Source organism: Ascaphus truei, unplaced genomic scaffold (assembly GCF_040206685.1).
Source record: "Ascaphus truei isolate aAscTru1 unplaced genomic scaffold, aAscTru1.hap1 HAP1_SCAFFOLD_638, whole genome shotgun sequence".
In the NCBI taxonomy this organism is placed as follows: Eukaryota; Metazoa; Chordata; class Amphibia; order Anura; family Ascaphidae; genus Ascaphus; species Ascaphus truei.
In genome coordinates, this window is record NW_027456971.1 from 113,717 (window position 1) to 185,805 (window position 72,089).

Consider the following 72,089-nt stretch of genomic DNA (forward strand, 5'->3'; position numbering starts at 1 on the left):
ATAGACGCGCGGTCACGTGTCTTCGGGAGCGTGCGCCCCCTGCACGCGCGTCCAGGGGCTCCCCGAGGGAGCCCTGGTGTCCCGCGATCGCGGGACAGCGGCAGGGGGTTCCGGGGGACCCGGCGGACCCGGCAGCGGTAGGGAGAGCGCCCCGATCGGAGGGCGCTCTTCCGCTGCTTCGGCGCGCGCCCGTCACTCTCGGGCGCGCGCCAGGCTACTGCTGCGGCCAAGAACGGGCAAATGCTCGAATAAACTTGGCCGCAGCAGTATATATATATATATATATATATATATATATACAGTGGTTGACAAATCACCAAAAAATCTACTCGCCACACAAAAAAATCTACTCGCCACCTAGTACCAAACGTGTGCTGCTTGGGCCAATATTTACTCGCCCGGGGGTTAAATCCACTCGCCCGGGGCGAGCAAATGTATAGGTTTGTCGAACACTGTATATATATATATATATATATATATATATATATATATATATATATATATACTTATTATTAGGCTATAACTGCAGCACTGATTATTGTGCTACCTAGTTCTTGTTGGTTCTTAATAGATTGCTATGAGGGATATTGTTATATGCACTTATGATATAATACACCTCATTTAGCAATCAGGACGCCACACTCCATATATTTTAGCACCCTCCCCATCAGTTACATATGTTGCTGGTACCATGGTTTTTTACCTCACTACTTCTTATTGGGACTCACACTGGTACTGTCATTTAGCGCATGAATATTTATTTTGTTCTAACAAAATTAACACAGTATAGGAAAATATGCATTTGTCAGAGGGAAAGGCCAATAATCTGGAGTCAGGTCACCCTAATGTATATTAAAAATAAACACAGGCCTGTCTGATACTCCCTGATATTATAAAGTAAAGAGGCCACTCTATAATAAATATTTACACAGGCCTTTTTAAGTCTGTCCCTAATAATCTGTAATCAGGAGGTCATTATAAGTGTTAAAACAGTAGTGGTACTGTGATATTAAAGTGACAATCCCATACAAGTTTAATTCAGCCCAAATCCACACAATAATGTTAATAAATGCATTATAAATATCACATGACCATATGTATACTGGCTTAGTTCATGGCTGTGTTATTACATCATTACATGTGTAATTAAATCCGTGACATTCTCAGGCTCCCCCCTTCTGTGACAATCATACAGCCGGGCCGTTACATTGCAACACACTAATCCCGCCCCTAGTGACATCACCTGATCAGTAACCAGTCAGAGAAGCTAGCAGGCAAAGAACTACATTTCCCACAATGCACCTCGTGGAGTGTGGCTAGCAGCTACACCTTCTCCCACTAGTTTGTCTCCTGCGAGCTTCCGTACACAGCGTCTTGTTAGAGTGGGGCGTGGACATGTGTAAACTTCAATGGTGGGGAAATGAGACAGTTTTAGCTGCTAGCTGAGCAGTGGTACAGCGCTCTGTAGAAGGCGCTCTCAGTCGGGTGAGTGATTTTTCAATGTGTGTGTTTATTTCATTTCTCATTTTACTTTCACTTGTCATCCTTTCAACTTCGGCTCTCCGGATCTTTGCGTGGAACCAAGGTCACGGCAACCCCCTCGGGCTCTTCTCTCCCCCAACCTCAGCAAGTTGGGGGAAATGTCCCCGGCATGTTTCCGCGGCATGCCGAGGAAAGTCCTGTATTCTCTGGTGCTCCATATAGTGCATTACCTCGCCCTTGTCACCCGCCCAGACACCATCTGGAGGCGGGTATTCCCAGCGAACGAGGATGAGAGACCCCGGTGGAGGGAACTCTATTCATCTTTGGTTCCCCGTCCCGCCGGGGATTTGAGTTGGAGAGTCCTCCACGGAGCACTGAGCACAGGAGAGTATTTGGCACACTTCACGGACTCCCCCGCCACCTGTCCCTTCTGTGGCGAGCGGGAGTCCGTATATCACATTTATTCGAGTTGTGCCAGACTGCAACCCCTCTTTTCCTTCTTGAGGAGCTTGCTCCTGCTGTTCTGGTTGCACTTCTCACCTCATCTTTTTATTTTTGGGTGCCCAGTGTCCCGGGACAATAAGCCTAGGGATCTCCTGGTCAACCTGCTCCTGGCATTGGCTAAGGTAGCCATTTGTAAAACCAGGAAGCAGTGTTTGGAGGGGGGGGTCCCGACAAACATCATGGTCATGTTCCGGGCGCTGGTGCACTCCCGTATTCGGGCAGAGTACTCGTACGCCGAGTCTACTGGGACGGTTTCAGAGTTTGCCTCCCAGTGGGCGTTAGGCGGGGTGCTTTGCTCGGTATCCACCAATCAGGGTTCTTCAGATTTAACCCTTCTGTTTTAAGTGCACTTCATCAGTGCACTTGTTGGGTTCATTTCATTTTTGTTTGACTGGTTTATCTTTGTTCTACTTGGTAACAAGTAGAATTGCTGTTCAACTGAATTGGCCGGCTTCGCCGGCCAATCAGTTTCAAACCAGATCAAAATAGACCCACTAGTTTGTCTCCTGCGAGCTTCCGTACACAGCGTCTTGTTAGAGTGGGGCGTGGACATGTGTAAACTTCAATGGTGGGAAAATGAGACAGTTTTAGCTGCTAGCTGAGCAGTGGTACAGCGCTCTGTAGAAGGCGCTCTCAGTCGGGTGAGTGATTTTTCAATGTGTGTGTTTATTTTATTTCATTTCTCATTTTACTTTCACTTTAAGTACTGCATGCTTATTTTTTTCTTTGGGCATTTAGGGATTTAAGTGCTCTGTGAGACGATTCCTCCATTGAAGGAGGAGCTATGAGGCCAACCTATCACAGCTACTGTACCATCTTCAGTTGCTTTCAGTATACTGATTAATCCACGGCACAGAATATGCAACTTCAAATACATCTATCAACTGTCTATATGTTAAGCCCCCGGACAAGCATTTGCTTGTTAGTTATACACTAGTTTCATACAAGCACTTCACACAGGGGGCTTCAACTTAGGTAGTACTTGACCGGCCGGTCTGAGTGTTCTCATTTCCATATATTTCTTGCCTCTACACTTTATTTACACACTTTGACTTATTACTGCAGTGTAGCATTTTTCCCCACACCTTAAGGTTCAGTTTATAACAGCTTTGTAGGTCACCACTGCTCCTCATTTTAACCATTTATGTGTATGTGATTAATAAACCTTTATTGATACAATTTGTGTATGTTAGAGTGCTATTCAGGGGATTCTTTTTTTCTGTGTTAGTTTTCATATATATGTGTGTGTGTGTGTGTGTGTGTGTGTATATATGTATATATTTATGTATATATATTTGTGTGTGTGTGACCTTGGGCAAGTCACTTCATATCCTCTGTGCCTCAGGCACCAATGTCATAGATTGTAAGCTCTATGGGGCAGGGACTTGTGTCTGCAAAATGTCTCTGTATAGCGCTACGTAAAACTAGCAGCGCTTTAAAAGAACATGCTGTTATTATTATTATATATAAATGTGTATGTATTTATTTATATAGCACTATTAATGTATATAGCGTTTCACAGAAGTAATACATGTGAAAATCCTATAAATAACAAATACAAATATCAGGTCATGGGAATAAGTGATTTGGACATAAAAGTAACATTTCGGAAGTGTGGACAACTAATACATCTTGTAGATTGCCTTTACAGTGTGATGTCATTGATTCAGTAGATTGTGTGCAGACCAGGACTGCAGTACAGTGTCACTCACATGGATGACTTGCGTGGTAGAAGCTCAAGAACAAGGATGTCAAACTCCAGTCCTCGAGGGCAGCAAACAGGCCAGGTTTCCAGGATATCCCTACTGAAAACCTGGCCTGTTTGGGACCCTCGAGGACTGGAGTTTGACATGCATGCTCTAGAAGGAGCACAGCTGTGGGTGGGAGGTGGATTTGCTTTGCATCAAATGGTTTGGAGCAAGGTTTATTGTATGTATTATCATAATAACAATGCAATGCTTAACTTTTATTTCAGGAGGGATGACTGCAGAACAGAAGTGAATATTGAAGCCATGTGTTCCTTTTCTTGCAAAAGAGAAAATTTGAAGGACAGTTGAACAGAATGAAAATTACTACACAGAGACAGATAAGCAATGTGTATATTTCTCATTTACCATTTAGTATTTGTCGTTTTATTGACTCCACACAATCCGGCTGCTACGGGTTTCACATTGAACATTTTCATCTCTACTCTACCCCTTCCTGTGATCTGAACCATGCAAGTTTTCATTGATTCAATACATCATGAGTAGAGTGTGGCTACAGTATGAAGTAAAGACCCAAGGACCACATCTACTACCATTCATAACAAGAACATGTGCAGTAGCGCACAGCTGCAGTTCTATGTGATTGTTATGAAAGGTTGAGGTGGTTCAATTCTATGAATCTGGTGTGGGATGGACCATGTTTGCATCACATGGTTTCATCTAGGCCAGTAGATTATATAACTCTCAGTACAGGTTACACATGGCATCAGTATTAGTGATGTAAAGAGGAGGAAAGCTTCAATGTGGAGAACAAAGCCAAGTAATGTTGAAGTTACTCCTTTTACCATTTACTTGGTCAGTCTGTACTGTCTACTCCCCACACAGCTGCTAAGGGTCTTCCATTTTAAATACTTTCACCTCCTATTCTGCACTGCTTTGCTGCCCATTATTTAGACATGCGTTCCAGTCATGTTTACCACTCTGAATCTCTCTGCAGTCATTGATTCAGCACATCATGGGTAGAGCATGGCTACAGATACAGAAAGCTTTTATTATTTTACCGGCTGATCATCCATAATATTGCATTAAAACATAGAATATCACTTAATTTCCAAAAGATTCAGTGATGCTGATAATGCAGAATCTCACAACATTTCCCATCATAATGCCATAATGCACCAGAGGAAGAAATAATCCTTGCTATATCTGTACATTGTGTGACGTATTACCTCCATGACCATTGATAGCAAGTACATCTTCTGTATAGAGCGGCTGTGTTATGATGCAGTTATTGATCATCATTGACATAATCACAAGAATCTTATGCAAAGGGAAATTGTCCGCAGCGAAGTGAGATGTGTGCCTGTTTTAAGTCCTCCAGCTTAACGCCCCTACACCTCCCACTACACAGACATACTTACTTATGCATACACTGACATCTGGCATACCTACACACACCCCAGGGCCACTTCCTTCCCCTGATGTCAGGGAGAGGATGGGCATGCAGAGTGCAGTAAGTCTCCACGTTACTCTGGCCAACAGTCTTGGCCTACCCCCAGCATCTGTCACCCACAACATCTGTTCCCTCCTTGTAAAGTGCTGAACTATCTCACCTGGGTCAGTGCTATAGCTGATCACAGTGCCCGATCAGGATGTCACTGTGACAGGCAGCAGTGCAGATTGACCGGTCAATCAATGCAGTGCCGCACCATATGCACTAAATGAGATTTCCGTGCCCCCTGTCAGGTTACTCCCTGGGCAGTGACCCTGCTCACCCCCTCCCCTAGTTCCACCTCTGACCACAATTATCTCTCTTGGAGAGTGTAGCAAATTGGTGTTGGTGGAATCTCACCTCTGCCATGCATGGTCACAATCTGGGCACAGGACCCAAATAGTGGGCAATGTGGCACTTCTTACAGTAGAGAATAAGTAACTATATTCTTTACTTGTGTATTAAGGACCTTATTTGCATTAAAATTCAGTCCCCATGGGACCAAGACTTTCTGGCTTACTGAACAAAGTGGAATTGTTTCGTAGAGGGTGGAGAATTGTATTTTATCTGAAATTACCCCCTCTGCACAAAATACAAACAATTATACACATACATGTACCTTGTGGAAGTTGTTGCCCTCTATCTTCCTGTGGTCTCTCCCTGTTTCTCACCGTGCCTCCTCCCATTTCCTTGCACCTCTGCGTCTCCGCATATATCCCTATACTCAGAGCCGGCTCCGGTCAGTGACATGGGATGCCCAAATATGAGCATATCCATACATGGGCATCCATGCCACTGACCGGAGCCCACTCTGTTGCGGATATGGAGAGAGACTGGGAGATTTACATCCCCTTATAATTCATATGGTGCATAGTACCGGCACGTATTGTTTTACCGTTACTGTGTACCTTCCTACTTTCACACTGGTACAGTATGTGCTGCAGTGGGACTGAGAGGGATATATTGGTAACACATAGTTATTGTTGGGGGAATTCAATCCATTTTGAAAATAGTAATGCAATGTTTTATACTTTTTTTTTTTTGCAGTAATGAAGAATGAAAAAGTTCTGTTAAAATTGAATTGGAGGTGAACTGGAATCATCATCAACTCTGCACCAGTGTGAATTGATGTTCTTTAATGTTCTGATAAGGTACATGCAACATCTCTTCCTCAACCCCTACACCACTCTCTGCCTCTTGCCTCTCTCTCTCCACCTCCCTGCTAAGCGTATTAACCCATCTAATGTAATCCACATTCCATGTCTCACTTTACTCTTCACTTCTCACGTGCCCTCTGGAATGTCTGCTCTCTGACTAACAAGGTCTATTTGTACATGACCTCTTCTGCTCTCATCATCCACCACTTCTCATTCCCCTCACCCCTGTCCTACTCGATACCTCAGCTTAATTGAACTCTCTCCTCTGACATCTACCCTTATCTCTAACCTCTCCTCACTTTCTGCTTAAACTAACTATCTTGTTAACTTTTACAATGCTATCATCTCCTCCTCCTCCCTCCTCCCTCCTCCATTATATATTTATATGCCCCTTCTAGGCTCTGACACACTCATCCCTCTAAGGCCATGATTATCATGGGCACATGCTTGGTCATCCACAGTGCGTGCGAGCGATGCAGAGCCGCCTCGGACCTCAGTGCAGGGATTGCTGCATACCCCAGCATCTGTCACCCACAAACAATACACACACTAATACTCCCCACAATACACACTATAATACCTCCTCAATACTAATCTCTCCAATAATATTATAGCTCCAAACACAATATACACAACACCCTTACACAAGATACACAATCTAGTACTCTCCTCTGCACCTCTACACACAATATAATACTCCCACACACACAATATACACACTACCCTCCTACCCCCATAAAATACAACCCATAATACACACACACTTTGTGGATGTTGGGACCAGCTCCCGGCATGCACCAGTGAAAGAGAGAGGCCAGCAGAAGCTCGGAAGAACTCCCTCTCTCCATCCGTGCCTCCCTCCGTTTCCCATCTTCTCCCTGTCTCTCTCCCTCCCTTTCCTTGCATCTCCCTGCGTCTTTACGTATACCCAGTCAGTGACGGCTCTGGTCACGTGATGCCTTAATATGGGCTTATCCATATATGTTCATCCACGTCACTAATGTGATGCCCGCACTGTTGCGGAGCTGGTACTTACGACGCGCACTTATTGTTTTTTCAGTACTGCGTACCTGACTCTACCGGCCTACTTTCAACACTAGTACAATAAGTGCTTCACTACGAGTGAGTGGGGAATATTGGCATCACACAGTCACTGTTGAATATGCCATTCAATCCATTTTGAAAATAGTAATGCAATGTGGTTTTGTTTTGTTTGCTTTTTGCAGTAATGAAGAATGGATAAGTTATATTAAAATTAAATTGGAGGGGAACTGGATTCAGCATTTCATCATGAACTCTGCACTTGTGAGAATTTACCTTCTTGAATGCCCTGAGAGGTACACGCAACTTTAAGACTATAATCTGCTGTGCAAGCTTTCGTGCTATACCTCCCCCTCAGGTTTTGATTTATACATTTGCTCCCTCAAGTCATGTCCTCTAATATTTGAAAGCTCTCTCCTAGCATTTTCTCTCTACCACAGAACGTCATCCCAATGTAACCTCTCTCTTGTTCTCTCTGCTTGCTGTTTCCTCACTTTTCTGTTAAACTTTTCTAATTTCTCTAACTTCCACACTCCTGCTTTTATCCACATGTTCTCCTCTTTCCTTCCCCTACCTTTGCATGTGTCTACACACTGCACCATTTGTACAGACCTCTATTGCAGCTATTTCTGCACTGCTCAATGAAAAGCACTCATGTACATCCTATTCTCTGCGCCCCCTCTCTCTCTGCGCCCCCTCTCTCTCTGCGCCCCCTCTCTCTCTGCGCCCCCTCTCTCTCTGCGCCCCCTCTCTCTCTGCGCCCCCTCTCTCTCTGCACCCCCTCTCTCTCTGCGCCCCCTCTCTCTCTGCGCCCCCTCTCTCTCTGCGCCCCCTCTCTCTCTGCGCCCCCTCTCTCTCTGCGCCCCCTCTCTCTCTGCGCCCCCTCTCTCTCTGCGCCCCCTCTCTCTCTGCGCCCCCTCTCTCTGCGCCTATCTGTCTCATTCTCTCTACGTCCCTCTCTCTCTACATAGAGCTATCTCTGTCTCTCTCTACACCTATCTCTGTGTCTCCTTCTATGTTTGCTGATGTGTGGGATATCTCTTATAATCTTGAACCTGCTCATATACACATCGGGTCTCCCTGCCTCTGCCTCCCTGCTAAGAGTGTTAACCTATCTAATGTAATCCACATTCCTTTCCTTACTTTTCTCTTCCCTTCTCCTATGCCCTCTGGAATGTCCGTTCTCTGACTAACAAGGCTCTAGTTGTACATGACCTCTTCTGCTCTCATCATTCACAATCAGTCATTCCCCTCACCCCATCTTACCTGTCCCACTGATTTTCCTCTGCTTAATTAAACTCTCCTCTGACATCTACTCTAACCTCTCTGCTCTCTCTCTCTCTTTCTGCTTAAACTGACAATCTTATTAACTCTTACAATGCTATCCTCTATATGCCCCTTCAAGCTCTGACACACACGTCCCTCTAACCCACACCCTTGGCTAAATTCCCAAACATGTTCATCACACTTCCACTCACTGTTCTTAATGCCTATGAAGGAAATCTCACACTTGATGTTTAATTTTTCTACAGTAAAAATGTCTCCAGTCCTGTATAAAGCTGCTCTCTGGGGCCAAACCACACTACTTTTTTTTCCACATTCATCAACACACAAATTTAATTTACGCTGTCTTTTTTCCCCTGTATTTGACTCCCTCCACTAACCTTCTTCTCACACTTGCCATCCTTCCTTCACTTCTCCTCAAGCATTTGACTACTTCAGAGGCAAGGTGGATGCCACCCACAAGGAGATTCCTTCTGTCCCTTCCCCCTTCTCTCCTTCTACCTAATTCTCCTTCTGCATTTGACTCCTTTTCTTCTCTTACAGAGCTGGAAGCTAATCATCTTCTCTTCTCCCTCTACCACATGCCCTCTAGATCGTATCCCCTCACACCTTACTGCATCTCTTAGTCCCCACTCTCACCCACATCTTCAAGTCCTCCCTATTCTCTGGCTCTTTACCCTCTTACTTTAAGCCTGTAGTGGTCACCCTTTTCTCAGAAACAACCTACACCCTATGTGCCTTACTAACTACCGCCCTGTATCCCTCCTGCTGTTTGTCTCCTAATTGCTAGAATGTCAACATTCTTAAATCACATGCCCTCCTGGATCCTTTACAACCTGCCTTTCGTACAGCTCGTTCTACAGACTGTGCTTAAAGCAAATTCCCAAGGTCACTTTTCCCTACTAATCCTACTTGATCTATCTGCTGCGTTTGATGCTCTCAATCACTCTCCTCCTTCATATTCTAAACTCTCTCTTGGTATCCGTAACACAGTTCTATCCTGGTTTTCATCATAACTTTCCTGTCACACATTCTCCATCTCTGTTGCTAACATGTCTTCGTCTTCTATTGATCTGTCTGTGGGTATACATCAGGGCTCTGTTCTGAGATCTCTCTTTCTCTCTACATACTATCATTTGGTGACTTCATCAACTCTTTGTGACAATCCTATAAATAACAAATACAAATATCAGGTCATGGGAATAAGTGATTTGGACATAAAAGTAACATTTCGGAAGTGTGGACAACTAATACATCTTGTAGATTGCCTTTACAGTGTGATGTCATTGATTCAGTAGATTGTGTGCAGACCAGGACTGCAGTACAGTGTCACTCACATGGATGACTTGCGTGGTAGAAGCTCAAGAACAAGGATGTCAAACTCCAGTCCTCGAGGGCAGCAAACAGGCCAGGTTTTCAGGATATCCCTACTGAAAACCTGGCCTGTTTGGGACCCTCGAGGACTGGAGTTTGACATGCATGCTCTAGAAGGAGCACAGCTGTGGGTGGGAGGTGGATTTGCTTTGCATCAAATGGTTTGGAGCAAGGTTTATTGTATGTATTATCATAATAACAATGCAATGCTTAACTTTTATTTCAGGAGGGATGACTGCAGAACAGAAGTGAATATTGAAGCCATGTGTTCCTTTTCTTGCAAAAGAGAAAATTTGAAGGACAGTTGAAGAGAAGGAAAATTACTACACAGAGACAGATAAGCAATGTGTATATTTCTCATTTACCATTTAGTATTTGTCGTTTTATTGACTCCACACAATCCGGCTGCTACGGGTTTCACATTGAATATTTTCATCTCTACTCTACCCCTTCCTGTGATCTGAACCATGCAAGTTTTCGTTGATTCAATACATCATGAGTAGAGGGTGGCTACAGTATGAAGTAAAGACCCAAGGACCACATCTACTACCATTCATAACAAGAACATGTGCAGTAGCGCACAGCTGCAGTTCTATGTGATTGTTATGAAAGATTGAGGTGGTTCAATTCTATGAATCTGGAGTGGGATGGATCCTGTTTGCATCATATGGTTTCATCTAGGCCAGTAGATTATATAACTCTCAGTACAGGTTACACATGGCATCAGTATTAGTGATTTAAAGAGGAGGAAAGCTTCAATGTGGAGAACAAAGCCAAGTAATGTTGAAGTTACTCCTTTTACCATTTACTTGGTCAGTCTGTACTGTCTACTCCCCACACAGCTGCTAAGGATCTTCCATTTTAAATACTTTCACCTCCTATTCTGCACTGCTTTGCTGCCCATTATTCAGAGATGCGTTCCAGTCATGTTTACCACTCTGAATCTCTCTGCAGTCATTGGTTCAGCACATCATGGGTAGAGCATGGCTACAGATACAGCAAGCTATTATTATTTTACCGGCTGATCATCCATAATATTGCATTAAAACATAGAATATCACTTAATTTCCAAAAGATTCAGTGATGCTGATAATGCAGAATCTCACAACATTTCCCATCATAATGCCATAATGCACCAGTGGGAGAAATAATCCTTGCTATATCTGTACATTGTGTGACGTATTACCTCCATGACCATTGAGAGCAAGTACATCTTCTGTATAGAGCGGCTGTGTTATGATGCAGTTATTGATCATCATTGACATAATCACAAGAATCTTATGCAAAGGGAAATTGTCCGCAGCGAAGTGAGATTTCAGCCCCCAAACGTCTGTAATATTAATGCAATGTCTTACTTTTGTTGCAGTGAACACTGAAGAGACGGATCTACTACAACACTGTACAGGATGAGCATACGCTACAAGCAGCAAAATGATCTTGCAGTTGACAGTATGTTGTTCTGGTAATGTGCACAATTATTATTTATGGGCTACATACCACAGTGCTGGACATATTCTGTTAACTTCAACTCTACTCCTAACATGGAGATGTCTTCCTGGTGTTACTGATTCAGTACATCATATGCACAGTGTGGTTATGATATGATGGATTGATTTAATGAACCCACCAACCAATGATGACATCTGCATCATCTTCTGTAAAGTGCAGCTACAGCATGATATTATCAGCATTTGGTGCGGTATAATCAGAGGTATCTATGTGCTTTTGTGCCTGTTTTAAGTCCTCCAGCTTAACGCCCCTACACCTCCCACTACACAGGCATACTTACTTATGCATACACTGACATCTGGCATACCTACACACACCCCAGGGCCACTTCCTTCCCCTGATGTCAGGGAGAGGATGGGCATGCAGAGTGCAGTAAGTCTCCACGTTACTCTGGCCAACAGTCTTGGCCTACCTCCAGCATCTGTCACCCACAACATCTGTTCCCTCCTTGTAAAGTGCTGAACTATCTCACCTGGGTCAGTGCTATAGCTGATCACAGTGCCCGATCAGGATGTCACTGTGACAGGCAGCAGTGCAGATTGACCGGTCAATCAATGCAGTGCCGCAACATATGCACTAAATGAGATTTCCGTGCCCCCAGTCAGGTTACTCCCTGGGCAGTGACCCTGCTCACACCCTCCCCTAGTTCCACCTCTGATCACAATTATCTCTCTTGGAGAGTGTAGCAAATTGGAGTTGGGGGAATCTCACCTCTGCCATGCATGGTCACAATCTGGGCACAGGACCCAAATAGTGGGCAATGTGGCACTTCTTACAGTAGAGAATAAGTAACTTTATTCTTTACTTGTGTATTAAGGACCTTATTTGCATTAAATTCAGTCCACATGGGACCAAGACTTTCTGGCTTACTGAACAAAGTGGAATTGTTTCGTAGAGGGTGGAGAATTGTATTTTATCTGAAATTACCCCCTCTGCACAAAATACAAACAATTATACCCATACAAGTACCTTGTGGAAGTTGTTGCCCTCTATCTTCCTGTGGTCTCTCCCTGTTTCTCACCGTGCCTCCTCCCATTTCCTTGCACCTCTGCGTCTCCGCATATATCCCTATACTCAGAGCCGGCTCCGGTCAGTGACATGGGATGCCCAAATATGAGCATACCCATATATGGGCATCCATGCCACTGACCGGAGCCCGCTCTGTTGCGGATATGGAGAGAGACTGGGAGATTTACATCCCCTTATAATTCATATGGTGCATAGTACCGGCACGTATTGTTTTACCGGTACTGTGTACCTTCCTACTTTCACACTGGTACAGTATATGCTGCAGTGGGACTGAGAGGGATATATTGGTAACACATAGTCATTGTTGGGGGAATTCAATCCATTTTGAAAATAGTAATGAAATGTTTTTTACTTTTCTTTTTTTTCAGTAATGAAGAATGAAACATTTCTGTTAAAATTGAATTGGAGGTGAACTGGATTCATCATCAACTCTGCACCAGTGTGAATTGATGTTCTTTAATGTTCTGATAAGGTACATGCAACATCTCTTCCTCAACCCCTGCACCACTCTCTGCCTCTTGCCTCTCTCTCTCCACCTCCCTGCTAAGCGTATTAACCCATCTAATGTAATCCACATTCCATGTCTCACTTTACTCTTCACTTCTCACGTGCCCTCTGGAATGACTGCTCTCTGACTAACAAGGTCTATTTGTACATGACCTCTTCTGCTCTCATCCACCACCTCTCATTCCCCTCACCCCTGTCCTACTCGATACCTCAGCTTAATTGAACTCTCTCCTCTGACATCTACCCTTATCTCTAACCTCTCCTCACTTTCTGCTTAAACTAACTATCTTGTTAACTTTTACAATGCTATCATCTCCTCCTCCCTCCTCCTCCTTCCTCCTCCCTCCTCCATTATATATATACCCCTTCTAGGCTCTGACACACTCATCCCTCTAAGGCCATGATTATCATGGGCACATGCTTGGTCGTCCACAGTGCGTGCGAGCGATGCAGAGCCGCCTCGGACCTCAGTGCAGGGATTGCTGCATACCCCCAGCATCTGTCACCCACAAACAATACACACACACTAATACTCCCCACAATACACACTATAATACCTCCTCAATACTAATCTCCCCAATAATATTATAGCTCCAAACACAATATACACAACACCCTTACACAAGATACACAATCTAGTACTCTCCTCTGCACCTCTACACACAATATAATACTCCCACACACACAATATACACACTACCCTCCTACCCCCATAAAATACAACCAATAATACACACACACTTTGTGGATGTTGGGACCAGCTCCCGGCATGCACCAGTGAAAGAGAGAGGCCCGCAGAAGCTCGGAAGAACTCCCTCCATCCGTGCCTTCCTCCGTTTCACATCTTCTCCCTGTCTCTCTCCCTCCCTTTCTTTGCATCTCCCTGCGTCTTTACGTATACCGAGTCAGTGACGGCTCTGGTCACGTGATGCCTTAATATGGGCTTATCCATATATGTTCATCCACGTCACTAATGTGATGCCCGCACTGTTGCGGAGCTGGTACTTACGACGGGCACTTATTGTTTTATCAGTACTGCGTACCTGACTCTACCGGCCTACTTTCAACACTAGTACAATATGTGCTTCACTACGAGTGAGTGGGGAATATTGGCATCACACAGTCACTGTTGAATATGCCATTCAATCCATTTTGAAAATAGTAATGCAATGTGGTTTTGTTTTGTTTGCTTTTTGCAGTAATGAAGAATGGAAAAGTTATATTAAAATTAAATTGGAGGGGGACTAGATTCAGCATTTCATCATGAACTCTGCACTTGTGAGAATTTAACTTCTTGAATACCCTGACAGGTACACGCAACATTAAGACTATAATCTGCTGTGCAAGCTTTCGTGCTATACCTCCCCCTCAGGTTTTGATTTATACATTTGCTCCCTCAATTCATGTCCTCTAATATTTGAAAGCTCTCTCCTAGCATTTTCTCTTTACCACAGAACGTCATCCCAATGTAACCTCTCTCTTGTTCTTTCTGCTTGCTGTTTCCTCACTCCTCTGTTAAACTTTTCTAATTTCTCTAACTTCCACACTCCTGCTTTTATCCACATGTTCTCCTCTTTCCTTCCCCTACCTTTGCATGTGTCTACACACTGCACCATTTGTACAGACCTCTATTGCAGCTATTTCTGCACTGCTCAATGAAAAGCACTCTTTAATATCCTATTCTCTGTGCCCCCTCTCTCTGCGCCCCCTCTTTTGGCGCCTCCTCTCTCTGCGCCCCCTCTCTCTGCGCCTATCTGTCTCATTCTCTCTACGTCCCTCTCTCTCTACATAGAGCTATCTCTGTCTCTCTCTACACCTATCTCTGTGTCTCCTTCTATGTTTGCTGATGTGTGGGATATCTCTTATAATCTTGAACCTGCTCATATACACATCGGGCCTCCCTGCCTCTGCCTCCCTGCTAAGAGTGTTAACCTATCTAATGTAATCCACATTCCTTTCCTTACTTTTCTCTTCCCTTCTCCTATGCCATCTGGAATGTCCGTTCTCTGACTAACAAGGCTCTAGTTGTACATGACCTCTTCTGCTCTCATCATTCACAATCAGTCATTCCCCTCACCCCATCTTACCTGTCCCACTGATTTGCCTCTGCTTAATTAAACTCTCCTCTGACATCTACTCTAACCTCTCTGCTCTCTCTCTCTTTCCGCTTAAACTAACAATCTTATTAACTCTTACAATGCTATCCTCCTATCTATATGCCCCCTCTAGGCTCTGACACACTTGTCCCTCTAGCCCACACCCTTGGCTAAATTCCCAAACATGTTCATCACACTTCCACTCGCTGTTCTTAATGCCTATGAAGGAAATCACACAATTGATATTTGATTTTTCTACAGTAAAAATGTCTCCAGTCCTGTATAAAGCTGCTCTCTGTGGCCAAACCACACTACTTTTTTTTCACATTCATCAACACTCAAATTTAATTTACGCTGTCTTTTTTTCCCTGTATTTGACTCCCTCCACTAACCTTCTCCTCACACTTGCCATCCTTCCTTCACTTCTCCTCAAGCATTTGACTACTTCAGAGGCAAGGTGGATGCCACCCACAAGGAGATTCCTTCTGTCCCTTCCCCCTTCTCTCCTTCTACCTAATTCTCCTTCTGCATTTGACTCCTTTTCTTCTCTTACAGAGCTGGAAGCTAATCATCTTCTCTTCTCCCTCTACCACATGCCCTCTAGATCGTATCCCCTCACACCTTACTGCATCTCTTAGTCCCCACTCTCACCCACATCTTCAAGTCCTCCCTATTCTCTGGCTCTTTACCCTCTTACTTTAAGCCTGTAGTGGTCACCCTTTTCTCAGAAACAACCTACACCCTATGTGCCTTACTAACTACCGCCCTATATCCCTCCTGCTGTTTGTCTCCTAATTGCTAGAATGTCAACATTCTTAAATCACATGCCCTCCTGGATCCTTTACAACCTGCCTTTCGTACAGCTCGTTCTACAGACTGTGCTTAAAGCAAATTCCCAAGGTCACTTTTCCCTACTAATCCTACTTGATCTATCTGCTGCGTTTGATGCTCTCAATCACTCTCCTCCTTCATATTCTAAACTCTCTCTTGGTATCCGTAACACAGTTCTATCCTGGTTTTCATCATAACTTTCCTGTCACACATTCTCCATCTCTGTTGCTAACATGTCTTCGTCTTCTATTGATCTGTCTGTGGGTATACATCAGGGCTCTGTTCTGAGATCTCTCTTTCTCTCTACATACTATCATTTGGTGACCTCATCAACTCTTTGTGACAATCCTATAAATAACAAATACAAATATCAGGTCATGGGAATAAGTGATTTGGACATAAAAGTAACATTTCGGAAGTGTGGACAACTAATACATCTTGTAGATTGCCTTTACAGTGTGATGTCATTGATTCAGTAGATTGTGTGCAGACCAGGACTGCAGTACAGTGTCACTCACAGGGATGACTTGCGTGGTAGAAGCTCAAGAACAAGGATGTCAAACTCCAGTCCTCGAGGGCAGCAAACAGGCCAGGTTTTCAGGATATCCCTACTGAAAACCTGGCCTGTTTGGGACCCTCGAGGACTGGAGTTTGACATGCATGCTCTAGAAGGAGCACAGCTGTGGGTGGGAGGTGGATTTGCTTTGCATCAAATGGTTTGGAGCAAGGTTTATTGTATGTATTATCATAATAACAATGCAATGCTTAACTTTTATTTCAGGAGGGATGACTGCAGAACAGAAGTGAATATTGAAGCCATGTGTTCCTTTTCTTGCAAAAGAGAAAATTTGAAGGACAGTTGAAGAGAAGGAAAATTACTACACAGAGACAGATAAGCAATGTGTATATTTCTCATTTACCATTTAGTATTTGTCGTTTTATTGACTCCACACAATCCGGCTGCTACGGGTTTCACATTGAATATTTTCATCTCTACTCTACCCCTTCCTGTGATCTGAACCATGCAAGTTTTCGTTGATTCAATACATCATGAGTAGAGGGTGGCTACAGTATGAAGTAAAGACCCAAGGACCACATCTACTACCATTCATAACAAGAACATGTGCAGTAGCGCACAGCTGCAGTTCTATGTGATTGTTATGAAAGATTGAGGTGGTTCAATTCTATGAATCTGGAGTGGGATGGATCCTGTTTGCATCATATGGTTTCATCTAGGCCAGTAGATTATATAACTCTCAGTACAGGTTACACATGGCATCAGTATTAGTGATTTAAAGAGGAGGAAAGCTTCAATGTGGAGAACAAAGCCAAGTAATGTTGAAGTTACTCCTTTTACCATTTACTTGGTCAGTCTGTACTGTCTACTCCCCACACAGCTGCTAAGGATCTTCCATTTTAAATACTTTCACCTCCTATTCTGCACTGCTTTGCTGCCCATTATTCAGAGATGCGTTCCAGTCATGTTTACCACTCTGAATCTCTCTGCAGTCATTGGTTCAGCACATCATGGGTAGAGCATGGCTACAGATACAGCAAGCTATTATTATTTTACCGGCTGATCATCCATAATATTGCATTAAAACATAGAATATCACTTAATTTCCAAAAGATTCAGTGATGCTGATAATGCAGAATCTCACAACATTTCCCATCATAATGCCATAATGCACCAGTGGGAGAAATAATCCTTGCTATATCTGTACATTGTGTGACGTATTACCTCCATGACCATTGAGAGCAAGTACATCTTCTGTATAGAGCGGCTGTGTTATGATGCAGTTATTGATCATCATTGACATAATCACAAGAATCTTATGCAAAGGGAAATTGTCCGCAGCGAAGTGAGATTTCAGCCCCCAAACGTCTGTAATATTAATGCAATGTCTTACTTTTGTTGCAGTGAACACTGAAGAGACGGATCTACTACAACACTGTACAGGATGAGCATACGCTACAAGCAGCAAAATGATCTTGCAGTTGACAGTATGTTGTTCTGGTAATGTGCACAATTATTATTTATGGGCTACACACCACAGTGCTGGACATATTCTGTTAACTTCAACTCTACTCCTAACATGGAGATGTCTTCCTGGTGTTACTGATTCAGTACATCATATGCACAGTGTGGTTATGATATGATGGATTGATTTAATGAACCCACCAACCAATGATGACATCTGCATCATCTTCTGTAAAGTGCAGCTACAGCATGATATTATCAGCATTTGGTGCGGTATAATCAGAGGTATCTATGTGCTTTTGTGCCTGTTTTAAGTCCTCCAGCTTAACGCCCCTACACCTCCCACTACACAGGCATACTTACTTATGCATACACTGACATCTGGCATACCTACACACACCCCAGGGCCACTTCCTTCCCCTGATGTCAGGGAGAGGATGGGCATGCAGAGTGCAGTAAGTCTCCACGTTACTCTGGCCAACAGTCTTGGCCTACCTCCAGCATCTGTCACCCACAACATCTGTTCCCTCCTTGTAAAGTGCTGAACTATCTCACCTGGGTCAGTGCTATAGCTGATCACAGTGCCCGATCAGGATGTCACTGTGACAGGCAGCAGTGCAGATTGACCGGTCAATCAATGCAGTGCCGCAACATATGCACTAAATGAGATTTCCGTGCCCCCAGTCAGGTTACTCCCTGGGCAGTGACCCTGCTCACACCCTCCCCTAGTTCCACCTCTGATCACAATTATCTCTCTTGGAGAGTGTAGCAAATTGGAGTTGGGGGAATCTCACCTCTGCCATGCATGGTCACAATCTGGGCACAGGACCCAAATAGTGGGCAATGTGGCACTTCTTACAGTAGAGAATAAGTAACTTTATTCTTTACTTGTGTATTAAGGACCTTATTTGCATTAAATTCAGTCCACATGGGACCAAGACTTTCTGGCTTACTGAACAAAGTGGAATTGTTTCGTAGAGGGTGGAGAATTGTATTTTATCTGAAATTACCCCCTCTGCACAAAATACAAACAATTATACCCATACAAGTACCTTGTGGAAGTTGTTGCCCTCTATCTTCCTGTGGTCTCTCCCTGTTTCTCACCGTGCCTCCTCCCATTTCCTTGCACCTCTGCGTCTCCGCATATATCCCTATACTCAGAGCCGGCTCCGGTCAGTGACATGGGATGCCCAAATATGAGCATACCCATATATGGGCATCCATGCCACTGACCGGAGCCCGCTCTGTTGCGGATATGGAGAGAGACTGGGAGATTTACATCCCCTTATAATTCATATGGTGCATAGTACCGGCACGTATTGTTTTACCGGTACTGTGTACCTTCCTACTTTCACACTGGTACAGTATATGCTGCAGTGGGACTGAGAGGGATATATTGGTAACACATAGTCATTGTTGGGGGAATTCAATCCATTTTGAAAATAGTAATGAAATGTTTTTTACTTTTCTTTTTTTTCAGTAATGAAGAATGAAACATTTCTGTTAAAATTGAATTGGAGGTGAACTGGATTCATCATCAACTCTGCACCAGTGTGAATTGATGTTCTTTAATGTTCTGATAAGGTACATGCAACATCTCTTCCTCAACCCCTGCACCACTCTCTGCCTCTTGCCTCTCTCCACCTCCCTGCTAAGCGTATTAACCCATCTAATGTAATCCACATTCCATGTCTCACTTTACTCTTCACTTCTCACGTGCCCTCTGGAATGACTGCTCTCTGACTAACAAGGTCTATTTGTACATGACCTCTTCTGCTCTCATCCACCACCTCTCATTCCCCTCACCCCTGTCCTACTCGATACCTCAGCTTAATTGAACTCTCTCCTCTGACATCTACCCTTATCTCTAACCTCTCCTCACTTTCTGCTTAAACTAACTATCTTGTTAACTTTTACAATGCTATCATCTCCTCCTCCCTCCTCCTCCTTCCTCCTCCCTCCTCCATTATACATATACCCCTTCTAGGCTCTGACACACTCATCCCTCTAAGGCCATGATTATCATGGGCACATGCTTGGTCGTCCACAGTGCGTGCGAGCGATGCAGAGCCGCCTCGGACCTCAGTGCAGGGATTGCTGCATACCCCCAGCATCTGTCACCCACAAACAATACACACACTAATACTCCCCACAATACACACTATAATACCTCCTCAATACTAATCTCCCCAATAATATTATAGCTCCAAACACAATATACACAACACCCTTACACAAGATACACAATCTAGTACTCTCCTCTGCACCTCTACACACAATATAATACTCCCACACACACAATATACACACTACCCTCCTACCCCCATAAAATACAACCAATAATACACACACACTTTGTGGATGTTGGGACCAGCTCCCGGCATGCACCAGTGAAAGAGAGAGGCCCGCAGAAGCTCGGAAGAACTCCCTCCATCCGTGCCTTCCTCCGTTTCACATCTTCTCCCTGTCTCTCTCCCTCCCTTTCTTTGCATCTCCCTGCGTCTTTACGTATACCCAGTCAGTGACGGCTCTGGTCACGTGATGCCTTAATATGGGCTTATCCATATATGTTCATCCACGTCACTAATGTGATGCCCGCACTGTTGCGGAGCTGGTACTTACGACGGGCACTTATTGTTTTATCAGTACTGCGTACCTGACTCTACCGGCCTACTTTCAACACTAGTACAATATGTGCTTCACTACGAGTGAGTGGGGAATATTGGCATCACACAGTCACTGTTGAATATGCCATTCAATCCATTTTGAAAATAGTAATGCAATGTGGTTTTGTTTTGTTTGCTTTTTGCAGTAATGAAGAATGGAAAAGTTATATTAAAATTAAATTGGAGGGGGACTAGATTCAGCATTTCATCATGAACTCTGCACTTGTGAGAATTTAACTTCTTGAATACCCTGACAGGTACACGCAACATTAAGACTATAATCTGCTGTGCAAGCTTTCGTGCTATACCTCCCCCTCAGGTTTTGATTTATACATTTTCTCCCTCAATTCATGTCCTCTAATATTTGAAAGCTCTCTCCTAGCATTTTCTCTTTACCACAGAACGTCATCCCAATGTAACCTCTCTCTTGTTCTTTCTGCTTGCTGTTTCCTCACTCCTCTGTTAAACTTTTCTAATTTCTCTAACTTCCACACTCCTGCTTTTATCCACATGTTCTCCTCTTTCCTTCCCCTACCTTTGCATGTGTCTACACACTGCACCATTTGTACAGACCTCTATTGCAGCTATTTCTGCACTGCTCAATGAAAAGCACTCTTTAATATCCTATTCTCTGTGCCCCCTCTCTCTGCGCCCCCTCTTTTGGCGCCTCCTCTCTCTGCGCCCCCTCTCTCTGCGCCTATCTGTCTCATTCTCTCTACGTCCCTCTCTCTCTACATAGAGCTATCTCTGTCTCTCTCTACACCTATCTCTGTGTCTCCTTCTATGTTTGCTGATGTGTGGGATATCTCTTATAATCTTGAACCTGCTCATATACACATCGGGCCTCCCTGCCTCTGCCTCCCTGCTAAGAGTGTTAACCTATCTAATGTAATCCACATTCCTTTCCTTACTTTTCTCTTCCCTTCTCCTATGCCATCTGGAATGTCCGTTCTCTGACTAACAAGGCTCTAGTTGTACATGACCTCTTCTGCTCTCATCATTCACAATCAGTCATTCCCCTCACCCCATCTTACCTGTCCCACTGATTTGCCTCTGCTTAATTAAACTCTCCTCTGACATCTACTCTAACCTCTCTGCTCTCTCTCTCTTTCCGCTTAAACTAACAATCTTATTAACTCTTACAATGCTATCCTCCTATCTATATGCCCCCTCTAGGCTCTGACACACTTGTCCCTCTAGCCCACACCCTTGGCTAAATTCCCAAACATGTTCATCACACTTCCACTCGCTGTTCTTAATGCCTATGAAGGAAATCACACAATTGATATTTGATTTTTCTACAGTAAAAATGTCTCCAGTCCTGTATAAAGCTGCTCTCTGTGGCCAAACCACACTACTTTTTTTTCACATTCATCAACACTCAAATTTAATTTACGCTGTCTTTTTTTCCCTGTATTTGACTCCCTCCACTAACCTTCTCCTCACACTTGCCATCCTTCCTTCACTTCTCCTCAAGCATTTGACTACTTCAGAGGCAAGGTGGATGCCACCCACAAGGAGATTCCTTCTGTCCCTTCCCCCTTCTCTCCTTCTACCTAATTCTCCTTCTGCATTTGACTCCTTTTCTTCTCTTACAGAGCTGGAAGCTAATCATCTTCTCTTCTCCCTCTACCACATGCCCTCTAGATCGTATCCCCTCACACCTTACTGCATCTCTTAGTCCCCACTCTCACCCACATCTTCAATTCCTCCCTATTCTCTGGCTCTTTACCCTCTTACTTTAAGCCTGTAGTGGTCACCCTTTTCTCAGAAACAACCTACACCCTATGTGCCTTACTAACTACCGCCCTGTATCCCTCCTGCTGTTTGTCTCCTAATTGCTAGAATGTCAACATTCTTAAATCACATTCCCTCCTGGATCCTTTACAACCTGCCTTTCGTACAGCTCGTTCTACAGACTGTGCTTAAAGCAAATTCCCAAGGTCACTTTTCCCTACTAATCCTACTTGATCTATCTGCTGCGTTTTGATGCTCTCAATCACTCTCCTCCTTCATATTCTAAACTCTCTCTTGGTATCCGTAACACAGTTCTATCCTGGTTTTCATCATAACTTTCCTGTCACACATTCTCCATCTCTGTTGCTAACATGTCTTCGTCTTCTATTGATCTGTCTGTGGGTATACATCAGGGCTCTGTTCTGAGATCTCTCTTTCTCTCTACATACTATCATTTGGTGACCTCATCAACTCTTTGTGACAATCCTATAAATAACAAATACAAATATCAGGTCATGGGAATAAGTGATTTGGACATAAAAGTAACATTTCGGAAGTGTGGACAACTAATACATCTTGTAGATTGCCTTTACAGTGTGATGTCATTGATTCAGTAGATTGTGTGCAGACCAGGACTGCAGTACAGTGTCACTCACATGGATGACTTGCGTGGTAGAAGCTCAAGAACAAGGATGTCAAACTCCAGTCCTCGAGGGCAGCAAACAGGCCAGGTTTTCAGGATATCCCTACTGAAAACCTGGCCTGTTTGGGACCCTCGAGGACTGGAGTTTGACATGCATGCTCTAGAAGGAGCACAGCTGTGGGTGGGAGGTGGATTTGCTTTGCATCAAATGGTTTGGAGCAAGGTTTATTGTATGTAGTAACATAATAACAATGCAATGCTTAACTTTTATTTCAGGAGGGATGACTGCAGAACAGAAGTGAATATTGAAGCCATGTGTTCCTTTTCTTGCAAAAGAGAAAATTTGAAGGACAGTTGAAGAGAAGGAAAATTACTACACAGAGACAGATAAGCAATGTGTATATTTCTCATTTACCATTTAGTATTTGTCGTTTTATTGACTCCACACAATCCGGCTGCTACGGGTTTCACATTGAATATTTTCATCTCTACTCTACCCCTTCCTGTGATCTGAACCATGCAAGTTTTCGTTGATTCAATACATCATGAGTAGAGGGTGGCTACAGTATGAAGTAAAGACCCAAGGACCACATCTACTACCATTCATAACAAGAACATGTGCAGTAGCGCACAGCTGCAGTTCTATGTGATTGTTATGAAAGATTGAGGTGGTTCAATTCTATGAATCTGGAGTGGGATGGATCCTGTTTGCATCATATGGTTTCATCTAGGCCAGTAGATTATATAACTCTCAGTACAGGTTACACATGGCATCAGTATTAGTGATTTAAAGAGGAGGAAAGCTTCAATGTGGAGAACAAAGCCAAGTAATGTTGAAGTTACTCCTTTTACCATTTACTTGGTCAGTCTGTACTGTCTACTCCCCACACAGCTGCTAAGGATCTTCCATTTTAAATACTTTCACCTCCTATTCTGCACTGCTTTGCTGCCCATTATTCAGAGATGCGTTCCAGTCATGTTTACCACTCTGAATCTCTCTGCAGTCATTGGTTCAGCACATCATGGGTAGAGCATGGCTACAGATACAGCAAGCTATTATTATTTTACCGGCTGATCATCCATAATATTGCATTAAAACATAGAATATCACTTAATTTCCAAAAGATTCAGTGATGCTGATAATGCAGAATCTCACAACATTTCCCATCATAATGCCATAATGCACCAGTGGGAGAAATAATCCTTGCTATATCTGTACATTGTGTGACGTATTACCTCCATGACCATTGAGAGCAAGTACATCTTCTGTATAGAGCGGCTGTGTTATGATGCAGTTATTGATCATCATTGACATAATCACAAGAATCTTATGCAAAGGGAAATTGTCCGCAGCGAAGTGAGATTTCAGCCCCCAAACGTCTGTAATATTAATGCAATGTCTTACTTTTGTTGCAGTGAACACTGAAGAGACGGATCTACTACAACACTGTACAGGATGAGCATACGCTACAAGCAGCAAAATGATCTTGCAGTTGACAGTATGTTGTTCTGGTAATGTGCACAATTATTATTTATGGGCTACACACCACAGTGCTGGACATATTCTGTTAACTTCAACTCTACTCCTAACATGGAGATGTCTTCCTGGTGTTACTGATTCAGTACATCATATGCACAGTGTGGTTATGATATGATGGATTGATTTAATGAACCCACCAACCAATGATGACATCTGCATCATCTTCTGTAAAGTGCAGCTACAGCATGATATTATCAGCATTTGGTGCGGTATAATCAGAGGTATCTATGTGCTTTTGTGCCTGTTTTAAGTCCTCCAGCTTAACGCCCCTACACCTCCCACTACACAGGCATACTTACTTATGCATACACTGACATCTGGCATACCTACACACACCCCAGGGCCACTTCCTTCCCCTGATGTCAGGGAGAGGATGGGCATGCAGAGTGCAGTAAGTCTCCACGTTACTCTGGCCAACAGTCTTGGCCTACCTCCAGCATCTGTCACCCACAACATCTGTTCCCTCCTTGTAAAGTGCTGAACTATCTCACCTGGGTCAGTGCTATAGCTGATCACAGTGCCCGATCAGGATGTCACTGTGACAGGCAGCAGTGCAGATTGACCGGTCAATCAATGCAGTGCCGCAACATATGCACTAAATGAGATTTCCGTGCCCCCAGTCAGGTTACTCCCTGGGCAGTGACCCTGCTCACACCCTCCCCTAGTTCCACCTCTGATCACAATTATCTCTCTTGGAGAGTGTAGCAAATTGGAGTTGGGGGAATCTCACCTCTGCCATGCATGGTCACAATCTGGGCACAGGACCCAAATAGTGGGCAATGTGGCACTTCTTACAGTAGAGAATAAGTAACTTTATTCTTTACTTGTGTATTAAGGACCTTATTTGCATTCAATTCAGTCCACATGGGACCAAGACTTTCTGGCTTACTGAACAAAGTGGAATTGTTTCGTAGAGGGTGGAGAATTGTATTTTATCTGAAATTACCCCCTCTGCACAAAATACAAACAATTATACCCATACAAGTACCTTGTGGAAGTTGTTGCCCTCTATCTTCCTGTGGTCTCTCCCTGTTTCTCACCGTGCCTCCTCCCATTTCCTTGCACCTCTGCGTCTCCGCATATATCCCTATACTCAGAGCCGGCTCCGGTCAGTGACATGGGATGCCCAAATATGAGCATACCCATATATGGGCATCCATGCCACTGACCGGAGCCCGCTCTGTTGCGGATATGGAGAGAGACTGGGAGATTTACATCCCCTTATAATTCATATGGTGCATAGTACCGGCACGTATTGTTTTACCGGTACTGTGTACCTTCCTACTTTCACACTGGTACAGTATATGCTGCAGTGGGACTGAGAGGGATATATTGGTAACACATAGTCATTGTTGGGGGAATTCAATCCATTTTGAAAATAGTAATGAAATGTTTTTTACTTTTCTTTTTTTTCAGTAATGAAGAATGAAACATTTCTGTTAAAATTGAATTGGAGGTGAACTGGATTCATCATCAACTCTGCACCAGTGTGAATTGATGTTCTTTAATGTTCTGATAAGGTACATGCAACATCTCTTCCTCAACCCCTGCACCACTCTCTGCCTCTTGCCTCTCTCTCTCCACCTCCCTGCTAAGCGTATTAACCCATCTAATGTAATCCACATTCCATGTCTCACTTTACTCTTCACTTCTCACGTGCCCTCTGGAATGACTGCTCTCTGACTAACAAGGTCTATTTGTACATGACCTCTTCTGCTCTCATCATCCACCACCTCTCATTCCCCTCATCCCTGTCCTACTCGATACCTCAGCTTAATTGAACTCTCTCCTCTGACATCTACCCTTATCTCTAACCTCTCCTCACTTTCTGCTTAAACTAACTATCTTGTTAACTTTTACAATGCTATCATCTCCTCCCTCCTCCTCCCTCCTCCATCATATATATGCCCCTTCTAGGCTCTGACACACTCATCCCTCTAAGGCCATGATTATCATGGGCACATGCTTGGTCGTCCACAGTGCGTGCGAGCGATGCAGAGCCGCCTCGGACCTCAGTGCAGGGATTGCTGCATACCCCCAGCATCTGTCACCCACAAACAATACACACACTAATACTCCCCACAATACACACTATAATACCTCCTCAATACTAATCTCCCCAATAATATTATAGCTCCAAACACAATATACACAACACCCTTACACAAGATACACAATCTAGTACTCTCCTCTGCACCTCTACACACAATATAATACTCCCACACACACAATATACACACTACCCTCCTACCCCCATAAAATACAACCAATAATACACACACACTTTGTGGATGTTGGGACCAGCTCCCGGCATGCACCAGTGAAAGAGAGAGGCCCGCAGAAGCTCGGAAGAACTCCCTCCATCCGTGCCTTCCTCCGTTTCACATCTTCTCCCTGTCTCTCTCCCTCCCTTTCCTTGCATCTCCCTGCGTCTTTACGTATACCCAGTCAGTGACGGCTCTGGTCACGTGATGCCTTAATATGGGCTTATCCATATATGTTCATCCACGTCACTAATGTGATGCCCGCACTGTTGCGGAGCTGGTACTTACGACGGGCACTTATTGTTTTATCAGTACTGCGTACCTGACTCTACCGGCCTACTTTCAACACTAGTACAATATGTGCTTCACTACGAGTGAGTGGGGAATATTGGCATCACACAGTCACTGTTGAATATGCCATTCAATCCATTTTGAAAATAGTAATGCAATGTGGTTTTGTTTTGTTTGCTTTTTGCAGTAATGAAGAATGGAAAAGTTATATTAAAATTAAATTGGAGGGGGACTAGATTCAGCATTTCATCATGAACTCTGCACTTGTGAGAATTTAACTTCTTGAATACCCTGACAGGTACACGCAACATTAAGACTATAATCTGCTGTGCAAGCTTTCGTGCTATACCTCCCCCTCAGGTTTTGATTTATACATTTGCTGCCTCAATTCATGTCCTCTAATATTTGAAAGCTCTCTCCTAGCATTTTCTCTTTACCACAGAACGTCATCCCAATGTAACCTCTCTCTTGTTCTTTCTGCTTGCTGTTTCCTCACTCCTCTGTTAAACTTTTCTAATTTCTCTAACTTCCACACTCCTGCTTTTATCCACATGTTCTCCTCTTTCCTTCCCCTACCTTTGCATGTGTCTACACACTGCACCATTTGTACAGACCTCTATTGCAGCTATTTCTGCACTGCTCAATGAAAAGCACTCTTTAATATCCTATTCTCTGTGCCCCCTCTCTCTGCGCCCCCTCTTTTGGCGCCTCCTCTCTCTGCGCCCCCTCTCTCTGCGCCTATCTGTCTCATTCTCTCTACGTCCCTCTCTCTCTACATAGAGCTATCTCTGTCTCTCTCTACACCTATCTCTGTGTCTCCTTCTATGTTTGCTGATGTGTGGGATATCTCTTATAATCTTGAACCTGCTCATATACACATCGGGCCTCCCTGCCTCTGCCTCCCTGCTAAGAGTGTTAACCTATCTAATGTAATCCACATTCCTTTCCTTACTTTTCTCTTCCCTTCTCCTATGCCATCTGGAATGTCCGTTCTCTGACTAACAAGGCTCTAGTTGTACATGACCTCTTCTGCTCTCATCATTCACAATCAGTCATTCCCCTCACCCCATCTTACCTGTCCCACTGATTTGCCTCTGCTTAATTAAACTCTCCTCTGACATCTACTCTAACCTCTCTGCTCTCTCTCTCTTTCCGCTTAAACTAACAATCTTATTAACTCTTACAATGCTATCCTCCTATCTATATGCCCCCTCTAGGCTCTGACACACTTGTCCCTCTAGCCCACACCCTTGGCTAAATTCCCAAACATGTTCATCACACTTCCACTCGCTGTTCTTAATGCCTATGAAGGAAATCACACAATTGATATTTGATTTTTCTACAGTAAACATGTCTCCAGTCCTGTATAAAGCTGCTCTCTGTGGCCAAACCACACTACTTTTTTTTCACATTCATCAACACTCAAATTTAATTTACGCTGTCTTTTTTTCCCTGTATTTGACTCCCTCCACTAACCTTCTCCTCACACTTGCCATCCTTCCTTCACTTCTCCTCAAGCATTTGACTACTTCAGAGGCAAGGTGGATGCCACCCACAAGGAGATTCCTTCTGTCCCTTCCCCCTTCTCTCCTTCTACCTAATTCTCCTTCTGCATTTGACTCCTTTTCTTCTCTTACAGAGCTGGAAGCTAATCATCTTCTCTTCTCCCTCTACCACATGCCCTCTAGATCGTATCCCCTCACACCTTACTGCATCTCTTAGTCCCCACTCTCACCCACATCTTCAATTCCTCCCTATTCTCTGGCTCTTTACCCTCTTACTTTAAGCCTGTAGTGGTCACCCTTTTCTCAGAAACAACCTACACCCTATGTGCTTTACTAACTACCGCCCTGTATCCCTCCTGCTGTTTGTCTCCTAATTGCTAGAATGTCAACATTCTTAAATCACATTCCCTCCTGGATCCTTTACAACCTGCCTTTCGTACAGCTCGTTCTACAGACTGTGCTTAAAGCAAATTCCCAAGGTCACTTTTCCTTACTAATCCTACTTGATCTATCTGCTGCGTTTGATGCTCTCAATCACTCTCCTCCTTCATATTCTAAACTCTCTCTTGGTATCCGTAACACAGTTCTATCCTGGTTTTCATCATAATTTTCCTGTCACACATTCTCCATCTCTGTTGCTAACATGTCTTCGTCTTCTATTGATCTGTCTGTGGGTATACATCAGGGCTCTGTTCTGAGATCTCTCTTTCTCTCTACATACTATCATTTGGTGACCTCATCAACTCTTTGTGACAATCCTATAAATAACAAATACAAATATCAGGTCATGGGAATAAGTGATTTGGACATAAAAGTAACATTTCGGAAGTGTGGACAACTAATACATCTTGTAGATTGCCTTTACAGTGTGATGTCATTGATTCAGTAGATTGTGTGCAGACCAGGACTGCAGTACAGTGTCACTCACATGGATGACTTGCGTGGTAGAAGCTCAAGAACAAGGATGTCAAACTCCAGTCCTCGAGGGCAGCAAACAGGCCAGGTTTTCAGGATATCCCTACTGAAAACCTGGCCTGTTTGGGACCCTCGAGGACTGGAGTTTGACGTGCATGCTCTAGAAGGAGCACAGCTGTGGGTGGGAGGTGGATTTGCTTTGCATCAAATGGTTTGGAGCAAGGTTTATTGTATGTAGTAACATAATAACAATGCAATGCTTAACTTTTATTTCAGGAGGGATGACTGCAGAACAGAAGTGAATATTGAAGCCATGTGTTCCTTTTCTTGCAAAAGAGAAAATTTGAAGGACAGTTGAAGAGAAGGAAAATTACTACACAGAGACAGATAAGCAATGTGTATATTTCTCATTTACCATTTAGTATTTGTCGTTTTATTGACTCCACACAATCCGGCTGCTACGGGTTTCACATTGAATATTTTCATCTCTACTCTACCCCTTCCTGTGATCTGAACCATGCAAGTTTTCGTTGATTCAATACATCATGAGTAGAGGGTGGCTACAGTATGAAGTAAAGACCCAAGGACCACATCTACTACCATTCATAACAAGAACATGTGCAGTAGCGCACAGCTGCAGTTCTATGTGATTGTTATGAAAGGTTGAGGTGGTTCAATTCTATGAATCTGGAGTGGGATGGATCCTGTTTGCATCATATGGTTTCATCTAGGCCAGTAGATTATATAACTTTCAGTACAGGTTACACATGGCATCAGTATTAGTGATTTAAAGAGGAGGAAAGCTTCAATGTGGAGAACAAAGCCAAGTAATGTTGAAGTTACTCCTTTTACCATTTACTTGGTCAGTCTGTACTGTCTACTCCCCACACAGCTGCTAAGGATCTTCCATTTTAAATACTTTCACCTCCTATTCTGCACTGCTTTGCTGCCCATTATTCAGAGATGCGTTCCAGTCATGTTTACCACTCTGAATCTCTCTGCAGTCATTGGTTCAGCACATCATGGGTAGAGCATGGCTACAGATACAGCAAGCTATTATTATTTTACCGGCTGATCATCCATAATATTGCATTAAAACATAGAATATCACTTAATTTCCAAAAGATTCAGTGATGCTGATAATGCAGAATCTCACAACATTTCCCATCATAATGCCATAATGCACCAGTGGGAGAAATAATCCTTGCTATATCTGTACATTGTGTGACGTATTACCTCCATGACCATTGAGAGCAAGTACATCTTCTGTATAGAGCGGCTGTGTTATGATGCAGTTATTGATCATCATTGACATAATCACAAGAATCTTATGCAAAGGGAAATTGTCCGCAGCGAAGTGAGATTTCAGCCCCCAAACGTCTGTAATATTAATGCAATGTCTTACTTTTGTTGCAGTGAACACTGAAGAGACGGATCTACTACAACACTGTACAGGATGAGCATACGCTACAAGCAGCAAAATGATCTTGCAGTTGACAGTATGTTGTTCTGGTAATGTGCACAATTATTATTTATGGGCTACACACCACAGTGCTGGACATATTCTGTTAACTTCAACTCTACTCCTAACATGGAGATGTCTTCCTGGTGTTACTGATTCAGTACATCATATGCACAGTGTGGTTATGATATGATGGATTGATTTAATGAACCCACCAACCAATGATGACATCTGCATCATCTTCTGTAAAGTGCAGCTACAGCATGATATTATCAGCATTTGGTGCGGTATAATCAGAGGTATCTATGTGCTTTTGTGCCTGTTTTAAGTCCTCCAGCTTAACGCCCCTACACCTCCCACTACACAGGCATACTTACTTATGCATACACTGACATCTGGCATACCTACACACACCCCAGGGCCACTTCCTTCCCCTGATGTCAGGGAGAGGATGGGCATGCAGAGTGCAGTAAGTCTCCACGTTACTCTGGCCAACAGTCTTGGCCTACCTCCAGCATCTGTCACCCACAACATCTGTTCCCTCCTTGTAAAGTGCTGAACTATCTCACCTGGGTCAGTGCTATAGCTGATCACAGTGCCCGATCAGGATGTCACTGTGACAGGCAGCAGTGCAGATTGACCGGTCAATCAATGCAGTGCCGCAACATATGCACTAAATGAGATTTCCGTGCCCCCAGTCAGGTTACTCCCTGGGCAGTGACCCTGCTCACACCCTCCCCTAGTTCCACCTCTGATCACAATTATCTCTCTTGGAGAGTGTAGCAAATTGGAGTTGGGGGAATCTCACCTCTGCCATGCATGGTCACAATCTGGGCACAGGACCCAAATAGTGGGCAATGTGGCACTTCTTACAGTAGAGAATAAGTAACTTTATTCTTTACTTGTGTATTAAGGACCTTATTTGCATTAAATTCAGTCCACATGGGACCAAGACTTTCTGGCTTACTGAACAAAGTGGAATTGTTTCGTAGAGGGTGGAGAATTGTATTTTATCTGAAATTACCCCCTCTGCACAAAATACAAACAATTATACCCATACAAGTACCTTGTGGAAGTTGTTGCCCTCTATCTTCCTGTGGTCTCTCCCTGTTTCTCACCGTGCCTCCTCCCATTTCCTTGCACCTCTGCGTCTCCGCATATATCCCTATACTCAGAGCCGGCTCCGGTCAGTGACATGGGATGCCCAAATATGAGCATACCCATATATGGGCATCCATGCCACTGACCGGAGCCCGCTCTGTTGCGGATATGGAGAGAGACTGGGAGATTTACATCCCCTTATAATTCATATGGTGCATAGTACCGGCACGTATTGTTTTACCGGTACTGTGTACCTTCCTACTTTCACACTGGTACAGTATATGCTGCAGTGGGACTGAGAGGGATATATTGGTAACACATAGTCATTGTTGGGGGAATTCAATCCATTTTGAAAATAGTAATGAAATGTTTTTTACTTTTCTTTTTTTTCAGTAATGAAGAATGAAACATTTCTGTTAAAATTGAATTGGAGGTGAACTGGATTCATCATCAACTCTGCACCAGTGTGAATTGATGTTCTTTAATGTTCTGATAAGGTACATGCAACATCTCTTCCTCAACCCCTGCACCACTCTCTGCCTCTTGCCTCTCTCTCTCCACCTCCCTGCTAAGCGTATTAACCCATCTAATGTAATCCACATTCCATGTCTCACTTTACTCTTCACTTCTCACGTGCCCTCTGGAATGACTGCTCTCTGACTAACAAGGTCTATTTGTACATGACCTCTTCTGCTCTCATCCACCACCTCTCATTCCCCTCACCCCTGTCCTACTCGATACCTCAGCTTAATTGAACTCTCTCCTCTGACATCTACCCTTATCTCTAACCTCTCCTCACTTTCTGCTTAAACTAACTATCTTGTTAACTTTTACAATGCTATCATCTCCTCCTCCCTCCTCCTCCCTCCTCCTCCTTCCTCCTCCCTCCTCCATTATATATATACCCCTTCTAGGCTCTGACACACTCATCCCTCTAAGGCCATGATTATCATGGGCACATGCTTGGTCGTCCACAGTGCGTGCGAGCGATGCAGAGCCGCCTCGGACCTCAGTGCAGGGATTGCTGCATACCCCCAGCATCTGTCACCCACAAACAATACACACACTAATACTCCCCACAATACACACTATAATACCTCCTCAATACTAATCTCCCCAATAATATTATAGCTCCAAACACAATATACACAACACCCTTACACAAGATACACAATCTAGTACTCTCCTCTGCACCTCTACACACAATATAATACTCCCACACACACAATATACACACTACCCTCCTACCCCCATAAAATACAACCAATAATACACACACACTTTGTGGATGTTGGGACCAGCTCCCGGCATGCACCAGTGAAAGAGAGAGGCCCGCAGAAGCTCGGAAGAACTCCCTCCATCCGTGCCTTCCTCCGTTTCACATCTTCTCCCTGTCTCTCTCCCTCCCTTTCCTTGCATCTCCCTGCGTCTTTACGTATACCCAGTCAGTGACGGCTCTGGTCACGTGATGCCTTAATATGGGCTTATCCATATATGTTCATCCACGTCACTAATGTGATGCCCGCACTGTTGCGGAGCTGGTACTTACGACGGGCACTTATTGTTTTATCAGTACTGCGTACCTGACTCTACCGGCCTACTTTCAACACTAGTACAATATGTGCTTCACTACGAGTGAGTGGGGAATATTGGCATCACACAGTCACTGTTGAATATGCCATTCAATCCATTTTGAAAATAGTAATGCAATGTGGTTTTGTTTTGTTTGCTTTTTGCAGTAATGAAGAATGGAAAAGTTATATTAAAATTAAATTGGAGGGGGACTAGATTCAGCATTTCATCATGAACTCTGCACTTGTGAGAATTTAACTTCTTGATTACCCTGACAGGTACACGCAACATTAAGACTATAATCTGCTGTGCAAGCTTTCGTGCTATACCTCCCCCTCAGGTTTTGATTTATACATTTGCTGCCTCAATTCATGTCCTCTAATATTTGAAAGCTCTCTCCTAGCATTTTCTCTTTACCACAGAACGTCATCCCAATGTAACCTCTCTCTTGTTCTTTCTGCTTGCTGTTTCCTCACTCCTCTGTTAAACTTTTCTAATTTCTCTAACTTCCACACTCCTGCTTTTATCCACATGTTCTCCTCTTTCCTTCCCCTACCTTTGCATGTGTCTACACACTGCACCATTTGTACAGACCTCTATTGCAGCTATTTCTGCACTGCTCAATGAAAAGCACTCTTTAATATCCTATTCTCTGTGCCCCCTCTCTCTGCGCCCCCTCTTTTGGCGCCTCCTCTCTCTGCGCCCCCTCTCTCTGCGCCTATCTGTCTCATTCTCTCTACGTCCCTCTCTCTCTACATAGAGCTATCTCTGTCTCTCTCTACACCTATCTCTGTGTCTCCTTCTATGTTTGCTGATGTGTGGGATATCTCTTATAATCTTGAACCTGCTCATATACACATCGGGCCTCCCTGCCTCTGCCTCCCTGCTAAGAGTGTTAACCTATCTAATGTAATCCACATTCCTTTCCTTACTTTTCTCTTCCCTTCTCCTATGCCATCTGGAATGTCCGTTCTCTGACTAACAAGGCTCTAGTTGTACATGACCTCTTCTGCTCTCATCATTCACAATCAGTCATTCCCCTCACCCCATCTTACCTGTCCCACTGATTTGCCTCTGCTTAATTAAACTCTCCTCTGACATCTACTCTAACCTCTCTGCTCTCTCTCTCTTTCCGCTTAAACTAACAATCTTATTAACTCTTACAATGCTATCCTCCTATCTATATGCCCCCTCTAGGCTCTGACACACTTGTCCCTCTAGCCCACACCCTTGGCTAAATTCCCAAACATGTTCATCACACTTCCACTCGCTGTTCTTAATGCCTATGAAGGAAATCACACAATTGATATTTGATTTTTCTACAGTAAAAATGTCTCCAGTCCTGTATAAAGCTGCTCTCTGTGGCCAAACCACACTACTTTTTTTTCACATTCATCAACACTCAAATTTAATTTACGCTGTCTTTTTTTCCCTGTATTTGACTCCCTCCACTAACCTTCTCCTCACACTTGCCATCCTTCCTTCACTTCTCCTCAAGCATTTGACTACTTCAGAGGCAAGGTGGATGCCACCCACAAGGAGATTCCTTCTGTCCCTTCCCCCTTCTCTCCTTCTACCTAATTCTCCTTCTGCATTTGACTCCTTTTCTTCTCTTACAGAGCTGGAAGCTAATCATCTTCTCTTCTCCCTCTACCACATGCCCTCTAGATCGTATCCCCTCACACCTTACTGCATCTCTTAGTCCCCACTCTCACCCACATCTTCAATTCCTCCCTATTCTCTGGCTCTTTACCCTCTTACTTTAAGCCTGTAGTGGTCACCCTTTTCTCAGAAACAACCTACACCCTATGTGCCTTACTAACTACCGCCCTGTATCCCTCCTGCTGTTTGTCTCCTAATTGCTAGAATGTCAACATTCTTAAATCACATTCCCTCCTGGATCCTTTACAACCTGCCTTTCGTACAGCTCGTTCTACAGACTGTGCTTAAAGCAAATTCCCAAGGTCACTTTTCCCTACTAATCCTACTTGATCTATCTGCTGCGTTTGATGCTCTCAATCACTCTCCTCCTTCATATTCTAAACTCTCTCTTGGTATCCGTAACACAGTTCTATCCTGGTTTTCATCATAACTTTCCTGTCACACATTCTCCATCTCTGTTGCTAACATGTCTTCGTCTTCTATTGATCTGTCTGTGGGTATACATCAGGGCTCTGTTCTGAGATCTCTCTTTCTCTCTACATACTATCATTTGGTGACCTCATCAACTCTTTGTGACAATCCTATAAATAACAAATACAAATATCAGGTCATGGGAATAAGTGATTTGGACATAAAAGTAACATTTCGGAAGTGTGGACAACTAATACATCTTGTAGATTGCCTTTACAGTGTGATGTCATTGATTCAGTAGATTGTGTGCAGACCAGGACTGCAGTACAGTGTCACTCACATGGATGACTTGCGTGGTAGAAGCTCAAGAACAAGGATGTCAAACTCCAGTCCTCGAGGGCAGCAAACAGGCCAGGTTTTCAGGATATCCCTACTGAAAACCTGGCCTGTTTGGGACCCTCGAGGACTGGAGTTTGACATGCATGCTCTAGAAGGAGCACAGCTGTGGGTGGGAGGTGGATTTGCTTTGCATCAAATGGTTTGGAGCAAGGTTTATTGTATGTAGTAACATAATAACAATGCAATGCTTAACTTTTATTTCAGGAGGGATGACTGCAGAACAGAAGTGAATATTGAAGCCATGTGTTCCTTTTCTTGCAAAAGAGAAAATTTGAAGGACAGTTGAAGAGAAGGAAAATTACTACACAGAGACAGATAAGCAGTGTGTATATTTCTCATTTACCATTTAGTATTTGTCGTTTTATTGACTCCACACAATCCGGCTGCTACGGGTTTCACATTGAATATTTTCATCTCTACTCTACCCCTTCCTGTGATCTGAACCATGCAAGTTTTCGTTGATTCAATACATCATGAGTAGAGGGTGGCTACAGTATGAAGTAAAGACCCAAGGACCACATCTACTACCATTCATAACAAGAACATGTGCAGTAGCGCACAGCTGCAGTTCTATGTGATTGTTATGAAAGGTTGAGGTGGTTCAATTCTATGAATCTGGAGTGGGATGGATCCTGTTTGCATCATATGGTTTCATCTAGGCCAGTAGATTATATAACTTTCAGTACAGGTTACACATGGCATCAGTATTAGTGATTTAAAGAGGAGGAAAGCTTCAATGTGGAGAACAAAGCCAAGTAATGTTGAAGTTACTCCTTTTACCATTTACTTGGTCAGTCTGTACTGTCTACTCCCCACACAGCTGCTAAGGATCTTCCATTTTAAATACTTTCACCTCCTATTCTGCACTGCTTTGCTGCCCATTATTCAGAGATGCGTTCCAGTCATGTTTACCACTCTGAATCTCTCTGCAGTCATTGGTTCAGCACATCATGGGTAGAGCATGGCTACAGATACAGCAAGCTATTATTATTTTACCGGCTGATCATCCATAATATTGCATTAAAACATAGAATATCACTTAATTTCCAAAAGATTCAGTGATGCTGATAATGCAGAATCTCACAACATTTCCCATCATAATGCCATAATGCACCAGTGGGAGAAATAATCCTTGCTATATCTGTACATTGTGTGACGTATTACCTCCATGACCATTGAGAGCAAGTACATCTTCTGTATAGAGCGGCTGTGTTATGATGCAGTTATTGATCATCATTGACATAATCACAAGAATCTTATGCAAAGGGAAATTGTCCGCAGCGAAGTGAGATTTCAGCCCCCAAACGTCTGTAATATTAATGCAATGTCTTACTTTTGTTGCAGTGAACACTGAAGAGACGGATCTACTACAACACTGTACAGGATGAGCATACGCTACAAGCAGCAAAATGATCTTGCAGTTGACAGTATGTTGTTCTGGTAATGTGCACAATTATTATTTATGGGCTACACACCACAGTGCTGGACATATTCTGTTAACTTCAACTCTACTCCTAACATGGAGATGTCTTCCTGGTGTTACTGATTCAGTACATCATATGCACAGTGTGGTTATGATATGATGGATTGATTTAATGAACCCACCAACCAATGATGACATCTGCATCATCTTCTGTAAAGTGCAGCTACAGCATGATATTATCAGCATTTGGTGCGGTATAATCAGAGGTATCTATGTGCTTTTGTGCCTGTTTTAAGTCCTCCAGCTTAACGCCCCTACACCTCCCACTACACAGGCATACTTACTTATGCATACACTGACATCTGGCATACCTACACACACCCCAGGGCCACTTCCTTCCCCTGATGTCAGGGAGAGGATGGGCATGCAGAGTGCAGTAAGTCTCCACGTTACTCTGGCCAACAGTCTTGGCCTACCTCCAGCATCTGTCACCCACAACATCTGTTCCCTCCTTGTAAAGTGCTGAACTATCTCACCTGGGTCAGTGCTATAGCTGATCACAGTGCCCGATCAGGATGTCACTGTGACAGGCAGCAGTGCAGATTGACCGGTCAATCAATGCAGTGCCGCAACATATGCACTAAATGAGATTTCCGTGCCCCCAGTCAGGTTACTCCCTGGGCAGTGACCCTGCTCACACCCTCCCCTAGTTCCACCTCTGATCACAATTATCTCTCTTGGAGAGTGTAGCAAATTGGAGTTGGGGGAATCTCACCTCTGCCATGCATGGTCACAATCTGGGCACAGGACCCAAATAGTGGGCAATGTGGCACTTCTTACAGTAGAGAATAAGTAACTTTATTCTTTACTTGTGTATTAAGGACCTTATTTGCATTAAATTCAGTCCACATGGGACCAAGACTTTCTGGCTTACTGAACAAAGTGGAATTGTTTCGTAGAGGGTGGAGAATTGTATTTTATCTGAAATTACCCCCTCTGCACAAAATACAAACAATTATACCCATACAAGTACCTTGTGGAAGTTGTTGCCCTCTATCTTCCTGTGGTCTCTCCCTGTTTCTCACCGTGCCTCCTCCCATTTCCTTGCACCTCTGCGTCTCCGCATATATCCCTATACTCAGAGCCGGCTCCGGTCAGTGACATGGGATGCCCAAATATGAGCATACCCATATATGGGCATCCATGCCACTGACCGGAGCCCGCTCTGTTGCGGATATGGAGAGAGACTGGGAGATTTACATCCCCTTATAATTCATATGGTGCATAGTACCGGCACGTATTGTTTTACCGGTACTGTGTACCTTCCTACTTTCACACTGGTACAGTATATGCTGCAGTGGGACTGAGAGGGATATATTGGTAACACATAGTCATTGTTGGGGGAATTCAATCCATTTTGAAAATAGTAATGAAATGTTTTTTACTTTTCTTTTTTTTCAGTAATGAAGAATGAAACATTTCTGTTAAAATTGAATTGGAGGTGAACTGGATTCATCATCAACTCTGCACCAGTGTGAATTGATGTTCTTTAATGTTCTGATAAGGTACATGCAACATCTCTTCCTCAACCCCTGCACCACTCTCTGCCTCTTGCCTCTCTCTCTCCACCTCCCTGCTAAGCGTATTAACCCATCTAATGTAATCCACATTCCATGTCTCACTTTACTCTTCACTTCTCACGTGCCCTCTGGAATGACTGCTCTCTGACTAACAAGGTCTATTTGTACATGACCTCTTCTGCTCTCATCATCCACCACCTCTCATTCCCCTCATCCCTGTCCTACTCGATACCTCAGCTTAATTGAACTCTCTCCTCTGACATCTACCCTTATCTCTAACCTCTCCTCACTTTCTGCTTAAACTAACTATCTTGTTAACTTTTACAATGCTATCATCTCCTCCCTCCTCCTCCCTCCTCCATCATATATATGCCCCTTCTAGGCTCTGACACACTCATCCCTCTAAGGCCATGATTATCATGGGCACATGCTTGGTCGTCCACAGTGCGTGCGAGCGATGCAGAGCCGCCTCGGACCTCAGTGCAGGGATTGCTGCATACCCCCAGCATCTGTCACCCACAAACAATACACACACTAATACTCCCCACAATACACACTATAATACCTCCTCAATACTAATCTCCCCAATAATATTATAGCTCCAAACACAATATACACAACACCCTTACACAAGATACACAATCTAGTACTCTCCTCTGCACCTCTACACACAATATAATACTCCCACACACACAATATACACACTACCCTCCTACCCCCATAAAATACAACCAATAATACACACACACTTTGTGGATGTTGGGACCAGCTCCCGGCATGCACCAGTGAAAGAGAGAGGCCCGCAGAAGCTCGGAAGAACTCCCTCCATCCGTGCCTTCCTCCGTTTCACATCTTCTCCCTGTCTCTCTCCCTCCCTTTCCTTGCATCTCCCTGCGTCTTTACGTATACCCAGTCAGTGACGGCTCTGGTCACGTGATGCCTTAATATGGGCTTATCCATATATGTTCATCCACGTCACTAATGTGATGCCCGCACTGTTGCGGAGCTGGTACTTACGACGGGCACTTATTGTTTTATCAGTACTGCGTACCTGACTCTACCGGCCTACTTTCAACACTAGTACAATATGTGCTTCACTACGAGTGAGTGGGGAATATTGGCATCACACAGTCACTGTTGAATATGCCATTCAATCCATTTTGAAAATAGTAATGCAATGTGGTTTTGTTTTGTTTGCTTTTTGCAGTAATGAAGAATGGAAAAGATATATTAAAATTAAATTGGAGGGGGACTAGATTCAGCATTTCATCATGAACTCTGCACTTGTGAGAATTTAACTTCTTGAATACCCTGACAGGTACACGCAACATTAAGACTATAATCTGCTGTGCAAGCTTTCGTGCTATACCTCCCCCTCAGGTTTTGATTTATACATTTGCTGCCTCAATTCATGTCCTCTAATATTTGAAAGCTCTCTCCTAGCATTTTCTCTTTACCACAGAACGTCATCCCAATGTAACCTCTCTCTTGTTCTTTCTGCTTGCTGTTTCCTCACTCCTCTGTTAAACTTTTCTAATTTCTCTAACTTCCACACTCCTGCTTTTATCCACATGTTCTCCTCTTTCCTTCCCCTACCTTTGCATGTGTCTACACACTGCACCATTTGTACAGACCTCTATTGCAGCTATTTCTGCACTGCTCAATGAAAAGCACTCTTTAATATCCTATTCTCTGTGCCCCCTCTCTCTGCGCCCCCTCTTTTGGCGCCTCCTCTCTCTGCGCCCCCTCTCTCTGCGCCTATCTGTCTCATTCTCTCTACGTCCCTCTCTCTCTACATAGAGCTATCTCTGTCTCTCTCTACACCTATCTCTGTGTCTCCTTCTATGTTTGCTGATGTGTGGGATATCTCTTATAATCTTGAACCTGCTCATATACACATCGGGCCTCCCTGCCTCTGCCTCCCTGCTAAGAGTGTTAACCTATCTAATGTAATCCACATTCCTTTCCTTACTTTTCTCTTCCCTTCTCCTATGCCATCTGGAATGTCCGTTCTCTGACTAACAAGGCTCTAGTTGTACATGACCTCTTCTGCTCTCATCATTCACAATCAGTCATTCCCCTCACCCCATCTTACCTGTCCCACTGATTTGCCTCTGCTTAATTAAACTCTCCTCTGACATCTACTCTAACCTCTCTGCTCTCTCTCTCTTTCCGCTTAAACTAACAATCTTATTAACTCTTACAATGCTATCCTCCTATCTATATGCCCCCTCTAGGCTCTGACACACTTGTCCCTCTAGCCCACACCCTTGGCTAAATTCCCAAACATGTTCATCACACTTCCACTCGCTGTTCTTAATGCCTATGAAGGAAATCACACAATTGATATTTGATTTTTCTACAGTAAAAATGTCTCCAGTCCTGTATAAAGCTGCTCTCTGTGGCCAAACCACACTACTTTTTTTTCACATTCATCAACACTCAAATTTAATTTACGCTGTCTTTTTTTCCCTGTATTTGACTCCCTCCACTAACCTTCTCCTCACACTTGCCATCCTTCCTTCACTTCTCCTCAAGCATTTGACTACTTCAGAGGCAAGGTGGATGCCACCCACAAGGAGATTCCTTCTGTCCCTTCCCCCTTCTCTCCTTCTACCTAATTCTCCTTCTGCATTTGACTCCTTTTCTTCTCTTACAGAGCTGGAAGCTAATCATCTTCTCTTCTCCCTCTACCACATGCCCTCTAGATCGTATCCCCTCACACCTTACTGCATCTCTTAGTCCCCACTCTCACCCACATCTTCAATTCCTCCCTATTCTCTGGCTCTTTACCCTCTTACTTTAAGCCTGTAGTGGTCACCCTTTTCTCAGAAACAACCTACACCCTATGTGCCTTACTAACTACCGCCCTGTATCCCTCCTGCTGTTTGTCTCCTAATTGCTAGAATGTCAACATTCTTAAATCACATTCCCTCCTGGATCCTTTACAACCTGCCTTTCGTACAGCTCGTTCTACAGACTGTGCTTAAAGCAAATTCCCAAGGTCACTTTTCCCTACTAATCCTACTTGATCTATCTGCTGCGTTTGATGCTCTCAATCACTCTCCTCCTTCATATTCTAAACTCTCTCTTGGTATCCGTAACACAGTTCTATCCTGGTTTTCATCATAACTTTCCTGTCACACATTCTCCATCTCTGTTGCTAACATGTCTTCGTCTTCTATTGATCTGTCTGTGGGTATACATCAGGGCTCTGTTCTGAGATCTCTCTTTCTCTCTACATACTATCATTTGGTGACCTCATCAACTCTTTGTGACAATCCTATAAATAACAAATACAAATATCAGGTCATGGGAATAAGTGATTTGGACATAAAAGTAACATTTCGGAAGTGTGGACAACTAATACATCTTGTAGATTGCCTTTACAGTGTGATGTCATTGATTCAGTAGATTGTGTGCAGACCAGGACTGCAGTACAGTGTCACTCACATGGATGACTTGCGTGGTAGAAGCTCAAGAACAAGGATGTCAAACTCCAGTCCTCGAGGGCAGCAAACAGGCCAGGTTTTCAGGATATCCCTACTGAAAACCTGGCCTGTTTGGGACCCTCGAGGACTGGAGTTTGACATGCATGCTCTAGAAGGAGCACAGCTGTGGGTGGGAGGTGGATTTGCTTTGCATCAAATGGTTTGGAGCAAGGTTTATTGTATGTAGTAACATAATAACAATGCAATGCTTAACTTTTATTTCAGGAGGGATGACTGCAGAACAGAAGTGAATATTGAAGCCATGTGTTCCTTTTCTTGCAAAAGAGAAAATTTGAAGGACAGTTGAAGAGAAGGAAAATTACTACACAGAGACAGATAAGCAATGTGTATATTTCTCATTTACCATTTAGTATTTGTCGTTTTATTGACTCCACACAATCCGGCTGCTACGGGTTTCACATTGAATATTTTCATCTCTACTCTACCCCTTCCTGTGATCTGAACCATGCAAGTTTTCGTTGATTCAATACATCATGAGTAGAGGGTGGCTACAGTATGAAGTAAAGACCCAAGGACCACATCTACTACCATTCATAACAAGAACATGTGCAGTAGCGCACAGCTGCAGTTCTATGTGATTGTTATGAAAGGTTGAGGTGGTTCAATTCTATGAATCTGGAGTGGGATGGATCCTGTTTGCATCATATGGTTTCATCTAGGCCAGTAGATTATATAACTTTCAGTACAGGTTACACATGGCATCAGTATTAGTGATTTAAAGAGGAGGAAAGCTTCAATGTGGAGAACAAAGCCAAGTAATGTTGAAGTTACTCCTTTTACCATTTACTTGGTCAGTCTGTACTGTCTACTCCCCACACAGCTGCTAAGGATCTTCCATTTTAAATACTTTCACCTCCTATTCTGCACTGCTTTGCTGCCCATTATTCAGAGATGCGTTCCAGTCATGTTTACCACTCTGAATCTCTCTGCAGTCATTGGTTCAGCACATCATGGGTAGAGCATGGCTACAGATACAGCAAGCTATTATTATTTTACCGGCTGATCATCCATAATATTGCATTAAAACATAGAATATCACTTAATTTCCAAAAAATTCAGTGATGCTGATAATGCAGAATCTCACAACATTTCCCATCATAATGCCATAATGCACCAGTGGGAGAAATAATCCTTGCTATATCTGTACATTGTGTGACGTATTACCTCCATGACCATTGAGAGCAAGTACATCTTCTGTATAGAGCGGCTGTGTTATGATGCAGTTATTGATCATCATTGACATAATCACAAGAATCTTATGCAAAGGGAAATTGTCCGCAGCGAAGTGAGATTTCAGCCCCCAAACGTCTGTAATATTAATGCAATGTCTTACTTTTGTTGCAGTGAACACTGAAGAGACGGATCTACTACAACACTGTACAGGATGAGCATACGCTACAAGCAGCAAAATGATCTTGCAGTTGACAGTATGTTGTTCTGGTAATGTGCACAATTATTATTTATGGGCTACACACCACAGTGCTGGACATATTCTGTTAACTTCAACTCTACTCCTAACATGGAGATGTCTTCCTGGTGTTACTGATTCAGTACATCATATGCACAGTGTGGTTATGATATGATGGATTGATTTAATGAACCCACCAACCAATGATGACATCTGCATCATCTTCTGTAAAGTGCAGCTACAGCATGATATTATCAGCATTTGGTGCGGTATAATCAGAGGTATCTATGTGCTTTTGTGCCTGTTTTAAGTCCTCCAGCTTAACGCCCCTACACCTCCCACTACACAGGCATACTTACTTATGCATACACTGACATCTGGCATACCTACACACACCCCAGGGCCACTTCCTTCCCCTGATGTCAGGGAGAGGATGGGCATGCAGAGTGCAGTAAGTCTCCACGTTACTCTGGCCAACAGTCTTGGCCTACCTCCAGCATCTGTCACCCACAACATCTGTTCCCTCCTTGTAAAGTGCTGAACTATCTCACCTGGGTCAGTGCTATAGCTGATCACAGTGCCCGATCAGGATGTCACTGTGACAGGCAGCAGTGCAGATTGACCGGTCAATCAATGCAGTGCCGCAACATATGCACTAAATGAGATTTCCGTGCCCCCAGTCAGGTTACTCCCTGGGCAGTGACCCTGCTCACACCCTCCCCTAGTTCCACCTCTGATCACAATTATCTCTCTTGGAGAGTGTAGCAAATTGGAGTTGGGGGAATCTCACCTCTGCCATGCATGGTCACAATCTGGGCACAGGACCCAAATAGTGGGCAATGTGGCACTTCTTACAGTAGAGAATAAGTAACTTTATTCTTTACTTGTGTATTAAGGACCTTATTTGCATTAAATTCAGTCCACATGGGACCAAGACTTTCTGGCTTACTGAACAAAGTGGAATTGTTTCGTAGAGGGTGGAGAATTGTATTTTATCTGAAATTACCCCCTCTGCACAAAATACAAACAATTATACCCATACAAGTACCTTGTGGAAGTTGTTGCCCTCTATCTTCCTGTGGTCTCTCCCTGTTTCTCACCGTGCCTCCTCCCATTTCCTTGCACCTCTGCGTCTCCGCATATATCCCTATACTCAGAGCCGGCTCCGGTCAGTGACATGGGATGCCCAAATATGAGCATACCCATATATGGGCATCCATGCCACTGACCGGAGCCCGCTCTGTTGCGGATATGGAGAGAGACTGGGAGATTTACATCCCCTTATAATTCATATGGTGCATAGTACCGGCACGTATTGTTTTACCGGTACTGTGTACCTTCTTACTTTCACACTGGTACAGTATGTGCTGCAGTGGGACTGAGAGGGATATATTGGTAACACATAGTCATTGGTGGGGGAATTCAATCCATTTTGAAAATAGTAATGCATTGTTTTTTACTTTTTTTTTTGCAGTAATGAAGAATGAAAAAGTTCTGTTAAAATTGAATTGGACGTGAACTGGATTCAGCATTTCATCATCAACTCTGCACCAGTGTGAATTGACGTTCTTTAATGTTCTGACAAGGTACATGCAACATCTCTTCCTCTACCCCTACACCACCCTCTGCCTCTTGCCTCTCTCTCCACCTCCCTGCTAAGCGTATTAACCCATCTAATGTAATCCACATTCCTTGTCTCACTTTACTCTTCCCTTCTCACGTGCCCTCTGGAATGTCCACCACTTCTCATTCCCCTCACCCCTGTCCTACTCGATACCTCAGCTTAATTGAACTCTCTCCTCTGACATCTACCCTTATCTCTAACCTCTCCTCACTTTCTGCTTAAACTAACTATCTTGTTAACTCTTACAATGCTATCATCTCCTCCTCCCTCCTCCTCCATCATCTATATGCCCCTTCTAGGCTCTGACACACTCATCCCTCTAAGGCCGTGATTATCATGGGCACACGCTTGGTCGTCCACAGTGCGTGCGAGCGATGCAGGGCCTCCCCGTCGCCTCGGACCTCAGTGCAGGGATTGCTGGAGCGACAGGCATGCGCTAACTTTGCCTTCTGTTGCGTGCTTACTATAGACGCAGCCTAACCCATGCATTGGTTTAATTCACAAGCACGCTCTCATCACACTTCATCACATCACACTGCTGCTCTTAACACCTATGGAGGAAATCTCACAGTCTGATTTTCTACACTAAACCTTTGTTCTGCTCTGTAAAACTCTGCTCCTTTTTTTAAGGTCAAACACTACTTTTTCCTCACTCATCAACACTCCATTTTCATTCACACTGTCTTCTATGTATTTGAGTCCCACCACTGACTTTCTCCTCCCACTTAACATCCATCCTTTATTTCTCCTCAAGCCTTTGCTCACTTGAGGCAAGGTGGATGCCATCCACAAGTAGATTCGTTCTCTCCCTTCCCCCTCTCTCTTTTTCTATCTAGATCTCATTGCACTCTTGACTCCTTTTCTCCTGTCACAAAGCTGGAACCTGATCTTCTCTTCTCCCTCTACCACATGCCCTCTCAATCCTATATTCTCACTCTCACCCACATCTTCAATTCCTCCATATCCTTTGGCTCTTTCAACTCTTCCTTTTAAGCATGCAGTGGTCACCCCTATTCTCAAAAATAACCTTGACCTTGTGTGAATTTCTAACTATCGCCCTGTATCCGTCCTACCATTTGCCTCCTAATTGCTAGAACGTCTTGTGATCTCCCGTTTGATCAACATTCTTAAATCACATGCTCCTCTGGGCCCTTCACAATCTGCCTTTCCCAATGTAACCAATTATGTACATAAAGAAAATTCCCAAGGTCCATTTTACTTACTAATCCTGCTTGATCTCTCTTCTGCTTTTGATACTGTCAATCACTCTTCTCATTCATATTCTAAACTCTTTCTTCGTATCCGCAGCAAACTTATATCCTGGTTTTCATCATACTTCTCCATCACACATTCTCCATCTCTGTTGCTAACGTGTCTTTGTCTCCTGTTGTTTTGTCTGTTGGTATACCTCAGGACTCTGTTCTGGGACCTCTCTCACTACATACTATCACTAGTTGACCTTATCAACTATTTTGGCCCTTGATATCATCTCTATGCAGATGATACACACACCTATCCACCCTACCGTCACTCCTGCAATTTAGTTCCTAGTTTCGGGTCGCCTCCTGGCTATATCCTCCATGGATGACACTCTTCTGCCTTAAACCTAATGTCTAAAACTGAGCTCCTCATATTTCCCCCTAAATCTGGCCTAATATCACCTTTCTCCATCGCAGTAAACAGTACTACCATCATCCTGTCATGAAAGCACATTGCCTAGGAGTAACATTTGACTCTTCCCTTTCCATCTTCATTCACGACACTGGCTAAAGTTTGTCGATTCTTTCTCTGTAATATTTCCAAGATTTGCCCTTTTCTCTGTCAATCTACTGCTAAAACGCCAATGCATGCCCTTATCGTATGGGTTAACATACTGCTAACAGGGCTCCCTGCTTCACAACTTTCTCATTTGCAATCTATCCAAAACTCTGCTGCTTGAATAATTTCCCTTTCTCCCACAACAGTATCTGCTCATCTCCTCCTCCTCCTTAAATCCCTCTCCTTGCTTCCCATCAAGTTTCAGATCACCTACAAAGTTCTCCTCCTTACCTTTTTGTTAAGGTTCTCTATTAGTGGTGTACCGAGTACCCGGCGTTACCCAACACATTTCCAGCTACCCGGACATTACTCGAAACCGGCCACTGAGAAGTGGACTTGGCCGGGTAATACCCGGCGTCGGGTAATGTCAGGGCAGCTGGAAATAATCTTTTATACTTACCTTTCCTAAGACATCTAGGATCAGCAGCAGCAGTCCTCTGATGTTGGCAGCATCAGAGGTGTCTTCACCTGGCGGGGGGAGCTGCAGGAATCACTTCCACAGCACCGAAGCAGGTAAGCTGTGTCTGTGAGCCTGCAGCTCCCCCGCCGGCTGAAGACACCACAGATGCTGCCACCGTCACAGGACTGCTGCTGATCCTAGATGTCACCGCCACCCGGAAGGTAAGTGCCAAACCGTGTACCCGACCGGGTAGAACCTTTCATTTTGGCCGGGTACCCGTTACCCATTTTTTTATAGTTGAGGACCCAGTCCAACACTATTCTCTATTCATCTGCTCCTTCCTACATATCATCTTTGGTCTCGTTATGCCCTTCCTCGTCTCCTAAGCTCTACTAATAACTGTCTCCATTATACTTCTTACACCTCTACTGCGCACTCGCTCTCTTGCCTGAAACCCTTTCCCATCAATTTACCTGTGAAACTCACACACACTCAGTATATGCCAACATACCCTCTTCCACCCACATTTAAGATCAACCTTAAAATTCACAACTTAAATGAAGCATTTCAATAGCTTTTACTCGTTGCTACTGTCACTCATTCAGTCACTAACTATTGTTCCCAAGAAGTGCTTTATACTACAAGTACCCACCATTAAGGACAAGCATTGTCATCTACTGCACTTGTTCCCCCACCTGTTGTCTCTCTGTAAGTCTCCTTACATTTCTCTTAGATTGTAAACTACCCAGGACAGGGATTTACTTTCCTATTGTCTGTTTTTGTTTGTTGAACTTATTGTATAATAATTTCCTGTACTTTTTGGTCTCTCTTGTAAAGCGCTGAGTACACAATGGGTGGTATATAAATAGAGATATTTGCAGAGTCTAGAGACAAGGCACACGTGTATAGGTAGCTACAGTTTATCCGGGACCGTATAGTGCCTGTCCCAGTTATTTTCTATTGATTGCAATGTAGGAGTGTCTGTCCTGTCTTATTTTTTTTATTATTATTATTATTATTATTATTATATATACAAAGATATATACAAAGATTGTTTCCTGTCGTTAGCATGACATTGTGTGACACAGTGTGATGTCATTGATTCAGTAGATTGTGTGCAGACCGGGACTGCAGTACAGTTTCACTGACATGAATAACTTGTGTGGTAGAAGCTCTAGAAGGAGCACAGCTGTGGGAGGGAGGTGGATTTGCTTTGTATCACATGGTTTGGAGCAAGGTTCATTGTATGTATCGTCAATAATAATTATAATAATAATAATGCAATGCTTAACTTTTTTATTTCAAGAGGAAAGACTGCAGAACAGAAGTGAATATTGAAGCCATGTGTTCATTTTCTTGCAAAATAGAAAATTGAAGGACAGTTGAAGAGGAGGAAAATGACTACACAGAGACAGATAAGCAATGTGTATATTTCTCATTTAGTATTTGTCGTTTTATTGACTCCAAAAAATCCGGCTGCTAAGGGTTTCGCATTGGACATATTCACCTCTACTCCACCCCTTCCTGTGATCTGTACCATGCAGATTTTTGTTGATTCAATACATCATGAATAGAGTGTGGCTACAGTATGAAGTACTGACCCAAGGACCACATCTACTACCATTCATAACAAGAACATGTGCAGTAGCGCACTGCTGCAGTTCTATGTTATTGCTATGAAAGGTTGAGGTGGTGCAATCATATGAATCTTGAGTGGGAGGGATCCTGTTTGCATCATTTAATTTGATCTAGGCCAGTAGAGTATATAACTCTCAGTACAGGTTACATATGGCATCAGTATTAGTGATTTAAAGAACAGAAAAACAGGAGTGGAGAACAAAACCAAGTAATGTTGAAGTTACTACTTTTTACTATTTACTTGGTCAGTCTGTACTGTCTACTCCCCACACAGCTGCTAAGGGTTTCCATTTGAGATACATTCACCTTCTACTCTGCACTACTGTGCTACCCTCTATTCAGAGATGAGTTCAAGTCATGTTTACCACTCTAAATCGCTCTGCAGTCATTGATTCAGCACATCATGGGTAGAGCATGGCTATAGATACAGCAAGCTTTATTTTACCCTAATATTGCATTAAAAAATAGAATATCACTCAGTTTCCTACAGATTTACTGATGCTGATAATGCAGAATCTCACCCTCCCATCATAATACACCAGAGGAAGAAATAATCCTTGCTATATATGTACATTGTGTGACATATTGCCTCCATGACCATTGATGGCAAATACATATTCTGTATAGAGCAGCTGTGTTATGATGTAGTTGTTATTGATCATCATTGAGATATAATCACAAGAATCTTATGCAAAGGGAAACTGTCATTAGCATAGTGGGATTTCAGCCCCCAAACTTCTGTAATATTAATGCAATGTCTTACTTTTATTGCAGTGAACACCGAAGAGACGGATCTACTACAACACTGCACAGGACAAGAGTATACACTACAAGCAGCAAAATGATCATGCAGTTGACAATATGTTGTTCTGGTAATGTGCACAATTATTATGTATGGGCTCCACACCACAGTGCTGGACATATTTTGTTAACTTCAACACTACCCCTACCATGGAGATGTCTTCCTGTGATTGGTGTTACTGATTCAGTACATCATATGCACAGTGTGGCTATTATATGATGGATTGATTTAATTAACCCACCAAACACTGATGACATCTGTATCATCTTCTGTAAAGTGCATCTACAGCAGGATATTATCAGCATTTGGGGTGATATAATCAGAGGCATCTATGTGCTTTTGTGCTGGGTAAAGTCCTCCAGCTGAACCGCCCCCCGCCCCCCACCCCCCTACACCTCCTGCCACACAGGCAAACTTACTTACACACACAGCACACTTACTTATGCACACTGACACTTGGCATACCTACACACACACACCCCACAGCCACTGGCATGCATGCAGAGTCCTGGGCATGCAGGATGGGCATGCAGAGTACAGAATATCTCCACCTTGCTCTGGCCCGTACTCTTGGCCTACCCCCAGCATCTGTCACCCACAACCTCTGTTCCCTCCCTGTAAATTGCTGCACTAACACACCTTGGTCAGCGCTGCAACCGATCACAGCACCGGATCATGTCACTGTGATAGGAAGCAGTGCTAATTGACCGGTCAATCAATGCCACGTGGCAACATACGCACCAAAAGAGATTTCCATGCCCCCTGACAGGCTACTCCCTGGGCAGTGACCCTGCTCATCTTCCACCTCTGATCACAATATTCTCTCTTGGAGAGTGTAGCAAATTGGAGTTGCGGGAATTTCACCTCTGCAGTACATGTAGAGTCCTGTATGCAGAGTACAGAAAGTCTCCACCTTAGTCTGGCCCGTACTCTTGGCCTACCCACAGCATCTGTCACCCACAAATAATACATACACTAATACTCCCCACAATACACACTTTAATACCTCCTCAATAATAATCTCCCCAATAATATTATAGTCTTAAACACAATATACACAATACCCCCTAACACAAGATACCCAATCTAACACTCTCCTCTGCACCTCAACATAATATACACACTATAATACCCTACACACAATATAATACTCCCACACACACACAATATACACACTATCCTCCTACCGCCATAAAACACAACCAATAATACACACACACTTTGTGGATGTTGGGACCAGCTCCTTGCATGCACCAGTGAAAGAGAGAGGCCTGCCATCCGTGCCTCCCTCCGTTTCCCATCTTCTCCCTGTCTCTCTCCCTCCCTTTCTTTGCATCTCCCTGCATCTTTGCGTATACCCAGTCAGTGACGGCTCCGGTCACGTGATGCCTTAATATGGGCTTATCCATATATCTGTTGCAGAGATGGAGAGAGACCTGGAGATTTTACATTTCCTTATAATTCATATTGGTACTTAGTACGGGCACTTATTGTTTTATCAGTACTGGGTACCTGACCGTACTGGCCTACGAGTGAGAAGGCAATATTGGCATCACACAGTTACTGTTGAATATGTCATTCAATCCATTTTGAAAATAGTAATGCAATGTGGTTTTGTTTTGTTTGCTTTTTGCAGTAATGAAGAATGAAAAAGTTATATTAAAATTAAATTGGAGGGGAACTGGATTCAGCATTTCTTCATGAACTCTGCACTTGTGAGCATTGACCTTCTTGAGTGCCCTGACAGGTACACGCAACTTTAAGACTATAATCTTCATCAACTGCTGTGCAAGCTTTCGTGCTATACCTCCCCCTCCGGTTTTGATTTATACATTTGCTCTCTCAATTCATGTCCTCTAATATCTGGAGGCTCTCTCCTAGCATTTCTCTCTACCACAGCACGTCATCCCAATGTAACCTCTCTCTTGTTCTTTCTGTTTACTGTTTCCTCACTCCTCTGTAAAACTTTTCTAATTTCTCTAACTTCCACACTCCTGCTTTTATCCACATGTTCTATACACTTTCCTTCCCCTACCTTTGCATGTGTCTACACAAAGCACCATTTGTACAGACCTCTATTGCAGCTATTTCTGCACTGCTCAATGAAATGCACTCCTGCACATCCTATTCTCTTCCACCTTCCCTCATTCTCTACGCCCCCCTCTCAAAGCCCCCTCTCTCTATGTCTCCTCTCTCTACGCCTATCTGTCTCATTCTCTTGACGCCCTTCTCTCTCTACATATCCCTATCTCTGTCTCTCTCTACACCTATCTCTGTGTCTCCTTCTATGCTCGCTGATGTTGGGGGATATCTCTTATAATCTTGGACCGGCTCATATACACATCAGGCCTCCCTACTAAGAGTGTTAACCTATCTAATGTAATCCACATTCCTTTCCTTACTTTTCTCTTCCCTTCTCCTGTGCCCTCTGGAATGTCCACTCTTACTAACAAGGCTCTAGTTGTACATAACCTCTTCTGCTCTCATCAGTCACAATCAGTCATTCCCCTCACCGCATCTTACCTGTCCCACTGATTTGCCTCTGCTTAATTAAACTCTCCTCTGACATCTACTCTAACCTCTCTTCTCTCTTCTCTCTCTTTCTTTCTGCTTAAACTAACAATCTTATTAACTCTTACAATGCTATCCTCCTATCTATATGCCCCCTATAGGCTCTGACACACTCATCCCTCTAACCCACACCCTTGGCTAAATTCCCAAACACACTCATCACACTTCCACTCGCTGTTCTTAATACCTACGGAGGAAATCTCACACTTTGTTTGATTTTTCTACAGTAAAAATGTCTCCTGTCCTGTATAAAGCTGCTCTCTAGGGCTAAATACACTACTTTTTTCCACACTCATCAACACTCAAATTTAATTTACGCTGTTTTTTTTCTCTGTATTTGACTCCCTCCACTGACCTTCTCCTCCCACTTGCCATCCTTCCTTCACTTCTCCTCAAGCATTTGACTACTTCAGAGGCAAGGTGGATGCCACCCAAAAGGAGATTCCTTCTGTCCCTTCCCCCTTCTCTCCTTCTACCCAAATCTCCTTCTGCACTTGACTCCTTTTCTTCTCTTACAGAGCTGGAAGCTAATCATCTTCTATTCTCCCTCTACCACATGCCCTCTAGATCGTATCCCCTCACACCTTACTGCATCTCTTAGTCCCCACTCTCACCCACATCTTCAATTTCTCCCTATTCTCTGGATTTTTGCCCTCTTACTTTAAGCCTGTAGCGGTCACCCTTTTGTCAGAAACAAACTACACCCTATGTGCCTTACTAACTACCGCTCTGTATCCCTCATGCTGTTTGCCTTCTAATTGCTAGTGTCAACATTCTTAAATCACATGCCCTCCTGGATCCTTTACAACCTGCCTTTCGTACAGCACGTTCTACAGACTGTGCTTAAAGCTAATTCCCAAGGTTTTTCCCTACTAATCCTACTTGATCTATCGGCTGCGTTTGATGCTCTCAATCACTCTCCTCCTTCATATTCTAAACTCTCTCTTGGTATCAGTAACAAAGTTCTATCCTGGTTTTCATCATAACTTTCCTGTCACACATTCTCCATCTCTGTTGCTAACATGTCTTCGTCTTCTATTGATCTGTCTGTGGGTATACATCAGGGCTCTGTTCTGAGATCTCTCTTTCTCTCTACATACTATCATTTGGTGACTTCATCAATGCTTTTGGCCTTAGATATAATCTCTATGCGGATGATACACACACAAATCTATCCACCCCTGTTCTCACTCCTGCAATCCAGTCCCTACTCTTGGGTTGTCTCCTGGCTATATGCTCATGGATGGCACTCCACTGCCTTAAACTTAATGTCTAACACTGGGCTCATATTATCCCCTTTCTCCATCACAGTAAACAGTACTACCATCTATCTTGTCATCAAACATGTTGCATAGGAGTAACATTTGGCTCTTCAATTCCATCTCCATTCACATGCACGGCTATGGGTAAAATGTGTTGCCTCTTTCTCTGTAATATTGCCAAGATCTTCCCTTTCCCCTCTCAACCTACTGCTAAAACTCCAATGTATACTGTTATCCTATAGGTTATTTTAACATACTACTAACAGGCCTCCATGCTTCACAACTTTCTCCTATGCAAAACTCTGCTGCTTGAATTATCTCACTTTCTCCCACAACAGTCTCTGCTCATCTCCTTAAATCCCTGTCCTGGCATCCCATCAAGTTTTTGTATCACCTACAAAGTTCTCCTCCTTACCTTTTTGTTAAGGCTCTCCATTAATCTGCTCCTTCTTGCATATCATCTTTGATCTCTCGTTATGCCCTTGCTTGTCTCTTGCACTATAACCATAACTGTCTCCTGTAAACTTCTTTCACCTCTACTGTTCTCTCACTTGCCTGAAACCATTTTCCATCACTGCACCGTACATGTGAAACTTCCTCACACTCAGTATATGCCAACATAACCTCTTCCACCCACATGTAAGACCAATCTTAAAATTCACGACTTAAATCAAGCATTTAAAAAACTTTGACTCGTGGCTACTGTCCCACACCCACAGTCACTGCTAACAACTATTGTTCCCAAGATGTGCTTTCTACTAATTGTACCCACCATTAAGGACAAGCATTGTCATCTACTGCACTTCTTCCCCCAACTGCTGCCTCTCTTTAAGTCTTCTAACATTTCTATTAGATTGTAAAGTTCCCAGGGCAAGGATTTACTTTCCTATAATCTGTTTTTATTTGTCGCACTTATTTTTTAATTATTTTTCCCCTCTCCCCTAATGATATACATATAGGTTTTCCTGTCATTTGCATGACAGAGTTATTATGGTTAACTATTGCATCATGTAGACTGCCTTTTCAGTGTGATGTAATTGATTCAGTACTTTGTGTGCAGACTGTGACTGCAGTACAGTGTCACGAACATTAATGACTTGTGTGGTAGAAGCTCTAGAAGGAACACAGCTATGGGAGGGAGGTGGATTTACTTTGGATCACATGGTTTGGCGCAAGGTTCATTGTATGTATGATCATAACCATGCAATGCTTAACTTTTATTTCAGGAGGGAAGAACAGTGAATATTGAAGCCATGTGTTTCTTTTCTGTCAGAAGAGAAATTTTGAAAGACAGTTGAAGAGGAGGAAAATGACTACACAGAGACAGATAAGCAATGTGTATATTTCTCATTTAGTATTTGTCGTTTTGTTGACTCCACACAATCCAGCTGCTAAGGGTTTCGCATTGGACATATTCCCCTCTACTCTACCCTTCCTGTGATCTGTACCATGCAGGTTTTTGTTGATTCAATACATCATGAGTAGAGTGTGGCTGCTGTATGAAGTATTGACCCAAGGACCACATCTACTACCATTCATAACAAGAACATGTGCAGTAGCGCACTGCTGTAGTTCTATGTGTTTTATTAAAGGTTGAAGTGGTGCAATCATATGAATCTGGAGTGGGATGAATCCTGTTTGCATCATATGGTTTCATCTAGGCCAGTAGAGTATATCTCTCAGTACAGGTTACACATGGCATCAGTAGTAGTGATTTAAAGAACAGAAAAAACAAGAGAAACTTCAATGTTGATAACAAAGCCAAGTAATGTTGAAGATACTCCTTTAACTATTTATTTGATCAGTCTGTACTGTCTACTCCCCACACAGCTACTAAGTCTTCCATTTGAGATACATTCACCTCCTACTCTGCACTGCTGTTCTGTCCTCTATTCAGAGATGAGTTCCAGTCATGTTTACCACTCTGAATCACTCTGCAGTCATTGATTCAGCACATCATGGGTAGAGCATGGCTACAGATACAGTAAGCTTTATTTTACCGGCTGATCATCCATAATATTGCATTAAAACATAGAATATTACTCAGTTTCCAAAAGATTCAGTGATGCTAATAATGCAGAATCTTACAACACATCCCATCATAATGCACCAGAGGAAGAAATAATCCTTGCTACACTACCGACACGTTTTATTGAAGCACGGCTAGCACCGCAAGCCGGGGGATGCCCCGGCGTGCTAGCCGCACTCCCTCAGCGTGCCGCGCATCACCGATGCACGGTCACGCGTCATCGGGTGCCTGCGCCCCCTGCACGCGCGTCCAGGGCTCCCCGAGGGAGCACTGGTGTCCCGCGATGTGGGGGACAGCGGCAGGGGGTTCCGGGGGACCCGACGGACCCGGCAGCGGAAGGGAGAAAGCCCCGATCGGAGGGCGCTCCTCCGCTGCTTCGGCGTGCGCCCGGCACCCTCCGGCGCGCGCCAGGTTACTGCTGCGGCGAAGAACGGGCAAATGCTCGAATAAACTCGGCCGCAGCAGTATATCTGTACATTGTGTGACGTTTGGCCTCCATGACCATTGATAGCAAATACATATTTTGCATATATTGTTCCTCCAGCTGAACCACCCCCCTATACCTGCCACACAGGCATACTTACAGAGCACACTTACTTATGCACACTGACACTTGGAATACACACACACACACACACACACACACAGACATGCATGCAGTGTCCTGTATGCAGAGTACAGAAAGTCTCCACCTTACTCTGGCCCGTACTCATGGCCTATCCCCAGCATCTGTCATCCACAACCTCTGTTCCCTCCCTGTAAAGTGCTGCACTAACACACCTGGGTCAGCGCTGCAGCTGATCACAGTGCCGGATCATGATGTCAATGGGATAGGCAGCAGAGCTGATTGACAAGTCAATCAATGCAGCTCCGCAATATATGCACCAAAAGAGATTTCTGTACCCCCTGTCAGGCTACTCCCTGGGCAGCGACCCTTCTCACCCCTCTCATTCCACCTCTGATCACAATAATCTCTCTTGGAGTGTGTAGCAAATTGGAGTTGGGGGAATCTCACCTCTGTAGTGCATGGTCACAATCTGGGCACTGTACCCAAATATTGGGCAATGTGGCACGTCTTACAGTAGAGAATAGAATAAGTAACTATATTCTTTACTTGTGTATTAAGGAACTTATTTGCAATAAAAATTCAGTCCACCTGGGACCAAGACTTTCTGGTTTTCTGAACAAAGTGGAATTGTTTTCCTATAATTTTATATTCTCTGAAATGTAACATCACAATAAAGTACTCCTATTTTTTTCCTTTGTGCTTTTTTATGGACTATTCCTTTATGTATTTCACTTAATGGGACTAATTACCTTACGATTAGATTTCACTTGTATTTTCTTGGGTTACTCTTTGGAATTTCTCTCTGTGTTCATTTATACTATCTTATTTAGAGCAGTCTTTGCCATTGGACCCCATTTCTTGCCAGAGAGATCTGTAACACAGAGTATTGAAGAGAGTACAGAACAGTGGTGAAGTAGATTTTTATGCTTCTAGGCAGCCTCCCTTCTCACCATGTATTCTGCCCCCGACGGTCTCTTGCACTGCTCCCTCCTACACCCACTCTCCTCACTCTTCCCTCCCCTCCCCGCTATCACTCAATGACCCCCTCTCATTCAATCCTGCTCCCTTACTCCCCCCTCACTCATTCTTCCTTCTGCACACACAATCCTCCCGAATATCACTGCCAAACAACACACACACTAATTCTCCCCACAATACACACTATAATACCTCCTTGTGACGATAGCTTCCACAGGCTTATTAATATTACACAAAAATAATTGGGTTTGAACTGAACGAGGCTTAAGATATAATAAATTGTATTTATTCCTTAGAATATAGGTGAACACAACAGATAATACAGTAACGAACAAGAAGTACACTTACTTAAGGGTTGGGGAATGAGAAGTATGATGTAGCATTTCTTTCAGCAGTGAGGAAATCATTCAGGTGATATCAGGTAACCATATCAGCAAACGAAGACAAAGGATATATGGGTGGACAGCAGTTTATAAACCATTCTCCTTCTATTCTTAACCTTAAGCACAGGGGATTGGTTTACAATTACCTCCAGCCACTCACTAACGTGGGAAAGCATTCTGACCCATGCCCCCCTGCTAGTTGGCACATGCGCAGTAGAACTCTGGGGGTCTCATTTCTGAAGCCCCACATTTACGTCAGGAATGCCAGACAGTCTACCATTTGGAGTTCTGGCAGGAAAACCTTTGTTGAAAGGTGTTAACTGGAACACTTAAGACCTGCCCTGGTTTGGGCTTTGGATAAACAGTGAGGGTGATAAAACTCTTTGAACAGCACTTAAATCCTAGACATAGCGGCGTCCCCAGGGCCATCTGCTACCTTATGGCCCAAAAGAATCTCTTCTGGGTCTTTGTCCATACCTTAAGATACACTATTAAGCATAAAACATAAACGTATTAAAATATCCGGTTCCGTTAGGTTTAGCAGGTCCAAACTTCCCAGTTCGCATTGCCAGAACTGGGACACCATATGGTCCAAAAAGCGACTTGCTACGACCTAAGAAACCGGAGTTACACCAATGCACATTAAATCATTTTAATACAAAAATCTCCATTGAAAAAGAAATCTCAGCTTTTCACTAAATCCCCATTGAAAACAACGGGCAGCTCCGCCATAGACTTTCAATGGTAAATCGCCGCCATTGAAGTCAATGGGGGTTTTCTGCCATTGAAGTTTATGGGAAAAGTCCCGAACTTCAAGGGGGTCCATACTCCGTCGGGTTGGTCCAAGCGGGTCAAGGATGGTTCTGCAGCGATGCCGGAGCAGTGGCTACAGATACCCCAAACCCTGATCTGCTGAACCCTCCGGAACCGGAGATATGGATTCCTAAAATTCAGCATTTCTCACTTAGTCATTTTTCTGAGCCGTTTCTGCCGCCGCCGGCAAAGCCTATGGCGCGACCCGCTCTATCTGGTTCGACCCTTATCGGGGGTCCAGGATTCGGGGACCCGGTGGTGGTCGAGTGGGGGGACGCTTAGGAACTAGGGGCAAAAAGAATTTTATCCCTAGGTGCCCTAAAACAGTTTATTTCCCCGCTAATTGACGTTGAACTTGACCCAGTGATTTTAGCTCTTTTGAAGGACATTGTATCCGCTTTGCGGTTTGCGGTCTGGACGGCAGCCAACTAGGTTACCTCGAGGCATCTCCATTGAAGTCAATGAGCCCATTGACTTTCAATGGGAAACCGCCGCTCTCCCTCTCGGACGCCACCTGCTGGTCACTACAGGAAACAGGACGAAAACAGCACAAATTCCTATTGAAATGCATTGAGCCCTAATGGCGGCCAATGGGGACCTGCAAAATGGTGCCCGAAAAGGCGGGAAACTTACACAAAGAGCTATAATCATTAAAGAATTATTAACCCTTGTGCTCCCGGATGGATTCTAGTGTGTGTGTGATGCAAACACTGAGTAACCAGACATTACAATGGAACAGGGGAAAATACATTTACATGTCATAACAAGGGTTACATCACATTTCTGGACCTCAGCCCAGTTAACCCCTTGTCTCCCTGGTGCGGTCAGGGGTGGCCAAATGGGGTGCAACCCCTTTAATACCGGGCCACCCCCTCTCTCCCTCTACACCTCCCCTTCTTAATGCGTGTCCTGTGGCCCACTGGCCCTGACGGGGAGTGGGGCACTGCTGGCACCATTAATGAATTCAGTCTCAGAGGGATAGTCCTGGCGTGAAAGTCCATCAGCATTGCTGTTTTCACTACCCTTTTTGTGCTGAATGGTGAATTCAAATTCTTGCAAAGCCAAGCTCCATCTCAGCAGTTTGGCATTTTCCCCTGATACCCTCTGTAGCCAGCTCAGGGGATTGTGGTCGGTAATGACCGTGAAAGCCCTCCCATAGACATAGGGCTGGAGCTTTTTGAGTGCCCACACAATGGCCAAGCACTCCTTTTCAATGGTGGCATATGCCACCTCCCTGGGGAGCAGTTTGCGACTGAGATACACCACAGGGTGCTCTTTGCCGTCGTCCCCCACCTGGCTCAACACAGCCCCCACACCAAAGTCTGAGGCATCAGTCTGAATAAGAAAATGCTTGGTATAATCTGGGGCAGCCAGGATGGGGGCCTCAGCAAGCGCAGCTTTCAGTGCCTGGAAAGCAGTTTCACAGCAGGAGACCAGGTAATAAGCACAGGCAGTTGCTTCTTAGTCAGATCAGTCAGGGGTTTGGCCACGGCGCTGTACTGTGGGACAAATTTCCTGTAGTACCCTGCGGTGCCCAAAAAGGCCATGACCTGTTTCTTGGTTTTTGGAACAGGCCACTGAACTATGGCTTCTACCTTGGCTGGCTCTGGCTTGAAATGCCCTCCACCCACCCTGTGCCCTAAGTACAGGACTTCTGCCATACCTACCATACACTTAGTGGGTTTTAAGGTAAGCCCAGCCTCCCTGATTCTATCCAGCACCGCAGCTACATGTCCTATGTGGGATTCCCAGGAATTACTAAAGACAGCAATGTCATCTAAGTAAGCCCTGGCATAGCTCTGCATCCCTTCCAGTAACCTATTGACCAGGCGTTGGAAGGTAGCCGGGGCATTCTTCATCCCAAATGGCATCACCAAAAACTCATAGAGGCCACTTGGAGTGAAGAATGCTGACTTCTCCCTAGCCTCCAGGGTCAGGGGAATCTGCCAGTAGCCTTTGCTCAGATCCATGGTGGTCAGATACTTTGCCCCCGCGAGTTCATCTAGTAACTCATCCATGCGGGGCATGGGGTAAGCATCTGACACCGTCCCAGCGTTGAGCAACCGGTAGTCCACACAAAACCGGGTGGTTTTGTCCTTCTTAGGCACTAGGACTACTGGACTTGCCCAAGGGCTCTGGGACGGAGTAATTACCCCTAGGGTCAGCATCTCCTCAATCTCTCTCTCCATACTTGTCTTGACCTCTGCTGACACTCTATAAGTGTGCTTATGCAGAGGCTGCAGGTCCCCTGTGTGTACTGGGTGTTTGGTGAGATGTGTGGTCCCTGGCATGTCAGTGAAGAGGGCGCTATACTGAGCTAGCATGTCCCTGGCTTCTCCCTTCTGCCTAGCACTCAACTGTGCCCCGATCTCTACCTGCTCAACAGTGTTTCCTTGCTTTGCCTCCCCTAGGAGATCAGGCAGAGCATTGCTCGCCGGATCCTCCAGCAGTGGGCTACAAATGGCCATTACTGCTCCCATACTCGGTGCTCTGTATTCCTTTAACATATTAATGTGATATGTCTTGTGCCTCTCAGGCGCTACCTGTACAACATAGTTGCACTCATTCACCTTTCGGATAACCGGGTACGGTCCCGACCAGGCAGCCATCAGCTTGTTCTCCCGAGTGGGTTTGAGAACAAGCACCTGCTGTCCTGGGATGAATTCTCTGCTACGGCCTGCTGGTCATACCATTGCTTCTGCTTGGTCTGAGCAGCCCTGAGGTGGTCCTGGGCCACCCCCATAAGCATCTCTAACCGGTCTCTGAGATCTACTACATACTGGATCACTGAAGCATCAGTAGCAGTAGTCTTCCCCTCCCATCCCTCACGGAAGAGGTCCAGAGGTCCACGTACCCTGCGGCCATATAGTAGCTCGAAGGGGGAGAAGCCTGTAGATTCTTGCGGTACCTCTCGGTATGCAAACAGCAAGTGCTGCAGGTGAATCTCCCAGTCTTTCCCCTCCGCCTCTATAAAGGTCCGAAGCATCTGCTTCAGGGTACCATTAAACCTCTCACATAATCCGTTTGTTTGGGGATGGTAAGGGGTAGTGCGCTGGTGCTGTACACCGCAGGCATCCCAGAGACAATGTAACAGTTCACTCATGAACTGCGACCCCTGATCAGTTAGGATCTCACTAGGGAAACCTACCCTAGCAAAAATGTTCAGCAAAGCTGCTGCCACTGTCTTGGCACTTATGGTGCCCAGCGCTACCGCCTCAGGGTACCGGGTGGCAAAATCCACCACCGTGAGGATGTAGCACTTCCCTGACCTGCTAGGAATCATGAGGGGTCCTATCAGGTCCATCGCTACCTTCTGGAAGGGTTCCCCTATTATCGGTAGGGGTCTCAGGGGTGCCTTCACACGGTCGCCCGCCTTACCTACTCGCTGGCAGGCATCACAGGAGCGGCAGAAATCATCCGCATCCCTGGATGCCCCCGGCCAGAAATAACGCTGCAATAACCGGGCTCGCGTTCTGGTGACCCCCTGATGTCCCGCTAACGGAATAGAGTGAGCTACCCATAACAATTTCTGTCGGTACCCCTGGGGTACTACTAGCTGTCGCTTACCGGTCAATCCCTTCTCTATTCTCGGGTTCCCTTCTTCTCTGTATAGGAGTCCCTTATGCCATAGGCAGCGCTCAGTGCCCTCCCCTGCCTGAGATTCGGACGCCCGAAGTCTCACGCCGGCCAGGGTAGGGTCTGCCTTCACTGCCTCCCTAAACTGGGCTCCTAAATCTGCCCCCCCCCAGTCATGTCATTGTCAGGGGAAGGGGACACGGTAAGGGGGAACAGTAAGTCAGCCTGTGGTTGCAACTGATCCTGGCTTACCTCCCTGGGCTCCTCTGTGCCCTCCGCTAACGTTGGTCCCAAAGGCTGGGGGACTGGGGTGGCCACCGCCGACATTGCCGCGGTCTGGCTCTGGGTAACCGCCGCCACTGCAGCGGGCTGGGGCACACGGTCGTAGGTGCAGGTCATCGGTCCCAGGTCATTGCCCAAAAGAATTTCAGCATCCAAACCTGGTAAAACCCCCACCTCCCGCACACCCTTGCCCACCCCCCAATCCAAAAAAATGCGGGCAACCTGCAGGAAACGTGGCTCTCCGTCAGCCACAGTGATCTGTATCCCAGGGCCTGGGATCAATTCCTCTGGCCGGACCATATCAGGTCGGACCAGGGTCACTGCAGCTCCTGAATCAAGTAAGCCAACTGCTTGCCGGTCACCGACTGTGACCGGGGTGAGATGCTTGCTCCTGCCGTCCGTCTGCTGCAGGTCTGCGCTGTGATGTCCTCCGCTCCTGGCTGTAGGCACTGAAGAAACCGGGGTAGGGGTGACATGGGACGTCTCGCTGGGAGTTGTTTCCATGACCGGTCCTGGTTCTTTGGTGGAAGCCACCCGCACGCGGGCTACCGGCTTTGCAGCTGGGGTGCGTTGCCCTCGATAGGGTCCGTTGGAACGCAGGGGTTCCGGGCAATCTGGTCTGATGTGACCAGTGCTGTTGCAATTGTAGCACCGGCGCTCATGCCGGAGCTCTCCCGCCTTCTGTGACCCGCTGCCCGCAGGCGGCTTTTGGGTCCACTGGGGGGTACTCACAGCTTTCTTGGCCGGCGCCGGTGGGGTTACCGCTTTGGCTGGTACCTTGGCGGTCATCTGGGACCGGCTGACCACATAGTCATCTGCCATCCTCGCCGCCTCGGTGTAGGTCTTGGGCTTTTTATCATACACAAAAGCCCTCACCGCCGGCGGGCACTGCTGCATGAGCTGCTCCTGAAAGATGAGGTCCAGCAGGCGTTGGTAAGTCTTGGCCTCAGAGCCCTCCACCCAGTGTAACCCATACAAAGCCATGCGGGTCACATAAGTGACATAGGTCTCCTGAGGGTGCCTCTCCTCCAGCCGGAACTTACCCCGGTAAGCTTCAGGGGTAAAACCATGCTGAAACAGCAAAAGTTCTTTCAGGTGGTCATAGTCATCAGCAAACTCCTCTGTAAGCGCCATCAAAGTCTGTTTAGCCAAGCTGGAGAGTAGCGGGTCCAGGCGTGCAACCCTATGCTGGGGAATCACCCCGTACCGCCGGCACTGCGTTTCAAAGTTCCTTAGAAACATGTCAATCCGATCAGTGCCCTCCACATACTTGGTGAGACTGTGCTTGTCCAGTTGGAGTCCATCTCTGGGGGGTCGGACCGGGGGGCAATAAGCGGGTCTGTTCATTGCCATAGAGATAAACGTTAGGGTTAGGGTTAGGGTTATAGGGGAATACGAAAATTTAGGAATGTGACTCATTTGGGTACTAACCAATCAGAGAAGAGTTAGGGTTGAAAGTTAGGGTTGAAAGTTAGGGTTGAAAGTTAGGGTTGAAAGTTAGGGTTGACACTTAGGATTATTTTTCTATTTTTGTTTGGCCCAGGGTTATAGGGGAATACGAAAATTTAGGTATGTGACTCATTTGGGTACTAACCAATCAGAGAAGAGTTAGGGTTGAAAGTTAGGGTTGAAAGTTAGGGTTGAAAGTTAGGGTTGAAAGTTAGGATTATTTTTCTATTTTTGTTTGGCCCAGGGTTATAGGGGAATACGAAAATTTAGGTATGTGACTCATTTGGGTACTAACCAATCAGAGAAGAGTTAGGGTTGAAAGTTAGGGTTGAAAGTTAGGGTTGAAAGTTAGGGTTGACACTTAGGATTATTTTTCTATTTTTGTTTGGCCCAGGGTTATAGGGGAATACGAAAATTTAGGTATGTGACTCATTTGGGTACTAACCAATCAGAGAAGAGTTAGGGTTGAAAGTTAGGGTTGAAAGTTAGGGTTGAAAGTTAGGGTTGACACTTAGGATTATTTTTCTATTTTTGTTTGGCCCAGGGTTATAGGGGAATACGAAAATTTAGGTATGTGACTCATTTGGGTACTAACCAATCAGAGAAGAGTTAGGGTTGAAAGTTAGGGTTGAAAGTTAGGGTTGAAAGTTAGGGTTGACACTTAGGATTATTTTTCTATTTTTGTTTGGCCCAGGGTTATAGGGGAATACGAAAATTTAGGTATGTGACTCATTTGGGTACTAACCAATCAGAGAAGAGTTAGGGTTGAAAGTTAGGGTTGAAAGTTAGGGTTGAAAGTTAGGGTTGACAGTTAGGATTATTTTTCTATTTTTGTTTGGCCCAGGGTTATAGGGGAATACGAAAATTTAGGTATGTGACTCATTTGGGTACTAACCAATCAGAGAAGAGTTAGGGTTGAAAGTTAGGGTTGAAAGTTAGGGTTGAAAGTTAGGGTTGAAAGTTAGGGTTGACACTTAGGATTATTTTTCTATTTTTGTTTGGCCCAGGGTTATAGGGGAATACGAAAATTTAGGTATGTGACTCATTTGGGTACTAACCAATCAGAGAAGAGTTAGGGTTGAAAGTTAGGGTTGAAAGTTAGGGTTGAAAGTTAGGGTTGAAAGTTAGGGTTGAAAGTTAGGGTTGACACTTAGGATTATTTTTCTATTTTTGTTTGGCCCAGGGTTATAGGGGAATACGAAAATTTAGGTATGTGACTCATTTGGGTACTAACCAATCAGAGAAGAGTTAGGGTTGAAAGTTAGGGTTGAAAGTTAGGGTTGAAAGTTAGGGTTGAAAGTTAGGGTTGACACTTAGGATTATTTTTCTATTTTTGTTTGGCCCAGGGTTATAGGGGAATACGAAAATTTAGGTATGTGACTCATTTGGGTACTAACCAATCAGAGAAGAGTTAGGGTTGAAAGTTAGGGTTGAAAGTTAGGGTTGAAAGTTAGGGTTGAAAGTTAGGATTATTTTTCTATTTTTGTTTGGCCCAGGGTTATAGGGGAATACGAAAATTTAGGTATGTGACTCATTTGGGTACTAACCAATCAGAGAAGAGTTAGGGTTGAAAGTTAGGGTTGAAAGTTAGGGTTGAAAGTTAGGGTTGAATGTTAGGGTTGAATGTTAGGGTTGAAAGTTAGGGTTGAAAGTAAGGGTTGACATTTAGGATTATTTTTCTATTTTTGTTTGGCCCAGGGTTATAGGGGAATACGAAAATTTAGGTATGTGACTCATTTGGGTACTAACCAATCAGACAAGAGTTAGGGTTGAAAATTAGGGTTGAAAGTTAGGGTTGAAAGTTAGGGTTGAAAGTTAGGGTTTACACTTAGGATTATTTTTCTATTTTTGTTTGGCCCAGGGTTATAGGGGAATACGAAAATTTAGGTATGTGACTCATTTGGGTACTAACCAATCAGAGAAGAGTTAGGGTTGAAAGTTAGGGTTGAAAGTTAGGGTTGACACTTAGGATTATTTTTCTATTTTTGTTTGGCCCAGGGTTATAGGGGAATACGAAAATTTAGGTATGTGACTCATTTGGGTACTAACCAATCAGAGAAGAGTTAGGGTTGAAAGTTAGGGTTGAAAGTTAGGGTTGAAAGTTAGGGTTGACACTTAGGATTATTTTTCTATTTTTGTTTGGCCCAGGGTTATAGGGGAATACGAAAATTTAGGTATGTGACTCATTTGGGTACTAACCAATCAGACAAGAGTTAGGGTTGAAAGTTAGGGTTGAAAGTTAGGGTTGAAAGTTAGGGTTGAAAGTTAGGGTTGACACTTAGGATTATTTTTCTATTTTTGTTTGGCCCAGGGTTATAGGGGAATACGAAAATTTAGGTATGTGACTCATTTGGGTACTAACCAATCAGAGAAGAGTTAGGGTTGAAAGTTAGGGTTGAAAGTTAGGGTTGACACTTAGGATTATTTTTCTATTTTTGTTTGGCCCAGGGTTATAGGGGAATACGAAAATTTAGGTATGTGACTCATTTGGGTACTAACCAATCAGAGAAGAGTTAGGGTTGAAAGTTAGGGTTGAAAGTTAGGGTTGAAAGTTAGGGTTGAAAGTTAGGGTTGACACTTAGGATTATTTTTCTATTTTTGTTTGGCCCAGGGTTATAGGGGAATACGAAAATTTAGGTATGTGACTCATTTGGGTACTAACCAATCAGAGAAGAGTTAGGGTTGAAAGTTAGGGTTGAAAGTTAGGGTTGAAAGTTAGGGTTGAAAGTTAGGGTTGACACTTAGGATTATTTTTCTATTTTTGTTTGGCCCAGGGTTATAGGGGAATACGAAAATTTAGGTATGTGACTCATTTGGGTACTAACCAATCAGAGAAGAGTTAGGGTTGAAAGTTAGGGTTGAAAGTTAGGGTTGAAAGTTAGGGTTGAAAGTTAGGGTTGAAAGTTAGGGTTGACACTTAGGATTATTTTTCTATTTTTGTTTGGCCCAGGGTTATAGGGGAATACGAAAATTTAGGTATGTGACTCATTTGGGTACTAACCAATCAGAGAAGAGTTAGGGTTGAAAGTTAGGGTTGAAAGTTAGGGTTGAAAGTTAGGGTTGAAAGTTAGGGTTGACACTTAGGATTATTTTTCTATTTTTGTTTGGCCCAGGGTTATAGGGGAATACGAAAATTTAGGTATGTGACTCATTTGGGTACTAACCAATCAGAGAAGAGTTAGGTTTGAAAGTTAGGGTTGAAAGTTAGGGTTGAAAGTTAGGGTTGAAAGTTAGGGTTGAAAGTTAGGGTTGACACTTAGGATTATTTTTCTATTTTTGTTTGGCCCAGGGTTATAGGGGAATACGAAAATTTAGGTATGTGACTCATTTGGGTACTAACCAATCAGAGAAGAGTTAGGGTTAGGGTTAGGGTTAGGGTTAGGGTGTTAGGGTTAGGGTTAGGGTTAGGGTTAGGGTTAGGGTTAGGGTTATAGGGGAATACGAAAATTTAGGTATGTGACTCATTTGGGTACTAACCAATCAGAGAAGAGTTAGGGTTGAAAGTTAGGGTTGAAAGTTAGGGTTGAAAGTTAGGGTTGAAAGTTAGGGTTGACACTTAGGATTATTTTTCTATTTTTGTTTGGCCCAGGGTTATAGGGGAATACGAAAATTTAGGTATGTGACTCATTTGGGTACTAACCAATCAGAGAAGAGTTAGGGTTGAAAGTTAGGGTTGAAAGTTAGGGTTGAAAGTTAGGGTTGAAAGTTAGGGTTGACACTTAGGATTATTTTTCTATTTTTGTTTGGCCCAGGGTTATAGGGGAATACGAAAATTTAGGTATGTGACTCATTTGGGTACTAACCAATCAGAGAAGAGTTAGGGTTGAAAGTTAGGGTTGAAAGTTAGGGTTGAAAGTTAGGGTTGAAAGTTAGGGTTGAAAGTTAGGGTTGACACTTAGGATTATTTTTCTATTTTTGTTTGGCCCAGGGTTATAGGGGAATACGAAAATTTAGGTATGTGACTCATTTGGGTACTAACCAATCAGAGAAGAGTTAGGGTTGAAAGTTAGGGTTGAAAGTTAGGGTTGAAAGTTAGGGTTGAAAGTTAGGGTTGAAAGTTAGGGTTGACACTTAGGATTATTTTTCTATTTTTGTTTGGCCCAGGGTTATAGGGGAATACGAAAATTTAGGTATGTGACTCATTTGGGTACTAACCAATCAGAGAAGAGTTAGGGTTGAAAGTTAGGGTTGAAAGTTAGGGTTGAAAGTTAGGGTTGAAAGTTAGGGTTGACACTTAGGATTATTTTTCTATTTTTGTTTGGCCCAGGGTTATAGGGGAATACGAAAATTTAGGTATGTGACTCATTTGGGTACTAACCAATCAGAGAAGAGTTAGGGTTGAAAGTTAGGGTTGAAAGTTAGGGTTGAAAGTTAGGGTTGACACTTAGGATTATTTTTCTATTTTTGTTTGGCCCAGGGTTATAGGGGAATACGAAAATTTAGGTATGTGACTCATTTGGGTACTAACCAATCAGAGAAGAGTTAGGGTTGAAAGTTAGGGTTGAAAGTTAGGGTTGAAAGTTAGGGTTGAAAGTTAGGGTTGAAAGTTAGGGTTGACACTTAGGATTATTTTTCTATTTTTGGGTTAGGGTTAGGGTTAGGGTTAGGGTTAGGGTTAGGGTTATAGGGGAATACGAAAATTTAGGTATGTGACTCATTTGGGTACTAACCAATCAGAGAAGAGTTAGGGTTGAAAGTTAGGGTTGAAAGATAGGGTTGAAAGTTAGGGTTGAAAGTTAGGGTTGACACTTAGGATTATTTTTCTATTTTTGTTTGGCCCAGGGTTATAGGGGAATACGAAAATTTAGGTATGTGACTCATTTGGGTACTAACCAATCAGAGAAGAGTTAGGGTTGAAAGTTAGGGTTGAAAGTTAGGGTTGAAAGTTAGGGTTGACACTTAGGATTATTTTTCTATTTTTGTTTGGCCCAGGGTTATAGGGGAATACGAAAATTTAGGTATGTGACTCATTTGGGTACTAACCAATCAGAGAAGAGTTAGGGTTGAAAGTTAGGGTTGAAAGTTAGGGTTGAAAGTTAGGGTTGAAAGTTAGGATTATTTTTCTATTTTTGTTTGGCCCAGGGTTATAGGGGAATACGAAAATTTAGGTATGTGACTCATTTGGGTACTAACCAATCAGAGAAGAGTTAGGGTTGAAAGTTAGGGTTGAAAGTTAGGGTTGAAAGTTAGGGTTGAAAGTTAGGGTTGACACTTAGGATTATTTTTCTATTTTTGTTTGGCCCAGGGTTATAGGGGAATACGAAAATTTAGGTATGTGACTCATTTGGGTACTAACCAATCAGAGAAGAGTTAGGGTTGAAAGTTAGGGTTGAAAGTTAGGGTTGAAAGTTAGGGTTGAAAGTTAGGGTTGACACTTAGGATTATTTTTCTATTTTTGTTTGGCCCAGGGTTATAGGGGAATACGAAAATTTAGGTATGTGACTCATTTGGGTACTAACCAATCAGAGAAGAGTTAGGGTTGAAAGTTAGGGTTGAAAGTTAGGGTTGAAAGTTAGGGTTGAAAGTTAGGGTTGAAAGTTAGGGTTGACACTTAGGATTATTTTTCTATTTTTGTTTGGCCCAGGGTTATAGGGGAATACGAAAATTTAGGTATGTGACTCATTTGGGTACTAACCAATCAGAGAAGAGTTAGGGTTGAAAGTTAGGGTTGAAAGTTAGGGTTGAAAGTTAGGGTTGAAAGTTAGGGTTGACACTTAGGATTATTTTTCTATTTTTGTTTGGCCCAGGGTTATAGGGGAATACGAAAATTTAGGTATGTGACTCATTTGGGTACTAACCAATCAGAGAAGAGTTAGGGTTGAAAGTTAGGGTTGAAAGTTAGGGTTGAAAGTTAGGGTTGACACTTAGGATTATTTTTCTATTTTTGTTTGGCCCAGGGTTATAGGGGAATACGAAAATTTAGGTATGTGACTCATTTGGGTACTAACCAATCAGAGAAGAGTTAGGGTTGAAAGTTAGGGTTAGGGTTAGGGTTAGGGTTAGGGTTAGGGTTTTAGGGTTAGGGTTAGGGTTAGGGTTAGGGTTAGGGTTTTAGGGTTAGGGTTAGGGTTAGGGTTATAGGGGAATACGAAAATTTAGGTATGTGACTCATTTGGGTACTAACCAATCAGAGAAGAGTTAGGGTTGAAAGTTAGGGTTGAAAGTTAGGGTTGAAAGTTAGGGTTAGGGTTAGGGTTAGGGTTAGGGTTAGGGTTAGTTTTGAAAGTTAGGGTTAGGGTTAGGGTTAGGGTTAGGGTTGAAAGTTAGGGTTAGGGTTAGGGTTAGGGTTAGGGTTATAGGGGAATACGAAAATTTAGGTATGTGACTCATTTGGGTACTAACCAATCAGAGAAGAGTTAGGGTTAGGGTTAGGGTTAGGGTTAGGGTTAGGGTTATAGGGGAATACGAAAATTTAGGTATGTGACTCATTTGGGTACTAACCAATCAGAGAAGAGTTAGGGTTGAAAGTTAGGGTTGAAAGTTAGGGTTGAAAGTTAGGGTTGAAAGTTAGGGTTGACACTTAGGATTATTTTTCTATTTTTGTTTGGCCCAGGGTTATAGGGGAATACGAAAATTTAGGTATGTGACTCATTTGGGTACTAACCAATCAGAGAAGAGTTAGGGTTGAAAGTTAGGGTTGAAAGTTAGGGTTGAAAGTTAGGGTTGACACTTAGGATTATTTTTCTATTTTTGTTTGGCCCAGGGTTATAGGGGAATACGAAAATTTAGGTATGTGACTCATTTGGGTACTAACCAATCAGAGAAGAGTTAGGGTTGAAAGTTAGGGTTGAAAGTTAGGGTTGAAAGTTAGGGTTGAAAGTTAGGGTTGAAAGTTAGGGTTGACACTTAGGATTATTTTTCTATTTTTGGGTTAGGGTTAGGGTTAGGGTTAGGGTTAGGGTTAGGGTTATAGGGGAATACGAAAATTTAGGTATGTGACTCATTTGGGTACTAACCAATCAGAGAAGAGTTAGGGTTGAAAGTTAGGGTTGAAAGTTAGGGTTGAAAGTTAGGGTTGAAAGTTAGGGTTGACACTTAGGATTATTTTTCTATTTTTGTTTGGCCCAGGGTTATAGGGGAATACGAAAATTTAGGTATGTGACTCATTTGGGTACTAACCAATCAGAGAAGAGTTAGGGTTGAAAGTTAGGGTTGAAAGTTAGGGTTGAAAGTTAGGGTTGACACTTAGGATTATTTTTCTATTTTTGTTTGGCCCAGGGTTATAGGGGAATACGAAAATTTAGGTATGTGACTCATTTGGGTACTAACCAATCAGAGAAGAGTTAGGGTTGAAAGTTAGGGTTGAAAGTTAGGGTTGAAAGTTAGGGTTGACACTTAGGATTATTTTTCTATTTTTGTTTGGCCCAGGGTTATAGGGGAATACGAAAATTTAGGTATGTGACTCATTTGGGTACTAACCAATCAGAGAAGAGTTAGGGTTGAAAGTTAGGGTTGAAAGTTAGGGTTGAAAGTTAGGGTTGAAAGTTAGGGTTGACACTTAGGATTATTTTTCAATTTTGTTTGGCCCAGGGTTATAGGGGAATACGAAAATTTAGGTATGTGACTCATTTGGGTACTAACCAATCAGAGAAGAGTTAGGGTTGAAAGTTAGGGTTGAAAGTTAGGGTTGAAAGTTAGGGTTGAAAGTTAGGATTATTTTTCTATTTTTGTTTGGCCCAGGGTTATAGGGGAATACGAAAATTTAGGTATGTGACTCATTTGGGTACTAACCAATCAGAGAAGAGTTAGGGTTGAAAGTTAGGGTTGAAAGTTAGGGTTGAAAGTTAGGGTTGACACTTAGGATTATTTTTC

At 43.7% G+C, this 72,089-nt stretch overlaps 4 long non-coding RNA genes across 4 annotated transcripts; all 4 read left to right on the plus strand.

The window, feature by feature from the left end:
• Nucleotides 1-6,212: 6,212 nt before the first annotated feature.
• Nucleotides 6,213-11,475, plus strand: LOC142485831 (uncharacterized). The gene is made up of 4 exons (XR_012798705.1): nucleotides 6,213-6,335; nucleotides 7,568-7,678; nucleotides 10,267-10,386; nucleotides 11,407-11,475. It is a non-coding gene; the product is annotated as an uncharacterized LOC142485831 (long non-coding RNA).
• Nucleotides 11,476-12,945: 1,470 nt separating this feature from the next.
• Nucleotides 12,946-18,021, plus strand: LOC142485828 (uncharacterized). Its single transcript, XR_012798702.1, has 4 exons — nucleotides 12,946-13,050; nucleotides 14,285-14,395; nucleotides 16,794-16,913; nucleotides 17,934-18,021. It is a non-coding gene; the product is annotated as an uncharacterized LOC142485828 (long non-coding RNA).
• Nucleotides 18,022-19,472: 1,451 nt separating this feature from the next.
• Nucleotides 19,473-24,543, plus strand: LOC142485829 (uncharacterized). The gene is made up of 4 exons (XR_012798703.1): nucleotides 19,473-19,577; nucleotides 20,806-20,916; nucleotides 23,316-23,435; nucleotides 24,456-24,543. It is a non-coding gene; the product is annotated as an uncharacterized LOC142485829 (long non-coding RNA).
• Nucleotides 24,544-25,994: 1,451 nt separating this feature from the next.
• On the plus strand, nucleotides 25,995-55,710 carry LOC142485824 (uncharacterized). The gene is made up of 17 exons (XR_012798698.1): nucleotides 25,995-26,099; nucleotides 27,322-27,432; nucleotides 29,831-29,950; nucleotides 30,971-31,066; nucleotides 32,511-32,614; nucleotides 33,857-33,967; nucleotides 36,366-36,485; nucleotides 37,506-37,601; nucleotides 39,046-39,149; nucleotides 40,372-40,482; nucleotides 42,881-43,000; nucleotides 44,021-44,116; nucleotides 45,559-45,670; nucleotides 49,233-49,352; nucleotides 50,339-50,436; nucleotides 52,003-52,113; nucleotides 55,426-55,710. It is a non-coding gene; the product is annotated as an uncharacterized LOC142485824 (long non-coding RNA).
• Nucleotides 55,711-72,089: the final 16,379 nt, after the last annotated feature.